General features: G+C 52.0%; 2 protein-coding genes across 2 annotated transcripts; both read left to right on the forward strand.

Annotated features, from left to right (window-relative positions):
- The first annotated feature begins 944 nt into the window (after nt 1–944).
- HMOX1 (heme oxygenase 1) lies at nt 945–14,101 on the forward strand. Its single transcript, XM_525579.7, has 5 exons — nt 945–1,345; nt 3,248–3,368; nt 6,818–7,309; nt 9,754–9,853; nt 13,356–14,101. Exons 1-5 carry the CDS (start codon nt 1,323–1,325, stop codon nt 13,484–13,486), a joined length of 867 nt encoding a protein of 288 aa, XP_525579.2. The 5' UTR covers nt 945–1,322; the 3' UTR covers nt 13,487–14,101.
- A 5,832-nt stretch (nt 14,102–19,933) lies between these two features.
- On the forward strand, nt 19,934–44,668 carry MCM5 (minichromosome maintenance complex component 5). The gene is made up of 17 exons (XM_001156025.6): nt 19,934–20,116; nt 20,339–20,513; nt 23,109–23,235; nt 23,316–23,444; nt 26,453–26,625; nt 28,591–28,746; nt 30,926–31,092; nt 32,683–32,854; nt 34,057–34,168; nt 36,014–36,157; nt 36,524–36,589; nt 36,796–36,972; nt 37,902–38,014; nt 40,046–40,174; nt 41,481–41,623; nt 43,380–43,507; nt 44,320–44,668. Exons 2-17 carry the CDS (start codon nt 20,347–20,349, stop codon nt 44,419–44,421), a joined length of 2,205 nt encoding a protein of 734 aa, XP_001156025.1. The 5' UTR covers nt 19,934–20,116; nt 20,339–20,346; the 3' UTR covers nt 44,422–44,668.
- Nucleotides 44,669–69,664: the final 24,996 nt, after the last annotated feature.

The following is a 69,664-nucleotide window of genomic DNA, read 5'->3' on the forward strand; positions in this document are numbered from 1 at the left end:
GTAGCTGGGACCACAGGCATGCACGTGCCACCATGCCCAGCTAATTTATTTTATATTTTGTAGAGACGGGGTCTCCCTATGTTGCCCAGGCCAGTCTCGAACTCAAAGCAATCTTCCCACCTCGACTGGGCTCGAAGCGCTCTTCCCACCTCAACCTCCCAAAGTACTGGGACCACAGGTGTGAGCTACCATGCCAGGCCTGAAAGCCATCTTAAAAAAAAAAATCTTAGAATGAGAATCACAGTATTGGGAAAGGACTGTATGAATCATCTGGTCCATTTGTTTTGTCCTCTGGGTTCACCCAGTGACCCTATTTCCCCCGAGTTCTAAGGAGTCCACCTCATGCACAATTGATTCAAAAGGCGATCAGCAAGGGCCAGCTCTGCTCCGGGCCCTGAGCAGGCACTGAGTATAAGTCAGACCTGAATGTGCCTGGAAGAGTGTCCCACGCATTCCAGCAGGGAAGCAGTTTGTATGACAGGTGTCCCAGTCCAGGCGGATACCAGGTGCTGCCAGAGTGTGGAGGAGGCAGGCGGGGACTTAGTCTCCTCCCTGGGTTTGGACACTGGCATCCTGCTTTATGTGTGACACCACTGCACCGCTCTGAGCCTCGGTTTCCCCATCTGTAAAACAGAAGCGATCTATCCTCACAGGTCAGTTGTAGGGATGAACCATGAAAATACTAGAGTCTCTGTTTTTTGACAGGAACTCAAAAAACAGATCCTAAATGTACATTTAAAGGGGGTGTGAGGAGACAAGCAGTCAGCAGAGGATTCCAGCAGGTGACATTTTAGGGAGCTGGAGACAGCAGAGTCTGGGGTTGCTAAGTTCCTGATGTTGCCCACCAGCCTCTTGCTCTGAGCAGCGCTGCCTCCCAGCTTTCTGGAACCTTCTGGGACGCCTGGGGTGCATCAAGTCCCAAGGGGACAGGGAGCAGAAGGGGGGGGGCTCTGGAAGGAGCAAAATCACACCCAGAGCCTGCAGCTTCTCAGATTTCCTTAAAGGTTTTGTGTGCGCGCGCGTGTGTGTGTGTGTGTGTGTGTTCTCTAAAAGTCCTATGGCCAGACTTTGTTTCCCAAGGGTCATATGACTGCTCCTCTCCACCCCACACTGGCCCGGGGCGGGCTGGGCGCGGGCCCCTGCGGGTGTTGCAACGCCCGGCCAGAAAGTGGGCATCAGCTGTTCCGCCTGGCCCACGTGACCCGCCGAGCATAAATGTGACCGGCCGCGGCTCCGGCACAGTCAACGCCTGCCTCCTCTCGAGCGTCCTCAGCGCAGCCGCCGCCCGCGGAGCCAGCACGAACGAGCCCAGCACCGGCCGGATGGAGCGTCCGCAACCCGACAGGCAAGCGCGGGGCGCGGGACGCGGGACGGGCGCCTTTCTCTCCCAACCCTGCTCGCGTCCCAGCCCCACCCCGGGACACTGCCACACAGCAACAGAGCCCAGGAGCCAGAAACTTGGGCTCTGGAGTCAGGAGGTGCGGGGTTCTGATCCTGCCTGTGCCCGTAGGGTAGTTGGAGGGAGGAACGGTAATTTACATGCCCGGCACCCTGGTATGCGGTTGGTGACCAAGATGGGAGTGTCCCTAGAGTATCCAGCCTTTGAGGTAGCCAATTTTTTTTAAATCCTACTTTCGAGGTGTGTTTGGAGTTGCTCTCTGCTGAATCTGGATCCCTGGGGCTCTGCCAGCCTGGGGGAGCATGCTTGGTTCTCTTGGTGGCATCTGCCCCTCACTAGCTACGGAGGACCTGAGCCAGACATCACCCTGGCTACGGTGTTCCATGTCTCACAGATGGCCCAGTTCAGGGAGGCGACATGCCCAAGAGTGCTCAGTCAGCCGGTGTCAGAACTGGGCCTTGAACCTTGGTCTGCCCACCTCCAGGTCTCACTCATTCCCTTCTTTCAATAATTTGTTAGTATTTTTTTTTTTAACTCCTGGGCTTAAGCACCCTCCCACCTCGGTCTCCAGAGTAGCTGGGACTTACAGACATGTGCCATTTCTCCCGAGAATTTGACCAGCTGTGTTGCAGAACAGGGAAGCAGGGCGGGAGAAAAGGGAAAAATGACAATTCTGTGGGGAGGCAGGGATACGGACCCATGACAGAAATACTCCCAGAAAGACTTTTTCTTTGACTAAAGCAGACTTTCTCAGGCTTTTTAACCCTGACGCCTTCATGATGAGCGTAACATGATAGGGGGTCATGAGATTTGTGTCTGAAACTTTAGCAAAATAACTGAATTAAATATTGGGTCTAAAAGCCAATCAAAGCAATTACAAACTTGGAGATGCCGGTTCATGGGGCTGCTGCTTCTTCCTGGGTTATGCTGTACCTCCTCCTCCTCTCCACTGTGAACTACCTGTACCAGGATTTCCCCCTTGGTTTGGGGGACTGTATTATTTAGTGTTTTAATGACTGAAGAGTGTTTACAAGGCTGCGAGAGCCACCATGCCCAGCCTGAATTTGTTTTTTGTTTTTTTGTTTTTTTGTTTTTTTGCTTTTTTTTTTTGAGATGGAGTCTTGCTTTGTTGCCCAGGCTGGAGTGCAGTGGCGTGATCTCGGCTCACTGCAACCTCTGCCTCCTGGGTTCAAGCGATTCTCCTGCCTCAGCCTCCCAAGTAGTTGGGATTACAGGCGCCCACCACCATGCCTGGCTAATTTTTTTTTTTTTTGTATTTTTAGTAGAGATAGGGTTTCACCATGTTGGCCAGGCTGGGCTCAAACTCCTGGCCTCAGGTGATCTGCCCGCCTCAGCCTCCCAAAGTGCTAGGATTACAGGCGTGAGCCACCATGCCTGGCCCTTTTTTTTTTTCTTTTTTTTTCTTTTTTTGAGATGGAGTCTCTCTGTCACCAAGTCTGGAGTGCAGTGGTGTGATCTCAGCTCACTGCAACCTCTGCCTCCGGGATTCAAGCAATTACAGGCATAATCGCTGGGATTACAGGCATCCGCCACCATGCCCGGCTAATTTTTGTATTTTTAGTAGAGACGGGGTTTCACCATGTTTGCCAGGCTGGTCTCGAACTCCTGACCTCAGGTGATCCACCTGCCTTGGCCTCCCAAAGCGCTGGGATTACAGGCGTGAGCCACCGTGCCCAGCCACAAGGCTGCATCTTAAAGTGATTGAGAACGTGGCCTGAATGAGGATGGGAGTCTCTTGAAGGCCTGCCCACAGGTGGGTGGCTCAGCAGTTGGGAAGGACCCCACCCCCAGCCAGCTTTGTGTTCACCTTTCCCATTTCCTCCTCAGCATGCCCCAGGATTTGTCAGAGGCCCTGAAGGAGGCCACCAAGGAGGTGCACACCCAGGCAGAGAATGCTGAGTTCATGAGGAACTTTCAGAAGGGCCAGGTGACCCGAGACGGCTTCAAGGTATGTGGCTTGGTGGGACTAGCCCTGGTGGAGGGTGTGGCAGGTGTGGGTGGACCCAAGGCTCAGACCAGTGGTTTAAGTGGGGATGCTGAGGGACCAGATGGGCATGTCCAATAGAATCATCTTAAAAATGATGACACTGAGGCTCAGAGAGGGAAGGTGAGTTACCCAAGGTCACACAGCAAGTTCAGCCTGCTCTGTAATGTTGTGGAGGGGCTGGGGCAGCAGTGCCGTTGACTGAGCACCGGTTCCATGTTGGGCATTTTGTACACGTGGTTTCTAATCTGTGCTTCAACCCTGACGAGAAAGATGAGGACTGGAAGGCTCAGAGAAGTTAAGTGACTAACAGAAGGTCACACAGCCAGTAAGTGGAAAAGGCTGAAATCAACCAAGACCGATTTCAGCCTTGTACTCCTTGTATTTCAGAGCTTGTACTCCTGATCTAATTCTAATTTGCCTCTGAAGATAAGGAATAATATAGGTTGGAGTCTTAACAGAACCCTTTTCTAACAGTGAGACTGAGGGTGCCTCATCTAATCTCCCTAAGCCACGTTTTCCCCATCTGTAAAAGAGTATTTCAACAGCAGGGTTTTCTTAAGCACCCACTATATGCCAGGTACTGATTTTGCTGTTTCCCAGCACTGTTGTGAAATTCATGCAAATAGAAGGAAAGCACTTGACGAAGAACCGGGAAGATACTGGGTGTTAAAACATCAGTGTGGGGAAAGGCTTGTTCAGGTTGAACAGAGGGTGTGGGGGTGGGGAGTAGGGAGCTATATCCCACCACCTTCATCCCAGTCCCTTTTGCAATCTGTACCCTCTGCCACCCCCTACTTCCAACATGAGACATGCTTTATTTATTTTATTTTATTTGAGACAGAGTCTCACTCTGTTGCCCAGGCTAGAGTGCAATGGCAAGATCTCGGTGCCCTGAAACCTCCGCCTCCTAAGTTCAAGGGATTCTCCTGCCTCAGCCTCCCAAGTAGCTGGGACTACAGGTGCCCACCACCACACCTGGCCAATTTTTGTATTTTTTTAGTAGAGACAGGGTTTTACCATGTTGGCCAGGCTGGTCTCGAACTCCTGACCTCAGATGATCCACCCGCCTTGGCCTCCCAAAGTGCTGGGATTAGAGGTGTGAGCCACCACCCGGCCGAGACATGCTTTAATGAGGAGAGATTTAATCTGTGGTTCCAGGCTGGGTGGGGTCCTTGGGCCTGTAATGGGTCTTCCTCATCCTCCTTCCCTCTCCCTTAAAAAGATGAGGTACACCCAGTTGCCGCAGTGTGACCGGAGACAGTGGGTGCAGGGAGGTGAATGCTGGAATATCCCATCCGCAGCCAGCTTAGACTTTGGATTTTGCCTCTAAGTCACAGGGTTCTAAGGAGGCGCCAAGATCCATGAGAGAATCCAGTGCTCACTTGCATTAAGCTGGTGGACGTGGCACTTATCACAGCCTTTCTCATGTGAGTGCTAAGTGCCAGGCTGCCCTCTGTGCTGGCCCAGATCCTCTCACTTAATCCTCACACCAGCCCCATCTAGTATGTGGCAGGTGAGGGAACTGACTAGCACAGTTGGCTAGCACAGTCACACGGACCTCAGATCATCTGCTCTAGGACAGGATAGGAAGCTGGGACCAGAGAAAGCAAGTGGCTCACCCATGGTCACACAGTTAAGGACTGGCAGATTTGGGTAAGAACCAGGTCGGTCACACTCAAAAACCCAGGCTCTTTTGTACCAGACTACCTGGCTTTCTGTCTCCTCAAGGAATAGAGCTGCTTTGAATGTTTGTGGCTCAGAAATAACTTGGAAACTCCAACCTAAATGTCTTAACTTTGTCCTCCTTCAAATTCAAACGGGCGTATTAATGTGTAACGGGAGTTAGTGCCCCAAGCCAAGGTACACTCAAGACCTGTTGCCTCAGCCCAGCATCCAGAGATGGTGGGGTTCAGAATAGGCCTCCAGGAAGGAGAATTGTGCCCTGTAGTTGGTTACGCAGAGGTCAAAAGCCAGAAGCACATGGCCAGTCTCCTTTAAGCACTTTCATTTCAGCTGTTCCCCTCTCCTGAGCCATGGTGGGTCCCTGGCAATGCCCAGTCTTCAATCTAGTTTCATTTCTTACTAGCTGTGCAACCTCCATGTCTCATACCCTCTCTGAGCCTTAGTTTCCTTTTCTGTAAAATGGGAATAGCAATTCCTTTGTTGGATTTTTTTTTTTTTTTTTTCTGAGACAGGGTCTTGCTCACTCTGTTCCCCAAGCTGGAGTACAGTGATATGATCACAGCTCACTGCAACCTTGAAATCCTGGGCTCAAGTGATACCCCTGCCTCCGCCTCTGGAGTAGCTGGGACTATAGGCATGCACCACCACAGCCACACCTGGCTTTTTTTTTTTTTTTTGAGTCAGAGTCTTGCTCTGTCGCCCAGGCTGGAGCGCAATGGCGTGATCTCGGCTCACTGCAACCACTGCCTCCTGGGTTCAAGCAATTCTCCTGACTCAGCCTCCTGAGTAGCTGGGATTACAGGCGCCTGCCACCATGCCTGGCCAATTTTTGTGTTTTTAGTAGAGATAGGGTTTCACCATATTGCCCAGGCTGGTCTCTTGGCCAGGCTGGTCTCAAACTCCTGATCTCGTGATCCGCCCACCTCAGCCTCCCAAAGTGCTGGGATTACAGGCGTGAGCCACCGCGTCCAGCTGGCTAGTTTATTTATTTATTTATTTTTGTTTATTTATTTTTTTGAGACAGAATCTCGCTGTGTTGCTCAGGCTGGAGTGCAGTGGCGAGATCTCGGCTCACTGCAAGCTCCACCTCCCGGGTTCACGCCATTCTCCTGCCTCAGCCTCCTGAGTAGCTGGGACTACAGGCGCCCGCCACCACGCCCGGCTAATTTTTTTGTATTTTTAGTAGAGACGGGGTTTCACCTTGTTAGCCAGGATGGTCTTGATGTCCTGACCTTGTGATCCTCCCGCCTCGGCCTCCCAAAGTGCTGGGATTACAGGCATGAGCCACCGCACCTGGCCCCAGCCAGCTAGTTTTTTAAAATAATTTTTTGTAGAGGTGGGTTTTGGGCTATGTTGCCCAGGCTGGTCTCAGACTCCTGGCTTTAAGCAATCCTCCCGCCTTAGCCTCCCAAAGTGCAGGGATTACAGGGGTTTGAGCCACCACACTGGGCCAGTTTGTTAGATCTTTATATAAGGATTCAATTAGGCTGCTTGTTTTGCCCAGTGGGGTAAAAGGGTTTTAGGCTGAGAAAGTGCATGATCTCTTTTTCTCTTGTAAAAATCCCTCTGGCTGCTGTGTGAGGAGGATTGTAGCGAGGGGTGGCAGAAGGAGTCAGAGCCCAGCTGCGAAGTGAGGAGGGCCTTTCCAAAGGCAGTAGTGGAGGGGACGGACAGAGGTGGGGATCTTCTATGCGGCTGGCGGCCTGACCTGCTCACTCTGCTTTCAGCTGGTGATGGCCTCCCTGTACCACATCTATGTGGCCCTGGAGGAGGAGATTGAGCGCAACAAGGAGAGCCCAGTCTTCGCCCCTGTCTACTTCCCAGAAGAGCTGCACCGCAAGGCTGCCCTGGAGCAGGACCTGGCCTTCTGGTACGGGCCCCGCTGGCAGGAGGTCATCCCCTACACGCCGGCCATGCAGCGCTATGTGAAGCGGCTCCACGAGGTGGGGCGCACAGAGCCCGAGCTGCTGGTGGCCCACGCCTACACCCGCTACCTGGGTGACCTGTCTGGGGGCCAGGTGCTCAAGAAGATTGCCCAGAAAGCCCTGGACCTGCCCAGCTCTGGCGAGGGCCTGGCGTTCTTCACCTTCCCCAACATTGCCAGTGCCACCAAGTTCAAGCAGCTCTACCGCTCCCGCATGAACTCCCTGGAGATGACTCCCGCAGTCAGGCAGAGGGTGATAGAAGAGGCCAAGACTGCGTTCCTGCTCAACATCCAGGTGAGGGTCGGGCAGCCTGGGGCAGCCTCTGCCTCCCCCCGTTGTTCCTCCAAGGGACCCTTCTCATTGTAGGGGAGGGTGCTATAGGTCATGGTTAACACAGGGAACCAGGGTTCCAGCACTGCCACTTACTAGCTGGGTGACCTTGGGCAAATGCCTTCATCTCTCTGTACCTCAGTTTCCCTATCTGTAAAATAGGGATAATAATGGTACCTACATCTTAGACTTATAAGGCTTGAGTGAGTTTACAGCAGTAAAGTCCCCACAGCAGTGTCTGGCACAGAGGAAGCCCTCAAACATTCACTACTGTCATAATGGGACGTGAGAATCAGTTGTAGCTCTCTGTGACAGTCTGTGGCAATGTATAAGTTGTGTGTGCACTAGTGTAAAGCCAGGTTGGCACTCCCAGGGTTACAGGTGGCCTCTGCCTTCCAGGGACTCTCAGCCTAGCCAGAGAGGTTTACCTCTTTCTACAGGTGTCTCAAATCCAGGGGGAAGGTGGGGTTTGGGCAAAGCCTGGAAGGATGAATTCTTGGGCAGAGGTGGAGGGGTGAGGGGCTCCTTCTAACCAGATGTCATAGAGCCTTCTCTCTCTGCCACCCCCTGGAGGTGCCATGGGGCCTGGGGCTCGGGGTCATGTCCTCCTGGCTCCCTACTCCCAGCCGTGGATTGCAGAAGATTCTGGTCCTGGCCCCTGTTACGGAACAAGGCCTTTCCCTTCCACCCTCCCCCTTCAGAAAATCCAATCAGTCTTGGAGGAAGAAAATCTGTGTCTTTCAGAGAAGTGTAGGCAAAAGAAAAGGGCCAGGTGCAGTGGCTCACGCCTGTAATCCCAGCACTTTGGGAAGCCGAGGTGGGCGGATTGCTTGAGCTCAGGAGTTTCAGACCAGCCTGAGCAACACAGCGAGACCCTGTCTCTATCAAAAATAAAAAATAAAAAAAAATTTAAAGGAAAAAAAAGTTTTTAAAAGAAAAGGGATTTGGAATCAGAACTGGCTCTCAGGCTCGTGCCTATAATACCAACACTTTGGGAGGCCAAAGCAGGAAAATGGCTTGAGCCCAGGAGTTTGAGACCAGCCCTGGTAACACAGTGAGACCCCATCTCTACAAAAACATGAAAAAATTAGCCAGACATAGTAGCGTGCACCTGTAGTCCCAGCTACTTGGGAGGCTGAGGTGGGAGGATTGCTTGAGCCCAGGAGGTCAAGGCTGCAGTAAGCCATGATTATGCTACTGCACTCCAGCCTGGGCAACGGCAACAGAGCAAGACTCTGTCTCAAAAACCAAAAAAACAAAAACAAAAACAAAAGGCTCTTGGCTGGCCAGGCGTGGTGGGTCACGCCTGTAATCCCAGCACTTTGGGAGGCCGAGGTGGGTGGATCACGAAGTCAGGAGATCGAGACCATCCTGACTAACATGGTGAAACCCCATCTCTACTAAAAAAAAGAAAATACAAAAAAAATTACCCGGGCGTGGTGGTGGGCACCTGTAGTCCCAGCTACTCAGGAGGCTGAGGCAGGAGAATGGCGTGAACCCGGGAGGCAGAGCTTGCAGTGAGCAGAGATCGCGCCACTGCACTCCAGCCTGGGAGACAGAGCGAGACTCCATATTAAAAAAAAAAAAAAAAAAAAAAAAAAAAGGCTCTTGGTGCCTGACCTCTGGATCAGTCCTTGGGCAAAGCACTTAACCTGTAGGAGCTACAGTTTCCTCATCTGCAAGGCTAACAAATACCATTCAGCACACCTCACCAAGGCTGAATTTCACAAATCTAAACTCAAGAGAAGAAAGCAGTGGCAGAAGAGTGCATGTACTAGGATACCACTTAATATTATTTCAAAACAAGCAACGCAGCCTTTTGCATGGAGACACAGGCTAAGGACATGGGCGGCCACAGTGAACTCTAAATCCAGGATCATTGTTATCGGTTGGGAGGGCAAGAGCAGGCAGGGGAGCCAATTGGGCTTGGAACATCTTATCTCTTAAGGTGGATGAAAGGGATATGAATTTTATTTATTTATTTATTTATTTATTTATTTATTTGAGACAGAGTCTCGCCCTGTCACCCAGGCTGGAGTGCAATGGGGCGATCTTGGCTCACTGCAACCTCAGCTTCCCAGGTTCAAGCAATTCTCCTGCCTCAGCCTCCCGAGTAGCTGGGATTACAGGCGTGCACCACCACGCCCGGCTAATTTTTTGTATCTTTAGTAGAGATGGGGTTTCACTATGTTGGCTAGGCTGGTCTCAAACTTCTGACCTCGTGATGTGCCCATCTTGGCCTCCCAAAGTGCTGGGATTACAGGGGCGCACCACCGTGCCCGGCCAATATTTTTCTTACCATCTTGTTATTTCCAAAGTATTTCCTAACACAACTTAAGGTCCTACCTTCAGCTGGGACCTGGTAGCATCTCTCACTGAGATAGGCATGTGTGTCTTTTGTCTTTTAGCTCTTTGAGGAGTTGCAGGAGCTGCTGACCCATGACACCAAGGACCAGAGCCCCTCACGGGCACCAGGGCTTCGCCAGCGGGCCAGCAACAAAGTGCAAGGTGAGAGCATCCAGGAAGGGGCACTTCCTCTGGGCTACACATGGAGGGACTTGGCTGTCTGACTGTAGTATCTCTATTCCTCTGTTTTCTGAATGTTTGGTGGTGGTGGGTGTTGTTTCCTGCTGCCCCACCCCACTGCCCCTGTAAGGACAGGTTCTCGCTATATTGCCCAGGCCAGTCTTGAACACCTGACTTCAAGCAATCCTCTTGCCTCTGCCTCCCCGAGTGCTGCAGTTACAGGCGCGAGCCACCATGCCAGCCTGAATGTTTGTTGTTGTTGTTGTTTGAGATGGAGTCTCACCCAGGCTGGAGTGCAGTGGCGCGATCTCAGCTCACTGCAACCCCTGCCTCCCGGGTTCAAGCAATTATCCTGCCTCAGCCCCCCGAATAGCTGGGATTACAGGCGCCCACCACCATGCCCGGCTAATTTTTTTTTTGTATGTTTAGTAGAGATGGGGTTTCACCATGTTGGCCAGGCTGGTCTCGAACTCCTGACCTCAGGTGATCCGCCCACCTTGGCCTCCCAAAGTGCTGAGATTACAGGCGTGAGTCACTGTGCCCGGCCACCTGCGTGTTTTTGTATGAGAAGTGGAGTGCAGGCAAAAGGACCTGGGGTCAACCTTCAGCGTGTGGCTCTGGGCAAGCCATGAGACTTCTCCCTACCTCAGTTTCCCCACCCGTAAAATCCAGTGAGGTTCAGCTACTTCTAGCTTATTGGCTCAGAAGTGCACAAGAACCCCTCAGAAATCATGGGAAACTCCTGCCCCCTTAATTTAGACTCCTTTTTAGGCCTTTGGTCCCCTGATGTGGGCCAGGGAGTTGGGGACCTGTATGCAGCTATGAACCCACCACAGGAAGATGTCCCTTCTGAGTCTTGTTGTGTGTGAGCCCCTCCCTCATGTGCCTAAGAACGATTGAGGCTGGCTGTACTGAAACATCTTGGAAACTTCCAAAAAGACCAAAGTGCTCCACAAAATGTACCCTCACTAAGCCTAAAACACTGAGGGAGGGAGTGTAGCTTTGGGATGGGTAGCAATAAAGAGGTAAGGCTTAGCTACCTCCTGGCAGGTTATATTAGGCCTCCCCTCCTGTGCCACCCTAACCTACCTGGCTTGTGGCTTTCTCACTTGTGCCAGACCACATGGACCCCTCTGCTAGGGGTTTGTAACCCCGGAGGGCTTGGCTATCTGGTGGGGTAGGGAGACGTCACCCTAATGCAGCAGTTCTCAAAGTGTGGTACCCTGTCTGTGGGGGGTGGTAATCCTAGTATCCCCTCAACGGGGTCTGTGAGGACAAAGCATTTTTATAACACTACTACTATTTTTTTGTTTTTTTTTTTTGCGTTTGAGACAGTCTTGCTGTCACCCAGGCTGGAGTGCAGTGGCATGATCTCTGCTCACTGCAAGCTCCGCCTCCCAGGTTCACGCCATTCTCCTGCCTCAGCCTCCCGAGTAGCTGGGACTACAGGTGCCAGCCACCATGCCTGGCTAATTTTTTGTATTTTTAGTAGAGACGGGGTTTCACTGTGTTAGCCAGGATGGTCTCGATCTCCTGACCTCGTGATCCGCCCACCTCGGCCTCCCAAAGTGCTGTAATTACAGGTGTGAGCCACCGCGCCCGGCCTTTTTTTTTTTTTTTTTTTTGAGACAGGGTCTCGCTCTTTCACCCAGGCTGGAGTGTAGTGGCACAATCACAGCTCACTGCAGCTTCAACCTCCCAGGTTCAAGGGATTCTCCCACCTCAGCCTCCTGAGTAACTGGGACTATAGGCACGTGCCACCACACCCAGATTTTTTTTTTTTTTTTTGGCTTTTTTTAAAAAAGCCAAAAATAAATGAGAAAATGAGAGTTTCACTTTCTCATGAATGTGTGTTGGCATTTTCCAAAGGTTATGTGACATATGATGCTCTCTCATGGATTTGATGGCTCATGGAATGTGTGCCTGTATGTTCTTGTATGTTCTTGTATGTTAAGAATTTCTCAGTTTTGGCCGGGCACGATGGCTCATGCCTGTAATCCCAGCACTTTGGGAGGCTGAGGCACGGGGATCACTTGAGGTAAGGAGTTTGAGACCAACCTGGCCAATGTGGTGAGACCCCATCTCTACTAAAATATAAAAATTAGCTGGGTGTGATGGTGCACACCTGTAATCCCAGCTACTCGGGAGGCTGAGGCAGGAGAATCTCCTAAGTCTGGGAGGCAGAGGTTGCAGTGAGCCGAGATTGCACCACTGTACTCCATCCTGGGCGACAGCGAGACTCCATCTCAAAAAAAAAAAAAAAAAAGAAAAGAAAAGAAAAAGAATTTCTCAGTTTTAATATCTAATTTTGTAAATAGTGATAGCTATACTCACACAAACAAAAGCTCTTTTGGATCCTTGGTTGCATTTGAGTATAAAGGAGTTTTGGAACCAAAACATTTGAGAACTGCACCCCTAATGCATCAGAAGGAGCAGGAGCCTTTAATATGAACAACACACATGTAAATGTCACAGTGTACCTGCTTGCTTGCTTGCTTGTACTTCCTGTGACCGCAGTCCTGGGCCACCAGACCTACGGCCCTGTTTTCTCTGGGGAAGCCCTTCTCATAGCCCAGGGCGGGGCTAGGATTGAAACCCAGCTGGTCTGGCTCCAGAGACCTGCCCCGGACTCTGTCCTGCTTCTAAAGACCTAGGGAGCACCCACTCTGTGCCTGAGGAGGCAGGTGGCACATCTACCCAGGTTGCATGGTTGGCTCTGGCCTATCACGTTTTAAATCTTTTTTTTTTTTTTGAAATGGAGTCTCACTCTGTTGCCCAGGCTGGAGTACAGTGGCGCAATCTTGGCTCACTGCAACCTCTGCCTCCTGGGTTCAAGCAATTCTCTGCCTCAGCCTCCCGAGTAGCTGGGATTACTGGCACTCGCAACCATACCCGGCTAATTTTTTGTATTTTTAGTAGAGACGGGGTTTCACCATATTGGCCAGGCTGGTCTTGAACTCCTGACCTCGTGATCCACCTGCCTTGGCCTCCCAAAGTGCTGGGATTACAGGCGTGAGCCACTGCACCCGGCCCTATCACATTTTAATAACCAGGGATGGGACTGAACTTGAATTTTGACCTCAGAGCTCCTGCTTTCTAGCTCCTGCCCCATCATCACCATGCTTAGCAAATGTGTGAGTCTGAGAGGAAGATTTACAGCTCAGACCTAATCGCTGGCAAAGTTTAAGGAGAGGACAGGGAGCAGGCAGAAGTCTGAAAACCACGCCTGGGCCCAAGAATGTTTTCACAATGTGGCCTGGCTGCACAGGGAAGAACAGACAGCTTGGAGAAGTAGTGAGCTGCCCGTCTTTGAAGGTATTCAAGCAGTGGCTAGAGGGACACCTGTCTGTGGTCTTGCAGAATCCTGGCGTTGGGCAGGGACTGTACCACAGACCCTGAGGCCACTCTGCTTTGCTTTCCTATGACATCAGACACCCTGATGCACGCCCACCTGTTAATGACCTTGCCCCATTTTCTCTTTCAGATTCTGCCCCCGTGGAGACTCCCAGAGGGAAGCCCCCACTCAACACCCGCTCCCAGGCTCCGCTTCTCCGATGGGTCCTTACACTCAGCTTTCTGGTGGCGACAGTTGCTGTAGGGCTTTATGCCATGTGAATGCAGGCATGCTGGCTCCCAGGGCCATGAACTTTGTCCGGTGGAAGGCCTTCTTTCTAGAGAGGGAATTCTCTTGGCTGGCTTCCTTACCGTAGGCACTGGAGGCTTTCAGGGCCTCCAGCCCTCTCACTGTGTCCCTCTCTCTGGAAAGGAGGAGGAGCCTATGGCGTCTTCCCCAACGAAAAGCACATCCAGGCAATGGCCTAAACTTCAGAGGGGGCGAAGGGATCAGCCCTGCCCTTCAGCATCCTCAGTTCCTGCCGCAGAGCCTGGAAGACACCCTAATGTGGCAGCTGTCTCAAACCTCCAAAAGCCCTGAGTTTCAAGTATCCTTGTTGACACGGCCATGACCACTTTCCCCGTGGGCCATGGCAATTTTTACACAAACCTGAAAAGATGTTGTGTCTTGTGTTTTTGTCTTATTTTTGTTGGAGCCACTCTGTTCCTGGCTCAGCCTCAAATGCAGTATTTTTGTTGTGTTCTGTTGTTTTTATAGCAGGGTTGGGGTGGTTTTTGAGCCATGCGTGGGTGGGGAGGGAGGTGTTTAACGGCACTGTGGCCTTGGTCTGACTTTTGTGTGAAATAATAAACAACATTGTCTGATAGTAACTTGAAGTAGTTTTCATGGGCTTTGTTATTCTTGGGGAACTGACCTTTTCCTCCCTGGTTTCTTGCGTGCTCGGTAGGAGAAGTGGTGATAGGGGGTTGGCAGGAGCTGGTCTGTTTGAGAATACAGAAGGTGAGCTTTTCTTTTTTTTTTTTTTTTTTTTGAGACGGAGTCTCACTCTGTCACCCAGGCTGGAGTGCAGTGGCGTGATCTTGGCTCACTGCAAGCTCCACCTCCCAGGTTCAATCAATTCTCCTGCCTCAGCCTCCTGAGTAGCTGGGATTACAGAAGTTCATCACCATGCCCAGCTAATTTTTGTATTTTTAGTAGAGATGGGGTTTCCCCATGTTGGCTAGGCTGGTCTCGAACTCCCGACCTCAGTTGGTCCACCTGCCTCAGCTTCCCAAGGTGCTGGGATTACAGGCGTGAGCCACCGTGCCCGGCCCAGGAGGTGAGCTTTAAGTAGCTGGTGGGCGAATATTTGTGTTGAACCCTGCTTGATGCAATTCTCGACTTTATGGAAGATGGGGTTGCCCTGTTTGGTGGAAATGAGCAGATTCTGGGGCAAAATTTGTATTTTCTGTCCAGTGACTATTAGGGACTGGAGTGAAATTCTTAGGTTCAAATTCCTGCTACACCACTTTGAGGTTAGTCACTTAACCTCTCTGAGGCTCCATTTTATCACTGGTGACATGAATATAGTGATACCTAACTCACCTATGTGTCCTGAGAAGCAAACAAGATGCAAGTGAAATGCCAACGCCATACACAGTTAGCGCGTATTATGCAAAGAAGGAGACCAGTGTTTTGTGATTCTTGTACTGTCGAGTCACCTCATCTATGTCATCCCTATGTTGAGGGGGTGTTTCCACTATCTGAGGGTCAGGATGGATTTCACTGAGGTCTGTCCAGCTCTAAAACCTAAGCCCTTTCTATGGCCCTAAGTCAAGAAAATACTAAATATGTAGCCTCCCAATCTGGGAAAGTGAAAAACCTTTTGCTGAAAGTGTCCTGGGCAGAGCATGGGACAAGATTTTTTTTTTTTTTTTTTTTTTTGAGACAGGGTCTGGCTTTGTCCTCCACACTGGAGTGCAGTGGTGTGATCTTGGCTCACTGCAACCTCCGCCTCTTGGGCTTAAGCCATCCTCTGGCCTCAGCCTCCTGAGTAGCTGGGGCTACAAGTGCACGCCACCATGCCCAGTTAATTTTTGTATTTTTTTTTTAGAGATGGGGTTTCGCTATGTTGCCCAGGCTGGTCTCAAACTCTTGAACTAAAGTGATCCTCCCACCTTGGCTTCACAAAGTGCTGGGATTACAGGCGTGAGTCACTGTGCCTGGCCAAGGTGTATTTTTTTTTTTTTTTTTTTTTTTTGGGGGGATGGAGTCTCATTCTGTTGCCCAGGCTGGAGTGCAGTGGTGCGATTTCAGCTCGCTGCATCCTCTGCCGCCCAGGTTCAAGCAATTCTCCTGCCTCAGCCTCCCAAGTAGCTGGGATTATAGGCACCTGCCACCGCACTCGGCTAATTTTTTTTGTTTTAGTAGAGACAGGGTTTCACCATGTTGGCCAGGCTGGTCTTGAACTCCTGACCTCGTGATCCACCCGCCTCGGCCTCCCAAAGTGCTGTGATTACAGGTGTGAGCCACTGTGCCCAGCCAAGGTGTTTCTTTATAGGACCAGTACCTAAGGACTGGAAGTCAGGAGACCTTTGTCCCTAGTCTGACTATGCCACTTCAAGGCTCATTTTGTTCACTGGTAAAATGAGAACAATACACATACCTCTCACAGCTGGTGGGAGGATCCAGTGGTGTCCAAACACCAGTCTGTGCATGGTGGGATCAGAATTACTTGGAGATACTTAACCACAGAATCCAGGGCTCCACCTGGGATGGGGCTCTAGAATTGTGTTTTTTTTTTTTTTTTTTTTTTTTGAGACGGAGTCTTGCTCTGTCACCCAGGCTGGAGTGCAGTGGCGTGATCTTGACTCACTGGAAGCTCCGCCTCCCGGGTTCACGCCATTCTCCTGCCTCAGCCTCCTGAGTAGCTGGGACTATAGGCACCCACCACCATGCCCGGCTAATTTTTTGTATTTTTAGTGGAGACGGAGTTCACAGGTTTCACCGTGTTAGCCAGGATGGTCTCGATCTCCTGACCTCGTGATCCACCCGCCTTGGACTCCCAAAGTGCTGGGATTACAGGTGCAAGCCACCGCGCCCAGCCTAGAATCAGTATTTTTGAAAAGTACCTTAGGAGAGTCCAACGCGCACCCAGGTCCAGGAGCACGTATGGTCACGTATGCAACGCATAGGCATTCAAATAGCAGCTGGAGCTGGGCACGGTGGCTCACGACTATAATCCCAACACTTTTGGGAGGCTGAGACAGGCGGATTTCTTGAGGCCAGGAGTTTGAGACCAGCCCGGCCAACACGGTGAAAACCTGCCTCTACTAAGACCACAAAATTAGCTGGAAGTGGTGGTGCATGCCTGTAATCGCAGCTACTCCGGGGGCTGAGGCAGGAGAATCACTTGAATCGGGGAGGCTGAGGTTGCAGTGAGCCGAGATCGCACCGCTGCACTCCAGCCTTAGCAACAGAGCAAGACTCTGTCTCAAAAAAACAAAACAAAAACCAAATAGCAGCTGGGACTCTCCTGCCCTGGGCCCAGTTTCCTCATCTGTGAAAGGGGAATAGATATTCATTGTACTGACAAAGAAAGGAAGGAAGAGGGGAGGGGAGAGAGAGAAACTATCTTGAATTTTACTAATAGGAGAATGGCTGAATAATTTTTTTCTATCAATTGTCGAACAAAGCCAGACACTAGTTAAAGTGGTAAGGACGACAGGGCACGGTGGCTCATGCCTGTAATCCCAGCACTTTGGGAGGCCGAGGCGGGCAGATCACGAGGTCAGGAGTTTGAGATCGGCCTGACCAACATGGTGAAACTCTGTCTCTACTAAAAATACAAAAATTAACCGGGCATGGTGGCGCGCGCCTGTAATCCCAGCTACCAGGAGGCTGAGGCAGGAGAACTGCTTGAACTTGGGAAACGGAGGTTGCAGTGAGCTGAAATTACGCCACTGCACTCCAGCCTGGGTGATAAAGCGAGAATCCGTCTCAAAAAAAAAAAAAGTGGTAAGGACAGATTTTAATCAGTAATGATTATTGCAACAGGGAAGATAGTTCAGTATGAACTGAACTCAGCTTTAATTTGTATAGAGGTATTTTAAAGGGAGGTTGACCAGCCTGGGCAATATGGTAAAACCCCATCTCTACAAATGAATAAATAAATTCGCCGGGCATGGTGGTGAGGTTGAGGTGGGAGGATTGCACGAGCCTGGGAGGTCAAGGCTGCAGTGAGCTGTGATTGCACCACCGCACTCTAGCATTGGCAACAGAGACCCTGTCTCAAAAAAATAAAAAATAAAAAAAATAAAGGAAGATTGAGGGAGGAAGGGGTGGGCAAGTGATTAGTAGAGTCAGGGAAGTGAAAAATTACACAAGGTTAAGTCAGTGTAAATGCAGTGAGGCTAGCTGTGTCTGCCAGTTGGCAATGATCAAAGTTAGAATTTTTGCCTCCCACAGAGACTGGGAGACAGAGGTCACATCCTCAGTTGTTGCCTGGAATAAACGGTAAACATTTACCAGCAGCCTTGAGTTTTCTCAGGCAGGCACCTTAGCGGGGGCTGGCTAGAGTCATTTTAGAGATGTTAGCAGCTGTTAGAAACTGTTAGTGTTTGTTTAAGTCTTTTTTTCTTTTCTTTTCTTTTTTTTGAGACTAAGTTTCACTCTTGTCGCCCAGACTGGAGTGTAGTGGCACGATCTAGGCTCACTGCAACCTCTGCCTCCCAGGTTCAAGCGATTCTCCTGCCTCAGGCTTCCAAGTAGCTGGGATTACAAGCGCCTGCCACCACACCCGGCTAAGTTTTGTATTTTTAGTAGACACAGGGTTTCACCATGTTGGCCAGGCTGGTCTTGAACTCCCGCCTCAGCCTCCCAAAATGCTGGGATTACAGGTGTGAGCCACGGCGCCTGGCCTGTCTTTTTTTTCTTTTTAGAAATGAGTCTCGCTCTGTCGCTCAGGCTGAAGTGCAGTGGTGCAATCAAAACTCACTGCAGTCTCAAACTCCTGGGCTCAGGCCATCCTCCCACCTTGGCCTCTTGAGTAGCTAGGACAACAGGTGTGCTCCACCATGCCCAGCTAATTAAAAAAAAATTTCAGGCCGGGTGCAGTGGCTCATGCCTGTAATCCCAGCATCTTGGGAGGCTCAGGCGGATGGATCACCTGAGGTCAGGAGTTCAAGGATGGCCAACATGGTGAAACCCTGTCTCTACTAAAAATACAAAAAATTAGCCAGGTGTGGTGGCACACACCTGTAATTCCAGCTACTTGGGAAGCTGAGGCAGGAGAATTGCTTGAACCCAGGAGATGGAAGTTGCAGTGAGCCAAGATCGTGACACTGCACTCCAGCCTGGGCAACAGAGTGAGACTCTGTCTCAAAAAAAAAAAAAAAATTATAAAAAAATTTCTAGAGAAGCGGGATCTTGCTATGTTGCCCAGGCTGGCCTCAACTCCTGGACTCAAGGGATCCTCTCATCTTGGTCTCCTGAAGTGCTAGGATTACAGGCATGAGCCACAGTGCCTATAGATCAAGGTTGAGGCTTAGAAGTGAAGGGAGCCCAGAGGAACCTGGCTAGAGTTTGGTCAAGGAGAGTCTTTGTCACCATACTACAGAAAATTAAGCAGCTGTTAAACAGAATGAGGCCGGTCTGGGCATGGTGGCTCACGCCTGTAATTCCAGCACTTTGGGAGGCCGAGGCGAGTGGATCACTTGAGGCAGTAAGTTCGAGACCAGTGTGGGCAACATGGTGAAACCCTGTCTCTACTAAAAATACAAAAATTAGCTGAGCATGGTGGCGCCTGCCTGTAGTCCCAGCTACTTGGGAGGCGGAGGCAGGAGAATCCCTTGAACCGGGGAGGCAGAAGTTGCAGTGAGCCGAGATTGCGCCACTGCACTCCATCCTGGAGGACAGAATGAGACTCCGTCTCAACAAATAAATAAACAAATAAAAGCAGTGTGTTAGGGTGCGAGAACCCGGGTCGGGGACGCGGGTGAGCCGCGTGGTAATCGCCCTGTCCTGCCACCAGCTGGAGGACAGGGGCTCCTCAGAGCCTCAGGCCCAGAGAACGGGCCCCACGACCGGGAAGCGAATACTCCTCAGGGCACGGTCTCCCAATGCAAAATGGGCACCTGGACCCAATCATTTCTGAACTTCTAGTTTTTTCTCCCTATGGCTATGAAAAGGGTCATTTTTTTTCATAGGACTTTAAAAGAAGGCTTAAGAAAAGCACGCAGGCCTGGCCGGGTAGCTCACGCCAGTAATCCCAGTGCTTTGGGACGCCAAGGCAGGCGGGTCGCTTGAGAGTAGAGTTTCGAGACCTGGGCAAGATGGTGAGACTCCGAAAAAAAACCAAAACCGTCTTTATGAAATATTTTAAGAAAATCACGTACACCTGTGGTCCCCGCTACAAGGGAGGCTGAGGCGGAAGGATCGCTTGAGCCCAAGAGGTTGAGGCTACAGTGAGCCGTGATCGAGCCACTGCACTCCATCCCCGGCAACACAACGAGGCCATGCCTTAGGAAAAAAAAAACCAAGAAAATAAAAAAGAAACCACCTAAAGGCGCCCTCCGCGCGCCCGCCCCTCCGCCATCTTTGCGTCCGCCCCGTCCTGCGCCGCCACTTCCTTCCCAGCCAGAAGTTTCGCGCCAAATTGTTCCGCACACAAAATGGAGCCCGGAAGGAGGCGAGGTCATGCACTTTGCAGCCAATCATCTTCGGCAGACAGTCCGGGAGGCGGGGCTGGAGGGCTCAGAACGGTCCAATCGCTGGCCGCGAGGCTCCGGCGAACCAATGGGAGCGCAGCGGCTGCGGCGTCCGAACACCGCCTCTTGTTTTTCCCGCGAAACTCGGCGGCTGAGCGTGGAGGTTCTTGTCTCCCCTGGTTTGTGAAGTGCGGAAAACCAGAGGTGAGGCTAGTGGGAGTAGGACTGGGACTGGGGGCCAGCAGGCATCTGGATTTCCGGGTGTAGTTGGAGTGGGACAGGAGTTTCTCGGGAACTGGGGTTGGAGTCCGGGAGCGCGGCCGGGGGTCCCCCCGCTTCGGACTCAGGGCAGGGACCCAGGCGTCGGAGGGGAGGAGGTGCCAGGCTCTGCCCCCAGCCTGTTCTGGCCGTTTGTTCCCACCCCAGGCGCAGTCATGTCGGGATTCGACGATCCTGGCATTTTCTACAGCGACAGCTTCGGGGGCGACGCCCAGGCCGACGAGGGGCAGGCCCGCAAATCGCAGCTGCAGAGGCGCTTCAAGGAGTTCCTGCGGCAGTACCGAGTGGGCACCGACCGCACGGGCTTCACCTTCAAATACAGGTGCGGCTCCTGCGGGGCCGGGGGCTCGAGTTCCAGTGTGGCCGCTCACACGCCTCTACCAGCCTGCTAGAGTCCTGGACAGTCAGGGCACAGATGGGCCCAGACGGGGGAAAGAGCCGGTCCTGGGTCACAGGGCTCATCCCGGCAGCCTCACGCCTTGGTATAAGGCTTTGTGTATTTTGTTTTATTTTATTTTATTATTTATTTATTATTTTGAGACGGAGTCTCGCTCTGTCGCCAGGCTGGAGTGCAATGGCACAATCTCGGCTCACTGCAACCTCCGCTTCCCGGGTTCAAGCGATTCTTGTGCCTCAGCCTCCCGAGTAGGTGGGACTACCCCCGCCATCACCACGCCCGGATAATTTTTTGTAATTTTAGTAGAGATGGGGTTTCGCCATGTTCGCCAGGCTGGTCTCGAACTCCTGACCTCAAGTGATCCACCCGCCTCGGTCTCCCAAAGTGCTGGGATTACAGGCGTGAGCCACCGTGCCCGGCCTGCTTTGTGTATTTTATCTATACCAGGAGTTAACTTCTGGGTGAGTCACCTGTTGAGTGGGCCACCAGCAACCAGCTAGCGCCACTTGGACCGTTTAGTTCTTTATCCAGATCTTATTCCTGTTCATCTGCTTCCTATCATCCTTCCATGTCATGTCTGAGACCTTACAAACTCAAGTTCCCTGTAGGTGTAAAAGGTGAAGATGGCAGTTAGGATTCACTTCACTTTGCTCATTCATTTATTTATACCAGTCTTGCACCTTCATTGATTGAGCACCTGCTGCCTGCCAGATACTGTTCTGGGTGCTGGGCTGCAGCACTGAAGCTGGACCCGGCTCCTGCTTCTAGTTGATTGTACGACCTGTGACATCATGAGAATTCTCATAGGCCCGGCCTGTATCCCTGAAATGTTAAAATGCAGAGAACATGAGGTTGCAGGTTCAGCACTGGCCCATTATTAGCTGAGTGACTTCCAGGTGTCAGTGTCTCTGGGCCTCACCAGGCCAGAAATGGGTAAAGCCATTCCTGCTTTCACTTATTCATGCAGCAGCTGATATTGCACACCTGTGTGCCAGGCACTGCGCTACAAAGATGAAAAGACGTGCTTCTTGTCCTAGAGAAGCTCCTAAGTCAGAGGAGTGAGTCGTGAAGACCAACAGATAACTTCCACGGTGGTCATTTCCTCCACAGAGGAAGGTGAAAGGACTTAGGGAAGTTTTCCGGGGGGCTGAAGTTTGAGGGGACCTTTGAGCTAAGGTCAGAGTTGCAGGTGTAGAAAGCTTTCTGTCTAGGTAGGAGCAATTGCTTGTGTAGAGGTGTAGGGTGTCCTCACAGCAAGTGGCCTTCAGTACCAGTCTGTCCATTTTACTGGCTCCTGGACATAAGGGAGACGGGGCTCAGGCCTGTGATACTGCGAGGCTGGGGAACAGCCTGTGCGTTGGTCAGTGGTCCCCAAATATGTTCTTGCCACAGCAGTCACATGGGATGCTCTGCTAAGCATCTGGGCTGGACGCAGTGGCTCGTGCTTGTAATTCCAACGCTTTGGGAGGCTGATGCCAATGGATCATTTGAGCCCAGGAGTTCAAGACCTGGCTGGGCAACATAGTGAAACCCAGTCTCTATTTAAAAAAAAACAGTCTGACTAGAGGTTGATAAGGCAGATGTGTTTTCTGCTGCCTTGGTGCCTCCAGTTTTTTTTTTGTTTTTTGTTTTTTGTTTTTTTTTTTGAGATGGAGTCTCGCTCTGTCACCCAGGTTTGAGTACGAGTACAGTGGCGTGATCTTGGCTCACTGCAACTGCTGCCTGCCGGGTTCAAGTGATTCTGCTGCCTCAGTCCCCCAAGTAGCTAGGATTACAGGCATCCGCCACCACACCCGGCTAGTTTTTTTTTTTTTGTATTTTTAGTAGAGATGGGGTTTCTCCATGTTGGTGAGGCTGGTACCTTTTTGGTTTTTTTTTTTGAGACAGAGTCTCAGTCTGTCGCCCAGGCTGGAGTGCCCTGGCAAGATCTCTGGTCACTGCAGCCTCCACCTCTGGGGTTCAGGCATTCTCATGCCTCAGTAGCTGGGACTACAGGCATATGCTACCATGCCCGGCTAGTCTTTGTATTTTTAGTAGAGACTGGGTGTTGCCATGTGGCCCAGGCTGGTGTTGAACTCCTGGCCTCAAGTAATCCGCCCTCCTCAGCCTCCTAAAGTGTTGGGATTACAGGCATGAGCCACCTCACCGGGCCCCAAGTTTGAGCTGTGTACATTGTTCTTCTCCAAGAGTAAGTAAGTTAAAGCCTCCGCGGAGTCCTTCAGTGACAGAACTGGTTTGTTGTTTTGTGCACGCTAGCCTGAGTGTTGAAATGTCCTTTGACTGTCTTGTGGACCCCTTCCATGGAGCTTTCTTTAGGGCATGCCTGTGCCAGCAGTGAGTAGCCTCTGCAGGGTTAAATAATGGAATGATCTGGAATTAGATGTGTGTTTGGGAAGAGGAAAGGTGAGGTCACGGTGGCTGTGGTGTGGGCAGATTCAGGGGTGCAGGCACACCTCAGCCAGTGTTGGTTTCCTCTTCTTTGCACCCTTCCTGCCCCACCCTGCTACGTGCCCACTCCAGGGATGAACTCAAGCGGCATTACAACCTGGGGGAGTACTGGATTGAGGTGGAGATGGAGGATCTGGCCAGCTTTGATGAGGACCTGGCCGACTACTTGTACAAGCAGCCAGCCGAGCACCTGCAGCTGGTGAGTGGGACCCCATCCCTGAGCTTCCCAGGGCTGCTCTGCCTCAGTTACTAATAGCCTGTGCCCTTCCCTTTCTCCAGCTGGAGGAAGCTGCCAGGGAGGTAGCTGATGAGGTGACCCGGCCCCGGCCTTCTGGGGAGGAGGTGCTCCAGGACATCCAGGTCATGCTCAAGTCGGACGCCAGCCCTTCCAGCATTCGTAGCCTGAAGGTGGGTCGGGGGGCAGTGGCTGCTGCATGGTGCAGAGGGCTTTGGATGCAGCCAGACCTGAGTGCTAGCTGTGTGACCTTGAGCGAGGCACTTGACCTTTCTGAACCTGTCTCCTCCTGGAGACAAAAGGAACTTTTCTTGTTTTTTGCTTTTTGTTATGAAAAATTACACACCCAAAAGCAGAGAGTAGTATAATGAATCCCATAAAGCTTCACCCAGATTTAATAATTAACATTTTGTGTTTTTCCTATTTTGTCCTTTTTCTTTTTTGCTAAAGAATTTTAAAGTAAATTCATGCACAGTGGCTCATGCCTCTAATCTTAGCACTTTGGGAGGCCGAGGGAGGAAGATTGCTTGATACCAGGAGTTTGAGACCCTAGCTCTCCAAAAAACAAAACAAAAAAAACACAAAAAAACAAAGCTAGGTATGGTGGCATATGCCTATAGTCCAGGCTACTTGGAAGGCTGAAGTGGGAGGATCAAGGGGCCTAGGAATTTGAGGTTACAGTGAGCTCTGATTGTGCCTCTCAGCACTTTAGCCTGGGTGACAGAGCAAGACCCTGTCTCTAAAAATAAAAAATAAATTACAGACATGACACTTTATCCCGAAAAAAAAAAAGTTTTCTTATGTACTCTCAATACTATCATTAGCACCTCAACTGAAACATCAAAGATCTCTTAGTATCAGTGAATATACAGTCTAGATTCAGATTGACCAAATTACCTCACATGCCTCTTACAGCTCGTGTGTCTCAGCCAGGACCAGGCATTGTACTGGATTGTTGTTTAAATCTCTTTTAATCCAGGACAGCTTCCTTTACTCTGGGTGTAAGTTCTTTCACAGGTACATTATTGATTTGCTGAAGAAGCAGGAGCCATTATCCTGTAGAATGTGCTGCCTTTTAGATTTATCTGAAGGCCTCCTTGGGGTGATTACAACATACCCCTTCCCCCCGTGATTTTTGGAAGCTGGAAGTTAGATGCAAAGGCCTGACTGTGTTTCGATTTCACATACCGGGCAAGAACGCTTATGGGTGATATTGGATCCCTCATTGCATCCCTCCATCCACTATGCTGAGACTGACCAGGTGCTAGGTTGAGGTGGTGATGGTCACTTTATTGTAATGATGCAGGCATGGAGTCTTGAATTCCACCTCCCCAGCCTCGCTTCTGCTTCCCACAGCCTCTTCCTGGTTTCTTTGAGAGCCCCAGCAAAACTTCTGCTCATGTCTGGTTCTCTCGTTCAGCCGGAGGAGGGCGTTGAGAAACGGAGACAAGGTGGAGAGAGATTGTCCCAGTCCTGTACACGAGTGGCTCAGGAGCTTTGTGAGGGGCAAGGGCTGGCCATAGGAAGGAGCAGATTGGCTGAGAATTTATGTTTTACTTTTTATTATAGATAATTCAAACATTAGAATATAAAGAGAACAGTATAACGAATCCTCTTGTACTCATCACCCAGCTTAATAATTAGCAACTAGAGACCAATTTTTTTTTTTTTTTTTTGAGATGGAGTTTTTGCTCTTGTTGCCCAGGCTGGAGTGCAGTGGCACGATCTCAGCTCACTGCAACTTCTGCCTCATGGGTTCAAGCGATTATCCTGCCTCAACCCCCCAAGTGGTTGGAATTACAGGCACACACCACCACGCCCGGCTAATTTTTAGTAGAGATGGGGTTTCACCATGTTGGCCAGGCTGGTCTCGAACTCCTGACCTCAGGTGATCCATAGATGCCAAATCTTGTTTCATCTGTGGCCCTGGAGTTCTTTTGAAACAAGTCCCATACATCATATAATTTGATCTGGAACTATTTCGCCATGTATCTCTAAAAGATGAATCTCTTTTTTTTGAGATGGAGTTTGACTCTGTCGCCCAGGATGGAGTGCAGTGGCATGATCTCAGCTCACTGTAACCCCTGCTTCCCCGGTTCAAGCAATTCTCTGGCCTCAGCCTCCTGAGTAGCTGGGATTACAGGCATATGCCATCACACCTGGCTAATTTTTGTATTTTTAGTAGAGACAGGGATTCACCATGTTGGCCAGGCTGGTCTCGAACTCCTGATCTCAAGTGATCCGTCCGCCTCGGCCTTCCAAAGTGTCGGTATTACAGGCGTGATCCACTGCACCCAGCCTTTGAAGAGTCATTTTTTAAGGCATGGCTTCAATAACATCACACTTAAAAATTGACATTACAGCCGGGCGCGGTGGCTCATGCCTGTAATCCCAGCATTTTGGGAGGCTGAGGCCAGTGAATTGCCTGAAGTCAAGAGTTCGAGACCAGCCTGGCCAACATAGTGAAACCCCGTCTCTACTAAAAATACAAAAAGTTAGATGGACGTAGTGGCAGTTACCTGTAATCCCAGCTACTTGGGAGGCTGAGGCAGGAGAATCGCTTGAACCCGGGAGGCGGAGGTTGCAGTAAGCCGAGATCCTGCCATTGCACTCCAGCCTTGGCGACACAGCAAGACTCCGTCTCAAAAAAAGAAAAAAGAAAAAATATTACTGCCTTATTGTCCAGTGTGGGAATAGTCATTAAGATGGGGAAACTGAGGCTCAAAGAGACGTGACTCAGACAGAAGGCCACACAGCAGGTTTTGACAGAACTTGAACTAGAATGTGGGCCCCTGCCTCCCAGGTTTGTTCTGTGTTGTACCCTACAGGTCCAGGGATGTCGCCATCAGAGCTGGGGTTCAGGTCTCTCTCCTGGCACCTGCCACTTTGTAGTGAAATGTGCTTAGTGTATCTCTTGCCCTGCCACCGCCCCCCCCAGTTGTGCTGCGAGGTCTTTAAAAGCAGGAGCTGTGCCTGAGGCTCCTCTGAACCCCGGGGTCCAGATAGCCTGGCACTGGGTGGATGCTCTGGAAGCATTTTTTGAGCCGAACAGAAGAGCTGTGGCCCTCCCTGCAGCTCTGTGCCCACCTCCTCCAGGCTCCTGCCCAGGATATTTACTGGCATATCTCAGATGCGTCCTGGCTCCCCTTAATCAACAAGCTTCCTGATGGCTCTATTACAGTCGGACATGATGTCACACCTGGTGAAGATCCCTGGCATCATCATCGCGGCCTCTGCGGTCCGTGCCAAGGCCACCCGCATCTCTATCCAGTGCCGCAGCTGCCGCAACACCCTCACCAACATTGCCATGCGCCCTGGCCTTGAGGGCTATGCCCTGCCCAGGAAGTGCAACACGTGAGTCTGTGGCCCAAAGGGACTGTGGGAGGTGACCTGAGTGAAGATCAGAAAGGATGAGAACAAGTAGCAAGCACTGCCTGCTGCTGCTTCTAGAGATCCACTGGGATGGGCTGGGCAGGGGTGTGCCCTTAGGATTGGCACAGATCTGATGCCCTGCGGCTCTGAGACACCGTGAACAGTGTCCCTCTACATTGGTGACTTCTGTCTCACCAGGATACCCAGACAGCCTTGTAGGGAACCCAGGGTTGGGAGGGAAAAGCAGTCCAGGGGAATGAGTCTACTTGGAATCTTCTGAAGCAAACTGTGGTTTGCTCACTAGGCCAGATCTAGCCTGCTGACCCTATGGCCCAGGAACATGTTCGTTCATTTAAGTATTGCCCACAGCTGGTTTCGCACTACAAAGGCAGGGTGTGTGGCTTCTTGGCTGGCAGAACCTGGAATGCACATCCTCCGGCCCTTTCTAGAAAATGTTTGCTGCCCCCAGTCTGAAGGAACCCCACCCTCTTCACTGGCAGCTCTTTCTTGGCTCCTTCGCTGGTGCCTCCTCAGCTTCCCATCCACCTGCGGCACAGCTGCCTCATTCCATGCTGTTGACATCTCTTGCTTGGAGAGGCGCGCTACCTCCTCCCTGATCCTCCGCGTCCACCCAGCAGCCAGGTGTCCCTTGACACTGCAGGTGGTCCAGTCATTTACTTCTTAGTCAAGTCCTGCACAGCCCACCACGATCTGCTCCTGGCTATCCCAGGCCTTGCTGCCCCTCCTCTCTCCAGGCCCGGCCTCACTGCCTCCTTCCTATTCCTGGAATACACTGACTACCCCCAGTCTCACTGCCTTTGACCTTGCTGTTTCCTCTACTGGGAGTGCTGTTCCTCAAGCTACCATAGTCTGTGTCCTCACTTCTTCAGGCTTCTCTTCACATGTCCCCTCACCAGGGGCATCTTGCCCGACCCTTCGTCTTCAGTTTGGTATGCACGCACCTCGTCTCTCCCACACCTGCCTACTTTTTTATTTTTCTTCACAGCATGTAGCTGTCACTCTTTTATGTGATTGTTTGTTTGTATGTCTTTTCAGCCTCCCTTGATAGGAACTTAGGCTCCACAATAGCAGGGACCTTTTTGTTCAGTGCTGTGCCCCCTGCACCTGGAATAGTGTCAGACACATAGTAGGTTTTGCTATGATGTTTGCTTCTTTATGTTGCTATAATATCTATTGAATAATGACATAATTACCTAGGGATACGTAGAGGCTTAGACCCTCAGAATGGTCTAGAACTTCCTAGAATCCCACTGGAAAAGATCTTGGGATTTGAGTGGGGCTTTGGTAAGAGAATTGATGAACTAGCTCTTCACCCATGAGGACACCATGACCCTGCAAGAAGACCGAGTGTGACCTGTCTGCCTCCTCTCAGCAAGTTAATGGAAGAACCCAGCGTCAAGCAGTTCCCTTGACTCTTTTTTTTTTTTTTGAGACGGAGTCTCGCTCTGTCGCCCAGGCTGGAGTGCAGTGGCGCGATCTCGGCTCACTGCAGGCTCCGCCCCCCGGGTTTCACGCCATTCTCCTGCCTCAGCCTCCCGAGTAGCTGGGACTACAGGCGCCCGCTACCACGCCCGGCTAATTTTTTGTATTTTTAGTAGAGACGGGGTTTCACGTGTTAGCCAGGATGGTCTCGATCTCCTGACCTCGTGATCCGCCCGCCTCGGCCTCCCAAAGTGCTGGGATTACAGGCGTGAGCCACCGCGCCCGGCCTCCCTTGACTCTTAATCCAGTGCTAGGTCCGTCAGCGTTGCCTTCCTTTCTTACCTCCAGGCAGCGTTGCCTTCCTTTAGGGCTTATCTCCAGTTTATTCTGGAGACCCCATAAATTGCCGCTGGCAACGTCTCCTTGCTGGCTCCTGGGATGAAGGAGCCCTGCCTTTGGATTCTCCAGGTAGCTTTGGTGACTCTTTTTCCTTACCTTGTACAGAGATCAGGCTGGGCGCCCCAAATGCCCATTGGACCCGTACTTCATCATGCCCGACAAATGCAAATGCGTGGACTTCCAGACCCTGAAGCTGCAGGAGCTGCCTGATGCAGTCCCCCACGGGGAGATGCCCAGACACATGCAGCTCTACTGTGACAGGTGAGGCAGATGGGCTGGGAGGTGGGCATCTACGATGGTGGGTGTCCCAGCTGTGGCCCTAACCTGAGTGTTGGGAATGGGTCATCTGGAGCAGGGTGAGTAGGGTGGAGAAGGTGGCCAGTTGCAGAGCACCTGCTCTGTGCCTAATGGTTCTATAAGTTCCTCTCATCTCGTCTTTCCATAATCTGCAGGGGCATGTCAGCCCCATTTTGCAGATGAGGAAATGTAACTTGGACAGATTAAATGACTTCCTGCGTGGAGGAGAGCCGGGCTTTCAGCCTATGTCCATTGCTTTCCAAAGTCTGTGTTCTTCTTAGGATAAGAGGCCCAGGACGCACAGCTAGATAACCAATAGCTGGCAAAGCCTCTTCCCAGCCTGACACCCCACCTCCTACCCCAGGATTTCTTTTTTTTAAGACAGAGTCTGGCTCTGTAGCCCAGGCTGGAGTGCAGGGGCGCAATCTCGGCTCACTGCAAGCTCCACCTCCCGGGTTAATGCCATTCTCCGGCCTCAGCCTCCCGAGTAGCTGAGACTACAGGCGCCCTCCACCATGCCCAGCTAATTTTTTGTATTTTTTAGTAGAGATGAGGTTTCACCTTGTTAGCCAGGATGGTCTCGATCTCCTGACCTCATGATCTGCCTGCCTTGGCCTCCAAGAGTTGCGGGGATTACAGGCGTGAGCTACCGTGCCCAGCGTACCCCAGGCTTTCTGTTAAGATCCTGCTGAACAGCCATGGTGGCTCATGCCTGTAATCCCAGCACTTGGAGAGGCTGAGACAGGAGGATTGCTTGAGGCTAGGAGTTCAAGACCAGCCTGGGCAACATACTGAGACCCTGTATCTAAAAAAAAAAAAAAAATTATTAGCTGGGTGTTGGGGCAGATACCTATAATCCCAACTACTTGGGAGGGTGAGGTGGGAGAATCACTTGAGCCCAGAAGGTTGAGGTTGCAGTGAGCTGTGATTACACAACTCCACTCTAGCCTGGGTGACAGAGCGAGACCCTGTCTCAAAAAGGAAAACAAAAAAGATTCTACTGAGGGGAAGAGGGTACTGAGCTTGGGCCCCTCATAGTAACCTGGGTGGAAGGTTTTGAGATCTTTAATTAGGGTTCTAACCTGGGCTTACATATCCTGAAATTGCATGCAGATGTTCTGAGGAGAGTGGATCTGTAGCTTCTGTTAACTTCATTAGTGGCAACAGAGTATGTAGGGGTCAGGCACTTGCACCCTGGGCAAGTTATGTGACTTTGTCAAGCTTCAGTTTCCTCATCAGTAAAATGGGGATAAGGACAGTCCTTAATCTCTCAGAGGGCTGCTCGAAAATGCATGTCGTGTTTAGCACAATTCCATCATGCAGATTACGTAATCAGGATGTATGATTTTCCAAGCAGTTCATGAATCCTGAAAACTTACGAAGTGGGTATGGGAAGAGGGGAGTTGGAGGCTCATGGAGTGACGGTGATGGTCTTTTCTGGAGCTGTGATGCCTGATGGTATAAAGCACTTCTATGTCTGCTGCCTCACCTGACTCCACAACATCAGAGTCAGGCCACTTCATCATCCCCCTAGGCTCAGGTGCAATGACTTCGTTGAGGTCACACAGCGACTAAGTGTCCCTCCACACCACCCTGGCTCTGACTGGGGGACTTGGAGACTTCCCTGTTTCAACATCTCATTTTTAAAACAGGAAATGAAAACCCAGAGGCAAAATGAGCTCACAGAGCCATGAAGAGGCAAAAAGGGCGAGTGGCCCCTCAAGGAGGCTGGAGGGCGTGAAGAGGAAGTCTTGCCCTGAGAGGCTAAAGGGCGCCACACAGCGAGCTGACAGCAGACACGTGGAGATGGGGCTTTTGGAGGGCTCTGTGGGCTGGCACTAAGCCTCCTAAACCAGCGTACAAATGAGTTAGCGAGTTCAGTGAGAGTCAGGCCACCACCTGCCTTTCTGTTTGGCTGTCACTGTGGGCAACACCATCCTCCAAGCAGCTGAGCATGGGCTGAGTGACGTGGGGAGAGAGGCCGTTCTCTGGGCTCCGTGGGACTGGAGCCAGCTCAGCATGTGGTGCCTGTGGCAAAAATGCTGCGGTGGACCCTGCGTGTCCTGGGGATGGGTGGGATCAGAGACTTGCTGTCCAAGTCAGAATCTCAGCTTTTCTCCTTTCTCCTCTACCCTCCTCTCAGGTACCTGTGTGACAAGGTCGTCCCTGGGAACAGGGTTACCATCATGGGCATCTACTCCATCAAGAAGTTTGGCCTGACTGCCAGCAGGGGCCGTGACAGGGTGGGCGTGGGCATCCGAAGCTCCTACATCCGTGTCCTGGGCATCCAGGTGGACACAGATGGCTCTGGTGAGTTGGCTTTGGGGTCCTGGCTTAGCCCTGCTAAAAGGCTGTGCTTGCATACTTCTGGTAACAGGCAGCTCGTTACTTCATGAGGTAGCCCAGGATGTCCTTGTGTTGCTCATATCATTAGAACGTTCATTTTTATATTAAGTGATCCCCGGAACTTCCACACGTTGGTCCTAGCTGTGGCTCCTGGGCTGAGGGTGTTTGCCTAAGTGCAGGATTAAGGCAGAAGGACTGAGGTCAAATCACTGGGGAATTACTGAAAGCCAAGTCTTCACTTCTGTGACAGGAAATACAAGAGAAGTGAAACGCAGGGTTCTAGGCAGGCAGCCGCCTAGTGTCTAGTTGGAGAAATAAGAAAACTGTGAGACCGCTGGGGACATGTGGGTAAAGTGGCGGCTGTTGTGGGTCATGCAGTTCCGAGGAGGTGCTAAAGGAGGTCCGAGAAGGAGGAGGTGGGGGCTGGGCCTTGGGGAAGGTTTTCTGGGAGGAGGTTAATCTGAGCTGGGCTTTGAAGAGTGGTGGATGTGGAAGAACTTCCAGACGGGAGGGGATGGCAGGAGCAGGTGAAGACCCCGGCCTGGGCAAGGTACTGAGTGGCTGGAGGGCCGAGTGGGAGTCTAGGGGATGAGGGGCCAGGTGGTGTAAGAGGCCTTGAGTGCCGAGATGGGGAGCTCCTGCTTACACCTGAGGGCAGCAGGGGCCACTGAGGGTTTTCAGGTTTGTTTCAGCCCTCTGGCTGCAGTGAATTGATTCAGAGGGGTGGCTTCCCCAGGGCTCAGTCCATGGCCCACCCCACATTTACACAAACTACCTAGATTATTACAACTTTAAAACCACTGACAGGTAAGTAGCTCTCACATTTCCATTTCTAGCCTGGGCTTCTCCCCACGTTCCAGACTTTAATAACCAACTGCTGATTTGACATGTTCACTTACATATCTGAAAGGCATCTCGAACTTTACATGGCTGAAGCTAAGCTCCCCTTTCCCCACCCTCAGACTGGCTCCTCTCAGTCTTCCCATCTTCACCCTTTCAGTTGCTCAGACAAAAACCCCCAAGTCACCCTTGGTGCTCTTTTCTCTCATCCCCCACATCTAATCACTCAGGAACTCTGGCCAGCTCCACCTTTAAAACGTGTCCAGGATCTGACCACTTCTCATCCTCCCCACCTGCTCTGAGCCCTTGTCAGCCCTCCCTGGATCACCGTTGATCCTCCCCAGTGTTCGTCTCCACCTTGCCCTACCTTCTCTGTTCTGCAGCAGCCAGTGAGCGATGCTGTCATGACCAAGACACTATATCACTCCTCGGCTGAAAGGGGAGACCTTCCAGTGGTTTCCAAGGTCCTATGCCATCTGGCCCTCTGTTTCCTCAGAACCCTTCTCCCCACTTCCCCTCACCCTTTGGACCCTGGAACACACCAGGCCCATTCCTGAGGGCTTGAGAGCTGGGATCTCTATTTACTCAGATAGGTTGTGCTGTCCTGGCCCGAAGGGCTCTGCCCTCTGGGAGGTCCCTGAGCTGGTGCCAGGATGGGCAGTGGGCTGGAAGAGCTCCCTTGTACTCACTCATGCGCCTGCTTTGCCTACCAAGGCCGCAGCTTTGCTGGGGCCGTGAGCCCCCAGGAGGAGGAGGAGTTCCGTCGCCTGGCTGCCCTCCCCAATGTCTATGAGGTCATCTCCAAGAGCATCGCCCCCTCCATCTTTGGGGGCACGGACATGAAGAAGGCCATTGCCTGCCTGCTCTTTGGGGGCTCCCGAAAGAGGTAGGGGCTTGAGTTCCCTTAGGTTTGGGGAGGCGGCTGATGATGGGGCTCACAGTAGGATAATTACTGGATAATCAGGACTGGGCACTCTTTTTTGTATTTCCTGGGCCCCTCAGTCTGCCAGGCACCTTTGCCAGCCCCCAAGCTTGCCATCAGCTGGCTAGTGGCTGATCTGTGCACCTGTCTCAGCGATGCCCTGACCCTGGCAAGGGGGGGACTGGGGGCCTGGCAAGTGCAGTGGGAGAGCACTGAGCTTGGGGTCATGTAGGTACCAGGACTTAAATCTCAGCACTGAGCTTGGGGTCAGTAGCAGGGATATTATTAGCAGCTGCCATTTACTGTGTTTTATGCACAGCCATTCTTTGTTTTTGTTTTTTTTTTTTTTTTTTTGAGATAGTCTCACTCTGTTGCCCAGGCTGGAGTGCAGTGGTGTGATCTCGGCTCACTGCAAGCTCCGCCTCTTGGGTTCACACCATTCTCCTGCCTCAGCCTCCCGAGTAGCTGGGACTACAGGCGCCCGCCACCACGCCCAGCTAATTTTTTTTGTATTTTTAGTACAGACAGGGTTTCACCGTGTTAGCCAGGATGGTCTCGATCTCCTGACCTCGTGATCCGCCCGCCTCGGCCTCCCAAAGTGCTGGGATTACAGGCGTGAGCCACCGCACCTGGCCGCACAGGCATTCTTTTAAGTGCTTTATGTGTCTGAAGCCCAGTCATTCCTCACAGTAACCTGTTAACGCAGCTGTTGTGCCCATTTTATAGATGAGGGAATTGAGGCATAGAGAGTTAAAGGGACTTGCTCCCCAGCACATGCAGGGGAGCCAGGAGCCTGCTGTCATCGTGCTTGTTCTGCCGCACCGTGCACAGCCCACAGGCAGCTTTCTGTCCTTTTCTTTCAAGCTGGGAGGAACGTTGCTCAGATGCTGGGTGTACCCGAGCACAGCCATAAGAGTCATTTCCTTTAACCCTCCTCTTCTGGGAGGCAAGCTCTGTCCTCATTGCTAGGCAAGACCTACCATGGTTTGGGAACTACAGAGCTGGGTAGGAACATGGGTCTCAGGCCACAGCCACTACCTTCCTGCCAACCCTGAGGCCCATGATAGTTGGGGGAGTCAACTGCCAGCCCACCAATCTGGTGACTGGATGTCACATGCGATGCCCTCATGGATTCTCACCTTGTCCATCTACCCTTCGTCCCCCAGGCTCCCTGATGGACTTACTCGCCGAGGAGACATCAACCTGCTGATGCTAGGGGACCCTGGGACAGCCAAGTCCCAGCTTCTGAAGTTTGTGGAGAAGTGTTCTCCCATTGGGGTGAGTGGCCTGGGATACCTTCGCCACCTTGGCTTGCAGGGAGGAAGGTTGCAGGGCAGGGCCTCTGGGTCCCCAGGACACCTGTGGTGGGCTCTCTCACCCGGAATCTCTTCCTCCTTTCTCTTGGCTGCGGTCAGGATGGCCGAGGAGATGGGAGGAAGAAGGGAGCCAACAGGTGTATGTAGGTTTGGGGCAGGGGGCGAGTACACTGTACTGAGAGTCAGGATGGAGTTTGGGTCTCACCCTGTCCAGAAATTGGCTGTGGGCTTTGAGTAAGTCACCCAATCTCCCTGAGCGTCAGTTTATCCATTTGCTAAATAATGATATTGTTATCATTAATAGCTAAAATCTGGCTGGGCACAGTGGTTCATCCCTGTAATACCAGCACTTTGGGAGGCCGAGGTGGGCGGATTGCTTGAGCTCAGGAGTTTGAGACCAGCCTGGACAACATGGTGAAACCCTGTCTCTACCAAAAATACAAAATAACTAGCCAGGCGTGATATGCACCTGTGGTCCCAGCTGCTTGGGAGGCTGAGGTGGGAGGATCACTTAAGCCCAGAATGGGGAGGTTGCAGTGAGCCAAGATTGTGCCACTGCACTCCAGCCTGGGTGACAGAGTGAGACCATGTTTCAAATAATAATAATAATAAATAATAATAATAATAATAGCTAAAATGAAGGGCCAGACACTGCTTGAAGTACTTTGCATATATTTACTTAGTCTTCACGTCAACTGTGTGGTAGGTACTATTACCCCTGTGTTAGGGGTGAGAAAACTCAGGTACAGAATGGGTAAGTGTCTTGGCCCAGGTCTCACTGCTGGTAAGCATTAGAGCAGGATGTGATTGAACCCAAGTGTCTGATGAGCTGGGTCCTCTGCTGCGTTGTTGAATGGGTCTGCGGGGATCAGAGCCAGAGAAGGTCTGACTGTCATGATCCGAGTGGCGGGGTTGTATAGGGCGAGATGGTGGTCTTTGGATAGATAGGAAGTGTGCCAAATTTGCCACACTGGCACTGTCCAGTAGAAATAGTGAACTGCACATGCGACCCATGTATGTCTTCTTAGATTGTCTAATAGCCACATTAAAAAGTAGCTGGGTGCGGTCATGTGCATACCTGTAGTCCCAGCTACTTGGGAGGCTGAGGTGGGAGGATCACTTGAGCCCAGGAGTTTGAGACCAGCTTGGGCAACATAGCAAGACCCCGTTTCAATTTAAAAGGAAGAAGGGGAAAGAAAAAAGGAAAAACAGGTGAAGTTACTCTGTTTAACTCGCTATATCTAAAATCTCATTTCAACATGTTGTTTGATATGTAGATTATTGAGATACTTTACATTCTTAGGAGCTCTGAGTCTTTGAAATCGTGCGTATTTTGCACGATTAAGGACATCTCAGTTAGGACTTTCCCAATTTCAGGGGCTCTATGGCAGTATGTGGCGTGTAGGTCTATATAGAGACGACAAGGGACTCACGATGGGGGCAGGCTTTCCCTGGGAGTCAGGAGTCCTCATCCTAGCCCTGAGGCTAACTCCTCTTCTCTGGGCCTCAGTTTGCTCATCTGTGAGTTGGGCCCCACAAGACTGTGTCACAGGGCTGTGGTGAGGCTCAGGTGAGCCATGGATGTGATGCCCTCAGCGGGGAGAACATCTGGGCACACCGAGGCCCAGGGCAGCATCCCCTTCCAGAGGGAGACGCACTGAGTTGGAGCCTTGAGTCCTATTCTGTACCCTGCAGCCAGCTTTGATGTGTGACCTTGGGCAAATCACAACCTCAGTGGGTCTTTTTGTCTTATGGGGGTCAAAGCATGGAGTTGTTATTGGGCCCTGACACCACCCCACTGCCCCAGGTATACACGTCTGGGAAAGGCAGCAGCGCAGCTGGACTGACAGCCTCGGTGATGAGGGACCCTTCGTCCCGGAATTTCATCATGGAGGGCGGAGCCATGGTCCTGGCCGATGGTGGGGTCGTCTGTATTGACGAGTTTGACAAGGTGAGTCTGATGAGGGGGGTAGTAGCCAAAAGGTGGGTGGCACCAGGGTATGTGACTTCCTGTGCTCAGCCAGCAGAAATCACCTCTGACTTGGGAGACATGTTTTCAGTCCCTGGGCCGGTCACTCTAGTAACTGTGGGAAGCTGCTTAACCTCTTCAAGCCTCAGTTCCCATATCTGAAGAGTGGGGAGAAGAAAGGCAAGCCCACACAGTTGTTCCCATGATTAGAGGTGACCTGGTTGCTGCCATTGGCCTTGCGTGGAGCTGGTATTCGGGAGTGAGGGCTGCTGTTAGTTTTCCTGTTTCTACTGCTCCCTGCTCCCTCACTTCAGTAGGTCTGATGACATTTCTCTCTTCCCCACTTAGATGCGAGAAGATGACCGTGTGGCAATCCACGAAGCCATGGAGCAGCAGACCATCTCTATCGCCAAGGTGAGTGGCCCTCCATGGAGAGCCCAGCCTGCAGCAGCCCAGCCTGGCCCAACCATCCTCAGGCTGCCCTGATTGGGACCAAGTTCTCTTTGCCCAGGCCTAGAATCGTGTGTGTGTGTGTGTGTGTGTGTGTGTGTGTGTAAGCGTGTATATAAGAAGGCATCTTTGCCATCTCCTCCCCCTTTTCATCGTCTGTCACCTGTTAGGCTGGGATCACCACCACCCTGAACTCCCGCTGCTCCGTCCTGGCTGCTGCCAACTCAGTGTTCGGCCGCTGGGATGAGACGAAGGGGGAGGACAACATTGACTTCATGCCCACCATCTTGTCGCGCTTCGACATGATCTTCATCGTCAAGGATGAGCACAATGAGGAGAGGGATGTGGTACGTCCAGGGGCAGGGCTGGTGGCCATGGGACCTGCCTCCAGGCAGGCTTGTGATTGTGTGGGAAGGAGAATGGAGAACAAGGGCCTTGGCTGGCGAAGTCCTGACTGTCAGGCTGTGACATTGGGGAGCACGTGAGAGGGCAGTTGTTGTGGACTGCAGAGGATTGAAGTAGGGTCTGGAGTCCTGTGGCCTGCTCTGCTTCTGCCGTGAGTGATAAGCTGTGTGATTTGGGCTAAATCAGTTTCTCCCTGGGCCTCAGTCCCTTATATATGAAACAGAGGCGTTGACATTGGGTTATGAGTAATAGAACCTCAGTTCTGGTTAGTAAGTTTTTCAAAGAAAAAAACATAGTGGTTTATAGAATTGGTAAGTCCGGCGGCTTAAGGCCCAGGTAGATCTGGATTCTCAAACAACTGTCTCTGCCTTTCTGTTCTGCTTCCCTTGGTGGAATCTTTGTACTTGGGCAGCTGTTCCTCTTGTGGTGGCAAAGACAAAATAAGATTTTGTCCTGTTAGCTTGTAGCTTAACAGCCCCCAGGAAAGAGGAGGCCCCGTCTTTTCCAGTACTTCTATCAAAAGTCCCAGGATAGACTCCTATTGGCTTGGGTAGATCCAATGTCCATGCCCAAGTTGCGGTGGACAAGATACATGCCCCAAGTCGGGGTGGACAAGCTGAACCCACCCCTTTATGGACCAGGGCAGAGGAGCAAGGAGCACTAAGTTCTCTCTAAAGGAGAATCCAGATGCTCCCATCAGAATGAGGGCCTGGTGCTGAGCAAACAGGCTGAGCACGCCTGAGATCTCAGCACCCTTTCCGGCTCCTTGATGCCAGGGCCCCATCAGCTCTTTCTGGCTGTTCCACCTCAGTGCTGGGACTCAGGCTTGGGACGGCCTGTGGGATGACCCAGTATCCCCTCTGCTCTCCAGATGCTGGCCAAGCATGTCATCACTCTGCACGTGAGCGCACTGACACAGACACAGGCTGTGGAGGGCGAAATTGACCTGGCCAAGCTGAAGAAGTTTATTGCCTACTGCCGAGCGTGAGTCCTGGACGCAGGCCCACGGGGGTGAGGTTGCCCAGCTTCCCTGGGTGGGAGAGAACCCAGTCCCCTGGTCCTGCTGCTCCTCATGAAGAACAGCCCAGATGTTGCTGTTCTGAGGTTCTCAGCTCTACTGAATCTGCTCTGCTCCCTTCTAACCTTGCGTAGCTCACTGGCTCTTGGCTTCAGTTTTCCCACCTCCACACCAAGGAGGTGGGATTTAGATGGTCTTGAAGACCTCCTCGTGTCTGATATGCAGGGAGGCAGTGAAGTGTAGACATGGTAGACATGGGCTCTGGGTCATACCTGCCTTCACTCTATGACTTTGGGCAAGTTGGTTGGCCTCTCTGAGCCTTGATTTCCCCAGGCCTATTGATGTTTGCTAGGATTTTTGTAAGGATTACACAAGATGATGAGTAAGTGCTTGGCATAGCCCTGCCCTGGGTAGATACTCAGTGAGTCGCAGCTGCAATTTGATTGTTCTCACAGATTTTCAGTAATAATTATATACATAGTACTGGCTGGTTGCAGTGGCTCACGCTGTAATCCCAGCACTTTGGGAGGCAGAGGCAGGTGGATCACTTGAGGTCAGGAGTGCGAGACCAGCCTGGCCAACATGGCAAAACCCCATGTCTACTAAAAATACAAAAATTAGCTGGGTGTGGTGGTGCACACCTATAGTCCCAGCTACTCAGAAGGCTGAGGCAGGAGAATTGCTTGAACCCAGGAGGCAGAGATTGCAGTGAGCTGAGATCGTGCCATTACACTTCAGCCTGGGCAACAGAGTGAGACTCTGTCTCAAAAAAAAAAAAAATATATATATATGTGTACACACACACACACACACACACACTCACTCACTCTTACTCACACACTACTTTGTGCCAGGCATTCTGAATTACTATTTGGTACTTTCTATATGAATAAATTATAACCCTCCCCCAAAACCTACCAGGTAAGGTGTGCTATTATTCCCTTCCCTTTATGGATGGGGAAGCTGAGGCAAAGGAAGTTAAGTAAGTTGTCCAAGGTCACATGCCAGAGGTAGTGGAGCCAGGATGTGAACCCAGCTGCTTGCCTCCAGAGGCTGTGCTCTTAACCACAGTGCTTCGATTCTTGTCATACAGCGCTTTGGTGATCTTTTGAAGGAGCTAAAACCCAGGGGTTGAGGGCTCTTTGAGTGCACTACCAGTGGGGGGCTGGTGGGTCCCTGATTCAGCACCTCTGCCAGGGTGAGTGGGTAGTCCCCTGGGTCTTCATCCAGGTCTGAGCTCTGTGTGGCCCAGTCTGGAGAGGCTTGGGCCCACAGCTGTGAGTCAGGGAGCCCTGGATTCTAATCTTCCCTCTGCACTAAGTCCCCGGGTAGCCTTGGGGAGTTCCCTCCCTCCCTCTGGGTCTCAGTCGCCACATCCTTAGGATGGTTGAGCTAAGGCTTTCCCTACATCAGTGATTGTCAGTTGGCCTGGGGGCTAGAGGGGAGGGGATGGGATAGGGTAGATGCTGATCAGACTTCCCCACACCTACCCTCCCAGGAGAGTCTGAGGTGCTCCCAGCCCCTGGACTGCAGTCACCGCCAAGCCTCCTGTGGGTGTCATCAGCTTGTCGTGTCTTCAGATGTGTTGGGTGGAGGAGTTTGAGACTGCTGCAAAGCCCACCACCCAGTGGGCCTCCATGCCACTGTGATTGTGCCATTGTACATTACATGTATGGGGGACCTTGTGGCAAGACACCACACAGCGTCTAACAGTGGGGAAGAGGCGGTTTTCACCCTGCAGACGTGCCTGGCTTTTCTTCACCTGTTTTCTAAGAGAGGCACCCATATTTCTCCCCAGTGTTGATGTTTGTGGCAGCTGCCCACAGCCAGATTTCACTTAAGTCTTTTCCGATTGTTGTCCCCCAGCCCATATGAGTGGGCAGCTGTGGTGTGGTGGGAAAATGCATGTCTGTAAGCTGGCAGGGGGCTGGGGGAAAGGGTAGGTGCCCTAAGAGTCCCTCCTGGCCTCACACCAGCCTCTCCCCACTGTCCTGCAGGAAGTGTGGCCCCCGGCTGTCAGCAGAGGCTGCAGAGAAACTGAAGAACCGCTACATCATCATGCGGAGCGGGGCCCGTCAGCACGAGAGGGACAGTGACCGCCGCTCCAGCATCCCCATCACTGTGCGGTGAGCAGGCGGGCAGGGCTGGGCCATGGCAGGTGGGGCTTGCTTTACACAGCAGGGTGTGCTTGGCAACCAGGGGCAGTGGTCCAGGCTTTCCACTTGGCACAGGCCCATAGTAGCTCTGGGCAGGAAGAGTCCCTTTGGAGCATAAGCTATGGCCTCCTTGATCTCAATGATGATCCATGTTTCTTGATTTAAGGCCGGGCAAACCTGGACCCCTCTTGCCTGAATTTGGCCTGGCTTCTCCCATTGTAGGAAGCCCGAAGGGAGGGAAGGACCCAGGCCTGGGAGTCAAGAGTCTTGGGTCCCAGCCTCTAGCCCACTGTGTGACTGTAGGGAAATTACATTCCTTCTCTGGCCCTCAGTGCTTTTACCTCCTAACTCTGTTCATTCTTGTGACTTTGTAGACAATACAGTGGGTAAGAGTTGGGATTTACCTGGTTTGAATCCTGTCTCCAGCACTGACTGGTTGGAAATGGATTTGGCTATAAGTAATGGTAAATCCAGATAAAGCAGCTTAAAGAAATAGGAAGTTGATTTCTCTTTTCTGTAGCACTGTCTGGAGGAAGATGGTATGGGGACTGGTGTGAGGACTCCTCAAGCTCCCCCTTACTCTTAGTCCGAGATGGCCGCTAGAACTTCAGCCATCACCTCCAGGCAGCAGGACAGGAAGGAAAGAGAGCTTCCCTTTTAAAGGACACTTCATGAAGTCCCACACAATGCTTGGACTTACAACTTACTGCCATAGATTGGTCACACAAATACAACCTGGTACAAAAGATGTCTGGGATGTGTTTTAGTGGATCGCTGTGTGCCAGACTAAAAACTGGGGTTCCGAGCTAGGTGCAGTAGCCTACATTGTGATCCTAGCACTTTGGGAGGCTGAGGCAGGAGGATTACTTGAGGCCAGGAGTTTGAGACCAGCCTGGGCAACATAGCAAGACTCCCATTTCTACAAAAAATAAAAAATTAGCCAGGCATTGTGGTGCATGCCTGTAGACCCAGCTCCTCAGGTGGCTGAGGTGGAAGGATCACTGGAGCCCAGGAGTTCGAGGCTGCAGTGAGCTATGATCATGCCACTACACTCCAGCCTGGTCCACAGAGCGAGACTTTGTCTCAAAAAAAAAAAAAAAAAAAAAAAAATTGCAGTGCTATGACTAAGATCAAAAGGGAGATGGATTATGGGGACACCTAGCAGTCTCCACCACAGTCTTACCACTTTGGGCAAGCACCTCCCTGGTAACGGGGTGGCTGGGGAGGAAGGGAATAGCGGACCGAGGCTACCCTGAGCACGCTGTTGCCCCCACAGGCAGCTGGAGGCCATTGTGCGCATCGCAGAAGCCCTCAGCAAGATGAAGCTGCAGCCCTTCGCCACAGAGGCAGATGTGGAGGAGGCCCTGCGGCTCTTCCAAGTGTCCACGTTGGATGCTGCCTTGTCCGGTACCCTGTCAGGTGAGCAGATGCAGGGGACATGGTCTCAATTGATCTGGGTTCCCTGGCTCGGAGCTCTGTGGGCAGGGCTCTGGCCTGCTGGGGGCCTGCAGTGTGTGTCTTGCTTCTCTGAGTTTGCTGAGCTTCTCTGAGTTTCTTTTTGCAATAAGACCCCTCTCCTCCTTTCTCCCCACCGCTGTTTCCTCCAAGATGGGAAGAAGCAGCTTCTCTCCAGACCCTTGAACACAATCCTCTTGACCCAGGTCATTGATGATAATTACCCTTCTCACTGGCTAGGAACAACAGTTGACGCTCTGCTTCCTAGAGCTCGTCAGCATTTTCAGTGCTTCCAGAGTTATTTCTTGCATTTTTCCTTCCAGCTGCCCCCTGGAAGCCAGGTGAGCAGTCAGTCCTGCCCATGTTAGAAATGAGACAGCTGACACTCGAAGGGGCCTTTCCCTGGTGCCCAAGATCACAGTCGCTTGGCTGGAATGCAAGTCTCCTGGCCCCTAGGCCAGCGTTTTCCACACCATAAGCCATACTGTCTGGTTTCGGTCAGCCTTTCAACAGACTGTCCCAGGCACCAATCATGAGCCAGGCTACCTACGCTGGGGAAAATCTGTTCCTTCACCCAGCAGATACTTCATTAGTGTTACTGTTTGCCAGGCACTGTTCTAGGTGCTGGGAGTATAAGAGCAATCAATCACAAGGTCCCCGCCCTCCTGGGTTCTCATTCTCGTTCTAGTTGGGGAGAGATAGACAGTAGAGAAACAAATGCAGGTAGTGTAGGTAGTGAAAAAGGCAGTGAGGGAGATGATGGCAGGGCCAGGTGTGTTGGAAAAGGAGGACGTGCTCTTTCCCATGGAGTGAGTGGGCATGGCCTCTGCCAGGAGGTGATGCCAAGCAGGGAGCTGCATGAAGTGGACAGTGTGGCTCCTTGGGGGAAGAGCTGCTCAGGTGGAGGCAGCGCTAAGTGTCAGTTTCCCCAGGAGGGAGCAGGTTTGGTGCATTTGACTGGGGAGGCACTTGGGTGAGGAATGGGGTGGGTGGGGCCTGTTCCTCCTGTCCCCCTTGGTGAAGACTCAGCCTCTACCCTGGAGACACTTCCTGTCACATGAGACATTGCAGGTGGAGGCCTCTGGGATGCTGCAGGCACAGAGGGCAGGGGTGATATGGAGTGGTGATAATTTGAGTTGGGTCTTGTGGGCTATGTAGGAGTTTGCCTCACAGACTCCCCTCTCAATGACTTCTTGACCATGAGCCCACCATCGCCTTAGCTGAAACACCAAGGCCTCTGTGGCAGTAATTGGAAGTCACGAGCCTCCTGGTTGCCGAGGGCTCCTCAGGGCACCTCGTAGATGTGTCCAGGGCAGGCTGGCTTCCCTCCTGGGTCACTGATGGGCCCCTTCCAACTCTCTCTCTAATCTATCTGCTCCAGCAACAAAAGGAGTCCTGCTGTGGCCTCCAAGGGCCCGCAGGACTTGGTCCCTAGTGACACTCTGGCCATGTCTCTGCTGCGCTGGGCCCCGGGCTGCTTTTTGAATGAGACAGGTGTGTTCCTGCCTCTGTGACTTTGTGCTTGGCCTGGAGTGTCCCCACATGTGCCATATCCTGTCTCCTCAATCAGGCCTGCACCACCCTGGCACACTCGGTGCCCTTTTCTGACTTACTCTTCGGGGCCTGGCTCAGGCTATTCTTCCTTGGGCTAGAGGCTGTCTCTGTCCAAGAACTCCCATTGTCCCAGCTCCCTGGCTGCCTCACTTCTCAATGCCCACAGGGGTGGAGGGCTTCACCAGCCAGGAGGACCAGGAGATGCTGAGCCGCATCGAGAAGCAGCTCAAGCGCCGCTTTGCCATTGGCTCCCAGGTGTCTGAGCACAGCATCATCAAGGACTTCACCAAGCAGGTGAGCCTGCCTTGGAGTGGGGGTGTGAGCCGGCACGGGGTGCAGGGCTTCTGCTGGTTCCCACCCACTCAGCACTGGCGTCTTACTCAGCAGACAGGCCCTGAACAGGGGTAGGATGGACAACTGTCCCTTTCTCAGACCTTTTCTAGCCATCATTCCTTCCCCAGGGACGTCTTCATCAGGAGCAGGGATGGGGGTATTTTTTCTGTCCCACGAAGGGGAGAGGAGAGCAGAGGTGGTTGGATTCTGGTGAAACCCCATACAAGTTCCCCGCAGCCCTTCCCGTCTGTGCCTTTCCCCGTTGGCGGGCGTTTCATGGAGTAGGAAGGGGCAGAGCCATGAGAGTGAGCTTTCTGGCTCACTGAGGAGGGTACTGTTGGCCCCATAGAGAGAAGATGGGATTTTCCAGATGCTCTGGAAAACCTGTCACCTTAAAAATCTCAGGATTAATCCTAGTTTCTGGTCTCCGCTCCTTGTACATCATCTCATTTTGATTCAGGGCAGTTTAATGGGTGGTATCGTGTCTATTCTATAGGTGCGCAGACTGAGGCTTAGAGAAAGGTTTAGAGCTTCAGTTCTAGAGTCAGATGGGACTTAAGTCCCAGCTCTACCGCTTAATTGCTGTGACTTTGAGCAAGTGGCTTAGCCTCCGTGTGCCTCAGTGTCTGGTACACAGTGGGCACTCAGGAAGTGTGGGCCCTTTAGGTCAAAGGAGCCTGAGTTCAAAGTTCCCCCTGAGCCTGGGGATGTCTGGGCTCTGTCGGAGTCCCCTCGGGCAGCACGTGCCGTTAGCCAGCCATGTGCTCCCACAGAAATACCCGGAGCACGCCATCCACAAGGTGCTGCAGCTCATGCTGCGGCGCGGCGAGATCCAGCATCGCATGCAGCGCAAGGTTCTCTACCGCCTCAAGTGAGTCGCGCCGCCTCACTGGACTCATGGACTCGCCCACGCCTCGCCCCTCCTGCCGCTGCCTGCCATTGACAATGTTGCTGGGACCTCTGCCTCCCCACTGCAGCCCTCGAACTTCCCAGGCACCCTCCTTTCTGCCCCAGAGGAAGGAGCTGTAGTGTCCTGCTGCCTCTGGGCGCCCGCCTCTAGCGCAGTTCTGGGAAGTGTGCTTTTGGCATCCGTTAATAATAAAGCCACGGTGTGTTCAGGTATCTGTGGGTTTGTGCACTCGGTGACCTGTCACCTCCATCGTGCCCTCATGGCAGGGTAAGTGTGAGGGAACAGGGTCTGGAGCCAGACAGGCCAGGGTTTCTGACTTGGATCTGCCACTCAGACTTCTGGGTAAGTCACGTGACTTGAGTGCTCCGGTTTCTTCATCTGTTTAGCGGGGCTCATAAAGCCACTCCCTTGATGCCGGGAATCCATTGAGACCAGGGAGTGGGGAAGCGCTTCTCAAAGTGTGTGATTTTGATCCGCCTCACCTGTTCCCCAGTAACTTATTGGGGGGCTGCGAGCCGTGGTGCGGCGGTCAGACTGCCTGGATTCATGGACCCTCTCCATGCCTTAGTTTCCTTATCTGTAAGCAGGCTGACACTAGAACCTGCTTCACAGGGTTGTGCTTAGGGTCAGTGAGCAGCTGTTAGTGAGGGGAATGTAGTGGCCACCAGGCAGGAACTAGGACTCCAGCCGTTTCTTTCCTGGTGGGCCACGTGTAACTGTGTGGCGTTGGGCGAGACATTTCACTTTTCTGTGCCTGAGTTTATCAGTAAACTGGAGATGGGGGGATTTCTCACCCTGAGTTGTGAGGATTGAATGACAGAAGGCACTAGTGACAGTGATGCTGGAGGAAGGAGTGTTGCCAAGTGCCTCGGTCACTTTGCCTAATTTCAGAAAGTCACTCTGAGTTGGTATGTTTTGTGTTTTTAAAAAAGCTAGGATTCATAAAATTAAATAGAAATCAGTGAAATAAAATATTTGATATTTAAAATACATTTAGAAATATAAAGTGTCAAGCAAAACGTGAATTTGGAAATCTATGAAACATTAGATAAGGTATTTAAAAGTAATTGCCATGTAAAAATGACACGAACTTGAAGTAAGATTATTTGATTTTTCTAAAAATACAAGAAAGTTTGGTGCATCCACGTGGTCATTGTTGAATCACAAATGTATTTTTGTGCAGAAGATTCCTGCAGCTCAAAGCCCGTTCTGATTCCATACTGTTCCGGGAAATGGAGAGATGAGAGGAGCTAAAACAGCTTTCCTCTGACTCACTCCCGTTCAAAGCTCATTTCTTTTCTGATAATTTTGAGAGTGTCTGGAACAGCTTTTGTTTTCTTGGTGGGGTGGCAACCTTACTGGGTGCGCTGTGGGTTTTGCGTCCAAGGCTGCATCTCCGGTTCCTGCTAGCCTTTCATCTTGCTCAGGTGGGGACTCGCGTGCATCTCAGGCCCAAGGTCCTCCTGTCCTGCTTGTTCATGGAGTGTGGAACTCTCATGAGATTCACCCTGCAGTGGCAACTTTGCTGGTAGCCTTTTCTCCACCCCTGTGGTGGGTGGTGCTGCTGTGGTCACCTCTGTTTTACAGGTGGAGAAACTGAGGCTCAGAGAGTCAAGTGTCACAGTGAGGGAGTGCAGGGCAGGCTTCAAACCTGGTGGCTCCGAACTCCACCCATGTCACCTTTTCTGCCAGATTCTCTCTTGGCAGTCCCTGACCTCGGCCTGAGTGGGATGCTGGGCAGAGACAGTCCTGGCCTGGGGGAGGCAGGTGCCAGTCAGGTGGGGGAGACTGACCCTGGGGTAGGTTCCCAGGGGTAGGTGGCCTGACTGGCAGGCACAGGACTGAGAGGCCAAAGGGGGTCCGACTGGCTTTTCCATGGTAGTTGGGGTAGGGCTCATAGGAGGAGCAGCTGTGCTCAGAACATGCCAGTCTCCTTCCAGATCGGGGCAGCAGCATGAAGAGAGGCCCCTGAGCCAGGGAAACACCTGCTTGTTGGGGAAAGCAAAGGCTGAGGAGAGAGCCTGAAGGGAGGCCAGGAGAGGGGAGCATTCAGGCTGAGTAATAGTTGAGGCTCGGCTTAGTGGAATCTCCAGTCAGGCCTCAGTGACACCTAGAGAGGCAGGGAGGTGGGGCAAGGGGGGGAGCTGGATTCCCGAGCTGGTGCTGCCACTCAGGGTGGCTGAGCTCTTCACTCACCTGTGACCTGGCTCCCTTAGGCTTGTCTTCTCAGATCTGTCCCTACCCTCACCAGCTACAGGCCGCGACCCAGCGGACATTTCTCTCTGCTGAGCAAATCACTTCACCCCTCAGCCTCCTTTCATCTGTAGAAAGGGCACAGCAGTACAGTAGCCCTTTCACCCAGGGGTGGCTGTGAGGATTAACTGAGGGAGTAGACATCAGAGCAGCTGGGCCTGGCCCTGGGGAGGTGCTCCCAGGAAGGGCTGGGTGCCTGTGGTTTTCCCTGCCTCACAGCCTCTGCCATCTCGGATTTCACCTTTTCATGCTTTTGTGTGAGCAGAGGCCGAGCCTCTGCTGCTGCGTTCCCTGCCCCACTCTACTCCTGGCTGCATGGGTCTCTCAACTTCGCTCACCACTATGAGAGCCGCTCCACCCCTTCTCCAGTTCCAGGTCTGGGAAGGAGAGAGCAGACAAGCTTGCTCATGATGGAGTCCTTTTACCTGGTTTCTCTCTCTGTTCACAGATACCACCTCTGTTGATTTGGGAACTAAGACCATGTTGCTTGTCCTTAGTCACATATGACTTAATTTGCACCCATTGTGGGCCACTGGTGTCAGACAGGAAGCCTAAGCGCAGGTATCACTGAGGAGGATACACATGCTAACTACACGATCTTCACCAGACCTGTGAGCTTCCAGCCACCAGATCCAAAGTCACAGAGCACAGGGACTTACAAACCCAGTGCTGGAAAACATAGCAAAGGCGATATCCAATTTAGGTTTCTCTTTATTGGAAATAAAGATGGCCCATACTTCAAATATGTTATTTAGAGAATGCTTATAAAGAGCAGCCTAAAGTCCCATTCTCTTGCCTGTAAGCAACAAAATTACAAAAATGTTGAATTTCTAAAATGCGAAAGTTAAGCATTCCAGAGACCAGCTCATGGAAGAAGGTTTTATGTTTTTGGGTGTTGTAACTATTATCCATATGTATTTAAACATGAATACGTCTGTTTGGTATTTAACACATTTTTTTTTTTTTTTGGCTTTCAAGGCCTTTATTTTTTTATTTTTATTTTTTTCCCTTTTTTAATTTATTATACTTGTTTTTGGGGTACATGTGCAGAACGTAAAGTTTTGTTACATGGGTATACACATGCCATGGTGATTTGCTGCACCCATCAACCCGTCATCTACATTAGGTATTTCTTCTAATGTTATCCCTCCCTAGCCCCCCACCCCCCACAAATGTTTAATTAGGAGTGTCAAGTTTAGATGAACCAAGGTAGATATTTATTTTAAGACATTATGGTGAGGCCAAAGAGTACATTAAAATGGTTTTAATTTGTTTTTATAGATCAAAAACAAGCATTTTTTATTAAAAATATGAGGCAGTAAAGCACAGTGGTTAAGAACATGGACTTGGGGCCAGGTGTGGTAGCTCATTCCTGTAATCCCAGCACTTTAGGAGGCTGAGGCAGGAGAATCACTTGAGGCCAGCAGTTCAAGACTAGCCTGGGCAACATAGTGAGACCCCCATCTCTCTCTCTCTCTTTTTTTTTTTTTTTTTTTTGAGACCAAGTCTCACTCTGTTGTCCAGGCTGGAGTGCATTGGCGCGATCTTGGCTCACTGCAACCTCCGCCTCCCAGGATCAAGCGATTCTCCTGCCTCAGCCTCCTGAGTAGCTGGGATTACAGGTGCCCACCACCACACCCAGCTAATTTTTTGTATTTTTAGTAGAGATGGGGTTTCACCATGTTGGCTAGGCTGGTTTCAAACTCCTGAACTCAAGTGATCTGCCCACCTTGGCCTCCCAAAGTGGTGGGATTACAGGTGTGAGCCACTGCACCTGGCCTATTTTATTATTTTTTTAGAGATGGGGGTGGTTCTCACTGTGTTGCCCATGCTGGTCTGGAACTCCTGGGCTCAATCGATCCTCCTGCCTCGGCCTCCCAAAGTTCTTAGATTACAGGCGTGAGCCACTGCACCAGCCAGGATTAAAGGAGTTAACAGCCCCAAAGCACTCAGAACACCACCAGGCCCAGGGTAAAGGCTTTTTCAGTGTTCCATATGTAAACTATCTACATATGTAGATAGTTTTTTACATATGTAAAAAACCTACTGTTGACGTATGTAAACCTACACACATTGGCTTGCTCTAACAGAAGGGCTGTGTTGTAAGGTAGTAAGCTCCCTGTTTCTGCCCGTGGTCAGGTAGAGGCAACCCAGCATCTGTTGGCGGGCTTGGTCTTCCAGGTCAGGGAGACTTCTCCCCGGCTCCTACTCAGGGCTCACCACCACCTGTTTCATACTTACTAGTTGTTTTAGAGACAGGGTTTCTCTGTATTGTCTGGTCTGGAATCCTCCAGCTCTGGTTATTCACAGGCATAGTCACAGTGCACTACAGCCTTGAACTCCTGACCTCAAGCGATCCTACTGCCTCGACCTCCCAAGTAGCTGGGACTACAGGCGCATGCCAGTATTCCCAGCTCTTTTCTTTGACCTTTTTTTTTTTTTTTTTTCTTTTTTGAGGCGGAATTTTGCTCTGTTCCCAGGCTGGGGTGTGTAGTATCATGATCTCAGCTCCCTGCAACCTCCGCCTCCCAGGTTCAAGCAATTCTCCTGCCTCAGCCTCCCAAGTAGCTGGGATTACAGGTGCCTGCCACCATGCTTGGCTAATTTTTGTATTTTTAGTAGAGAGAAGATTTCACCATGTTGGCCAGGCTGGTCTTGATCTCCTGACCTCAGGTGATCCACCTGCCTCGGCCTCCCAAAGTTCTGGGATTATAGGCATGAGCCACCGTGCCCGGCCAAATCTTTTCTTTGAAATGCTAGGTCCTAAGGTTATTATCTCCAAATTACAGATGAGAAATTGAGGCTACAAGACTTTGAGGAAGTGACTCAATGTCTCAGAGGCAGAAGTGAAGGATCTGGGTGAGCCACCAAGGGTCGTCTTCTTAGGAGATATTATTGCCTTCAAGATTTCAAGATTGATTGTTCCGGGCTCTGAGATTCTAGAATTCTCTCCTGCCATTCCTCCTCAACCCTCCTGCCCTTGTTTTTTGTTCTTCCTTCTTTTTTTTTGAGATGGAGTCTTGCTCTGTCACCTAGGCTGGAGTGCAGTGGCTTGCTCTCTCGGCTCACTGCAACCTCCACCTCCTGGTTCAAGCAATTCTCCTGCCTCAGGCTCCTGAGTAGCTGGGACTACAGGCGCGTGCCACTGTAGCTGGCTAATTTTTGTATTTTTAGTAGAGATGGGGTTTCACCATGTTGGCTAGGCTGGTGTCAAACTCCTGGCCTCAGGTGATCCGCCCACCTCAGCCTCAAAAAGTGCAGGCCTGTGCCACCGCGCCCAGCCATTTTTTGTTCTTCCTTAGAGAACCAGCTCAGCTTAGTGCTTCTCAGCCAGTAGGCCTCATTCTAGAGCAAGACTTCTGGGCTCCATGCTTAATAGCTGTGGAATATATTACCCTCTCCAAATCTCAGTTTCTGTGTCTGTAAAATGGGTCGGGCTTTTCTGGTGTTAACACTGAAAGTCTTGCATCCCAGGAGCCCCCTCAGCCCTAGGCACACCCGTTGGTCACCCTAAAAATGGGGGGAAATAAAAGCCCATCTGGAAGAGTTGTGGTCAGGTTGGGCTGAACAGCGTGCACTGGTATTGAGCATGGTACCTTTCAGGGGCCTGCAGAGAATGGGAGAGAAAATTACTGCTCCTTACACAGGGTGATGGAGTCCATGGCCTGAGTGTGACACCTAATGCCACCACTTCCAGCTGTGTGCCCTGAGTTCAGTTTATCTTCCTGGGTCTCTGTTCCCCCAGATGTTAAGAGGATTGATAATAGTGTGGGCTGAGTATAGTGAGAGTATAGGAAGATACAGTGTAATAACAAGAGCTTTGCCAGGAAGTGGGCACCTGGTGCCCGCTGGGCAGGAGTGCCTGTAGTTAATCATTATGTGTCTCAAAAGGTGTCAAAAGCTTCTGAACACTTAATGCTGTGTTTTGGGCCTGGAGCCCCAAAACCAGCCAGTGGGGACTTTTTTTTTTTTTTTTTTTTTTTTTTTTTGAGATGGAGTCTCGCTCTGTCGCCCAGGCTAGAGTGTGCAGTGGTGCGACCTCAGCTCACTGCAACCTCCGCCTGCCAGTTTCAAGCAATTCTTCTGCCTCAGCCTCCCGAGTAGCTGGGACTACAGGCGCGTGCCACCATGCCTGGCTAATTTTGTTTTGTTTTGTTTTTTTAGTAGAGATGGGGTTTCACCATGCTAGCCAGTCTGGTCTGGAACTCCTGACCTCCTGATCCACCTGCCTCGGCCTCCCAAAGTCCTGGGATTACAGGCGTGAGCCACTGTACCCAGCCTTTTTTTTTTTTTCAGTCGTATTTCCATGCAGGACACAGAAGGACCAGTGGGGACTCTTACCTTGTCTCTAGCTTTGGTCCTTTTGAAAAAAAAAAAAACCCTGAATAATCAGGAGAATTTTTTTGATGAATGAGGGCACTCCTCTCCAGCTGTCCCAGGGGTGCGAGGAGGACAGTGTCCATGAGGGGGCGCCAGAGCACCAGGCCCGGGGCTGCAGCCTCCCGCACCCACCCGGCCTGGCCTGCAGGGCCAGCCCTCCAGGCGCTCCCAGGGACTTCCCGGCCTCCTACCCTGGGAATCTGGAAACTCCCTGGCTCAGACTCAGCAGCCCAGACGCTGCCTGGAGGATCCTCTGGTTCTGGGCATTCACCACTGGCTTTGTTTGGACAAAGGCTCTGCTGCGTGACAGATCCTGGGGGATGCCTGAGTTATAGTTATCATGCTCCAGCGGAAGTGGGTATCCTCGTCCTGGGTTACACACCAGGAAACTGAGGCACAGAAATGCACGGAGCCGGGGTCCAAACCCACGGATGCCCAACCCCCGAATCTTTGCCAGCAGTCTCTGAGAATCAGTCTGGATCTCAGAATGATTGTAATAATCTTGGAGGCTTAGAAGGCTAGACTCTTAGAAATATTCAGTTCAAGTATACACGTGTATTATTTTTTGTATGGGTAGCACATGGGTGAAAAGACAAAAGTAAAACCAGTCCCCCTTCTCTCTCACCGTCCCCAGCCACCCTGGAGGTGACCACAGTGATAGTTTCTCGGGTCTCGTCTCCTCCTGATATAGGACTCATCAAATCTTAGAATTAGATGGGATTTCTGGGTGACTCGGTCTCTGGAACCCATCAGCTTCTAGCACCCAGCCCTAAGGTTCCCACTGACATCCCTGTCAAACTCAAACTCATGGGTGAGTTTGAGGATCTTGGCTCCTGGAACCCCCCAGCTTCAGGCCCAGCTACTCCTTTAGAGTTGAAGGGGCTTTCTCCAGCGACCCAGACTTCAGTTCCCTCTGTGCCTCTCCTCCTCCAGGGGGCCCTCCTTCCAGAAACACCCTGCCTGCTTCTGGTGGTATAATAGAGGACACTCAGCATGGCACCCTCTCACTTTATGCCTGGTGATGGGCCTGATCTGTCGGGTCAGTGCCTTTCCCCAGAAGGAACGTGGTGGCATTTGTTGATTCATCCGTTTGTGTCATGGAGATAATGACCGTACCTACAATAAAGGGCGAGGTGAGCATTAAATGCATGAATGTATGCAGAGCTCTTAGACTAGTGCCTGTTACATTCTCTATGGGTTTCTATTATTATTGATACTTTTAGTTCATTCAACTAAATTTACCAAGCATTCACAGGTTTCCGGGACACTGGGAATACAGAGAACAAAGCATGTTTCTTCCTGCTTGGGGGAGAAAGATCCAGAAAGAATGTCAGCACCAGCATGAAGAGCCTTGTGAGAAAGAACAAGTGCTCTGTGATATTTCAAGAGATGGGACCCCATGGAGGCCTGGTGTGTGGGTACCGGGGTGGCCTTGTGCTTTGAGATGAAGCCAGGGGGTCTAGCTGGGAGTACAGGTGGCAGGCAGGCATCAGTTACATAAGCCCCTCAGCCTGGGAACTCAAGTACTGTGTGACGGTTCTGTTCACGGCCCCCACACAGAACGTGCTCCTTGTCAGTAGAGCAGAGCAGGGAGGAGAAGCACCAGAGAGCCGCTGCATGGAGTCTGGAAGTATCTCCTCCAACTTCCTTGGGGAGGAAAGCAAGGGCCCAGACTCTTAACACCAGCCCCTGTAGTCAGGTGAATAATTCCCAGTCACTATCTAGTCCCTGGCCCGGGCCATCTGCTCAGCCCCTTCGGCAACCCCAGCCTGGTCCAGCCTCATCTGGCTCTGTGTGTGTGTGTTGGGGGGGTGGTGGGTGAGAGGCTGGAGGAGAGTGGAGGGGGTTGGGGATTGGGGCCAGGCAGTGCTGTGTGAGGCTAGAGATGGGAGGTCCTAGAGGGAGACCAGGAAATCAGGCACTCAGGAGAGCTGGGAGGGTAAAAGTTGCTGGGGGCAGGTGTCTCGGGGGCAGATGGTGGAGCCCGGGTGAACCCCCTAGGTTGTCTCTGTCCCATCATCCTTGATCCTCTTTGTTTTTTGAGACAGGGTCTCACAATGTTGCTCAGGCTGGAGTGCAGTAGTGCAATCATGGCCCATTGCACCCTCAACCTTGTGGGCTCAAGGGGTCCTCTCACCTCAGCTCCTGGAGTAGCTGGGACTACAGGCATGCACCACCATGTCTGGCTTATTTCTTAATTTTCTTGTAGAGACAGGGTCTTGCTATATTGCCCAGGCTAGCCTCAAGCTTGAGGGCTCAAAGCGATCTTCCTGCCTCCACCTCCTAAGTGTTGAGACTATAGGTATGAGCCACTGGGCCTGGCCCCTTGATTCCCTTTGCATGATAGAACTTCAACCCTTGGAGCCCCAGAGGATCCAGGCAGTATCAAGTCACCATGTTATAGATGAGACCATGTATAACATCACCATCTTTAACACCACCATCCAGCCTTCAGATGAGATCACAGCCCTGACTGCAACCTCTCTGACCACAGCCCAGAGAAGGCATGTGGCATGCTCACAAACAGTCTGTTAGGGGCTTCCCCTGGGTCAGAACTCAGACCCCTCGGCTCTTAGTCCAATGCTCCTCTCCTAACCCAGGTTGCCTTTGGGGACCTTGGGGGGTCTCTCATTTCATTGGGAATGCCTAATGGCATTGGTTGCCACGTGTTGCCATTGTTGGTGTATGTAAGTCGCTCTTCTGTCCTCATATCCTCACTCTGTCCTCCTGCCCCTTCTTGGGGGTGGATCCTGCAGGAGAGGGGGAAGCAGCCAAGCAAGGCTTCATTTCTACTTTTCCATCTGCAGGACCCAGGGCTGGGCACATTTGGTGCAACAGGCTGGAAATATTCTCCCCTACCCCACCCTCCCCATCCCTCCTCAGAGGCAGTGGGCTGGGGACTGGAGCCTGTGGTGAGGTCCTTTCCCTGAAGCCCTGTCGGGGGCAGCCACTAAATGGCCCCAAGATCCCATGGACTCAAGGGATTCCATGTGGCATCCCTTCCCGTGCTGCAGAGGCTGGGAAACTTAACCACATTTCCAGACTCTCTTGCAGCTAGTGTTTCTGATGGCATGGAAATCCTGCCATTGAATGCAAACGCACAAGACTAGAATTTGGAACTGAGTTTCGTGGGGCGAGAGGCAGGGCATGGAGCATCCAAGCATCCATTTTGCTGTGTGGATGGTGGTAGAGTGCAGGCATAATGCTGGAGCTGGCAGTTGTAATGGTGGCTTCTGAATTCCACAGCTTCCTGATGGAGGCAGGAGCCCTGGCATCTTAGCCCAGTTCAGCAGGGTTTTAGGCAGCTTTCCTGGATGCTCAGGCACTTAGTAATAATATGCTTGAAAAAAAAAAACCCTTTTTTTTTCTACTAGCTGGAATGGATTCCGTTGTCTGTCACTGAACCCTGATGATACATCTTCTACACACTGTGTGGGACAAGGCCCCATGGAAGTCCCAAGTCAGTAACCTGAACTCCCCACCCTCTCTGCCAAGAGAGTAAGAGCTTTTTTCTCTCAGTATCCATTTATGGGTCCCAGGGGAGCTCTCTGATTGGCTGTGCTTGGGCCAGTCATTATCTCCTGGACCAATCACAGTTGCCAGAGAGATGAGATGCCAAGATCAATTGGTCAGGTCCAGATCATTTCCTGCTTTTGTGACCAGGCAGGAAAGGGCCTATCTCCAGAAGTGGGATGAGAAAGCTTGGGCATTCCTACCACAGCCTGTCTGACAACACCTTTACCCCACAAGGAGGAACTATTAGTGAATGCCACACGGGACACTGCTGTAATGAAACACTGAGGACAGGAGATTATGACAAGAGTCCCACAGTTCCTGCTCATGGGTGATCATGCCTGTTCACCACTAATAGCCTGGGAAGGACGCACAACTGTCCCCATCTTTACCCCGACAATGCTTTGGGTGGGAGGGGGAAACTGAGGCACAGAGGAATGAGGAGGCAGGGCGCGGTGGCTCACGCCTGTAATCCCAGCACTTTGGAAGGTCGAGGTGGGTGGATCACTTGAGGTCAGGAGTTCAAGACCAGCCTGGCCAACGTGGCAAAACCCCATCTCTACTAAAATACAAAAATTAGCTGGGTATGGTGGCAGGTGCCTGTAGTCCCAGTTACTCAGGAGGCTGAGGCAGGAGAATTGCTTGAACCCGGGAGGTGGAGGTTGCAGTGAGCTGGGATAGCACCACTACACTCCAGCCTGGGCGACAGAGCAAGACTCATCTCAAACAAACAAAAAGGAATGAGGAGGAGGCTGGGAGGCAGGGAGAGAGATGGGAGTTTGAATCCAGGCCTCCCAATTTGCTGTGCATTGCTGGACCTGGAGGCAGACAGACCTGAGCTGTGTGTGACCCTGGTGAGGACCTCTGTCTCAGAACCCCAGGGGTCCAGTGTGCAGAGTGACAATGACCCTGGCTGTCTCTCAGGGCCGTGGTGGGGCCTCGATGGGGACTCGGTGGGACAGCATGTGCATGTGTGAAGACACCAGAGGCTCCTCCTGGTGCTGGTGGGACTTGATTCCTCAGGGAGGGGAGGAAGAAGGTGGTGGCCACTGGGCCTTTCAGTGAGGAGGCTTCTGCAGAACAACTCCCCCGTTGCTATGGTGACCAGACTCTCCGGGAGTCTGGCTTATTTTTGAACTTGGTCTACACAGCAGCAGCTTTGTTCCCGGGTCTTCCTGCTGCAGCCTTTGTCCTGTGGGCCTGTCGCCTGAAGCCTTGGCACAGTGGGTCTGAGTGGGACACAACCCTGGCCAGGAGGGGCAGGCAGAGGGAGGGGGAGACCCAGTAGGCACCCCCTACCAGCCTCCCTAACTTGGCCTTGGAGGCGGAGGCCTGGGTTCTAGTCCTGCCTCTGCTGCAGGCCTGCTGGGCGACCTCTCGGGCATGTCTGCTTGAGAGGGAAAAGGAGAGGGTATTTTTTGCTGTGCTTCCCCCAGTTGAATGAAAATGGAAGGAAATGGCCGGGCGCGGTGGCTCACGCCTGTAATCCCAGCACTTTGGGAGGCCGAGGCGGGCGGATCACCTGAGGTCGGGAGTTCAAGACCAGCCTGATCAACATGGAGAAACCCCATCTCTACTAAAAATACAAAAATTAGCTGGGCATGGTGGTGCATGCCTGTAATCCCAGCTACTCGGGAGGCTGAGGCAGGAGAATCGCTTGAACCTGGGAAGCAGAGGTTGTGAACTGAGATCACACCACTGCACTCCAGCCTGGGCAACAAGAGCAAAACTCAGTCTCAAAAAAAAAAAAAAAGAAAAAGAAAAAAAGAAAATGGAGGGAAAATGGCTAGCCCCGATGGGTCCAAGATGGTGTTTGGGACCCCTGCCCTCCCCGGCCTGGATCCAGCTCTTAACAGCCTCCCCACCCACAGACCGCATGGGCCCCAGAGGCTTCAGGCTCCTGCTTCTCTGACCTTCCGCAGCTTCCAGGCCTCGCCACTACCTCCACACGCTGTTACATGTGACAGCATCCAGGCTTGGAGTTCAGCCCCTTCCTCAGTTTCCACCAAAGCCCTCTCTTATGTGCAAGGCTTTATTGAAAGCTGGGCAGAAGGGGCACCTGGGGGCTTCACGTTTTCTATGAGGGGGCCCTGCTGTTTCTACTCCTTTGCCAGCGCCCACTGCACCCTGCACATCTCATGGGCCGGGGCTTCTGGCCTTTTTCCATCTCCCTGGCTTCGTGCCCTCTCCCCCTCAATTCCCCCCTTCACTCTTGTGCAGAGCTGCTCAGCTCTCCCCAGCCCTGGCTTTCTGCCCCTGCATCACCTTCCCATGTCCAAACCCATTGGGGCAGGGCCACAGGCCATTCTGGGTCAGGACCTAGGAAGGCAGCCTGGCTGTAATCATATCCCCACCCGACCTTCACAAACAAATGAGAAGGGGCTGGCAAAGTGCCCTTGGGATTATGGGGTGGGTAGAAAAGACGTTTATCTCTGGGCCTAGAAACCCAAGCTTTGCCAGGGGGAGAGTCAGTTCGCAGATGAGGATGGAAGGGTGACTTCACAAAGCCAGATGGAGAGGGGTCCCAAGACTCAGCCTCGCGTCACTAGGGCCACCTCCTTCAGAGGACATGAGGCCATTGGCCTGGATCCTCCAGAAATTTCTCTGAACACAGTCACAAACTTCTGACTTCTGGGCAGGTGATCAGTTGACACCTGCATGCAGACCAGCCCCACGAGGATGCTGGGCTCTCCTCCCCTCCCCCTTACAGGAAGTCCCCATGGCTGGGAATTGACCAGGGCTTAGGCCTAGGGAATGGGCAGTGCCCTGAACATACTGGGTTTCTTTGGTCATGTGACCTGGACTGGCCAATCAGAATGCCCCATCTCGTGGCCTAAGGATTGGCTCCTGGTGGGCACGTGACTCAGGCTGGGCCAATCAGTCTTTGAGATTTGATTCATGGACACCAAAAGAGAGAGGTTCTCTCACTTTCTACAGGATTGTGGGGTGGCATAACAAGAGTTGGGTGGGCCAGCAGCCATTATCATGCCATGTAGACAGAGCCTACGTGGGAATGAAACTGATACACTGAGGAAACAGCTGAGAGATGGAATGACAGCCTTGAGAATCTTTGAACCCCTGGATCCAGCTAAGCCTGAAGGCAGTTCTGCTTTGTGAATTTCTTTGTATGTCTGCAAATAGATTTCCTTTCAGTTAGGGTGGGTCGGGCTCCTGACCTTGTAAATGAAAGGTTCCTGACTATCAGAGAGGAGATGAAGGAGGGAAAGAGGACGGGTTACAGAAAGGGCCATACCTAGCCATGAGTCAGGGGGTGTCACAACTGAGGCCCTGGGGTCCTTTTAGTCCCTTATCTCCAAATCTGACCAATTGTGAGAGTCACCTGGGCAGCTTGTTAAAAACTGATGCTGGTTTAATGGGTCTGAGGCCTGGGCATCTGCATTTTCACAAGCTTCCCAGAGGATTCTGATACCAGCCAGGTTGGAAAGTGTCAATCTAGTACTATTTTTTCACATTTTAGTGAGAGAGACAGGCCCAGAGGAGAAGGGGAGTGACTAGTCCCAGGACACACAGCAAGTTAGTGGTAATGTTCGGCCTGTCGTTTCCCCTTGTCCTCTTCATCTCCCTATTCACCAAGCGAGGGCAAGGAAGGGAAAGGGTAAAGATCTTCCAGGGAGAAGGACCCAGGCACGGACCATTGTCTCTTAGGAAACCCCATCCCTACCTTTCAGACAGATGCCAAAGGGGTATGTGTAAATAACCCTGCTCTTAGCCTGGGAACTGCTGCTTGTCTGACTTCCATCCATCCATCCATCCACCCACCCACCCACCCACATATTCATTCATCCACCCACCCACCCACCCACATATTCATCCGTCCATCCACCCACTCACCTATTCATCCGTTCATCTATCCATCCATCCATCCATCCGCTCACCCACCCACATATTTATCCATCCATTCATCCACCCCCATATTCATCCATCCATCCATATATTCATCCATCCATCCACATATTCATCCATCCATCCACATATCCATCCATCCATCCATCCATCCATCCATCCATCCATCCATGCATCCATCCGTCCACTCACATATTCATCCATCCATCCATCCATTCATCCATCCATGCATCCACCCACCCACATATTCATCCATCCACCCACATATTCATCCATCCATCCACCCACATATTCATCCATCCATCCATCCGTCCATCCACATATTCACCCATCCATTCATCCACCCACCCACCCACATATTCATCCATCCATCCATCCATCCATCCATCCATCCATCCATCCACATATTCATCCATTCACCCATCCACCCACATATCCATCCATCCACTCACATATTCATCCATCCATCCATTCATCCATCCATGCATCCACCCACCCACATATCCATCCATCCGTCCATCCACATATTCATCCATCCATCCACCCACATATTCATCCATCTGTCCATCCGTCCATCCACATATTCATCCATCCATTCATCCACCCACCCACATATTCATCCATCCATCCATCCACATATTCATCCATTCACCCATCCACCCACATATCCATCCATCCATCCATCCATCCATCCATCCATCCACTCACATATTCATCCATCCATCCATTCATCCATCCACTCACCCGCCCATCCACCCACAAATTCATCCATCCATTCATCTATCCATCCAAATATCCATCCATCCACCCACCCACATATTTATCCATCCAATCATCCATCCATCCATCTACCTGCATATTCATCCATCCAACCATCCACCCATCCATCCATCTACCCACATATTCATTCATCCATCCATTCACCCACATATTCATCCATCTATCCATACATCCACCCACCCACCCACCCACATATTGATTCATCCATCCACCCACATATTAATCCATTCATCCATCCATCCACTCACCCACATATTCATTCATCCATTCATCCACCCACATGTCCATCCATCCATCCAACAAATACTGAACACAATGTGTAGCAGGGACAAACTAGTTAATGTAACATACTTAGGTTATCTTCTTCCCTCCTTTCCTCCCTCCCTCCCTCCCTTTTAGGGAAGAACACTCCTTCCACCCCCACTCTGTCTTTTAGGGAAGAACACTAAACTTGGAATTGGAAGTCTTATGTTCTAATGCTCCCTCTACCACTTACTAACTCTGTGAAGTTGGGCATTTAATTTTTCTAAACATCTCTGAACCCCATTTTCCCCATCTGAAAAGTGGGAATGCTAATACTTTGCAAGACTGTTGTAGAGATGCAACCAAATGGCGTGCAGGCCTGGCATGGTGCCCGAAGCAGAGTGGGCACACGCAGTGTTGGCTGCACCCACCTTCCTTATACATTGATTGCAGAACATAGAAATGAACCTGAGAAGAACGTGAAAGTGAACCTGAAAAGAAAGGAAGAAATAAAAAAGAATCATCTAGAATCCCAGCAGTTTCCTTAAGTTGCCTACTGTCAATTTTCCATTTCTGTCGTCCAAATTCACATGGAGACATCATTTTTACACACTTGTAATCAATTGTAGGCGCAGTCTGGGGTCCTAGCACTTCCCCTAACATCATCTCATGATACTTAGACTTTTAAAGAATCCTTGAGTAGGCCCTGTGATAAAGGATGTTAGTGAAAAAAATCATGAGAAACAGGGACTTGGCTTAGAGAAAGAAGCCTGCGTCAGATCAATAGGCCCCCCTGGGGCTGTGGAAGCATGCAGAAGGTCCCTTAGGAAGTGATGTTGGAAATGGCCTTGGGCCAGCCACGTTATTTCTCTGGAACTCAGGTCACCCATCTCTGAAATGGGAGCATTGAACTGGCTGATCCCTGAAGCCCCTTGAGGCTCTGGGGTTCTAGGGAGTATGTGACCCCTGAACTGCCAGGTGCTGCAGGGGTTGAGAGGGGAGGAGGTACAGACCCTGCCTTCCATGTCCTTACAGTCATCCTGGGGCCATAAATTCAGGCCAGAAAACCCATTCAAGGACAGGATATAAGGAAGAACAGTATAGCATTCTACCGCAGCAATGCAAACTCCATTTGACCCTAATCCTGGCCCGGTTGGCCAGAGTGGAACTTGTGCTTCCAGAGGATCCGAAGAAGGCAGGGGCTGATCTAGAGGCAGGGATGCATCTTCTTTGCCTCAGTGTCCCCAGAGTCCAGTAAAAAGTAAGATCCTGGCTGGGTGTGGTGGCTCGCACTTGTAATCCCAGCACTTTGTGAGGCCAAGGAGGGCCGATCACCTGAGGTCAGGAGTTCAAGACCAACCTGACCAACATGGAGAAACTCCGTCTTTACTAAAAAAACAAAATTAGCCGGGTGTGGTGGCGCATGCCTGTAGTCTCAGCTACTCGGGAGTCTGAGGCAGGAGAATCGCTTGAACCCGGGAGGCGGAGGTTGCGGTGAGCTGAGATCACACCATTGCACTCCAGCCTGGGCAATAAGAGTGAAACTCTGTCAAAAAAAAAAAAAAAAAAAAAAAGTAAGATCCCAGTGACCGTATGGTGAAGGGACCTTGCGTCCAAGGTGGGCCCTGCCCAGGAATGTGCTGGGAAAGGGGTTTGTGCAGAAGAGTCTGGAAAGCTTCCTCTGGGAGAGGCTGGAGAAGGGACTGGGCTGCAAAGCCCAGGGGACATGACCACTGTCTCCATCAGAGTTACAGGATGCTATATGGAAGATGGATTAGATGTGTGCTGGTGGCCCCAGGGGCAGGGCTGGGGCCAGAGGGAGGAGCGAGCTAAGGGTGGGCTCAGCTCAGGGAGGACAATCTCGCACTCATGGGCTCTTGGTTTGGGGACCAGAACAGCAGATGCTTGCAGGCTCTCTGGGTGCCCCCCCACCCCCTCTACAGGCGCTGTGCTGAGTACTCTTCCATGTCAGTACCTATTATCCCTCACACAGCCCCACAGAGTAGGTGATTCCCTTGTGCTTATTTTACAGGTGTGAAACAGGCACAGGCTAAGTCACATATTGGGAAGTGGAGTGGGTGGGATTGGAACCCAGGCAGTGGGTGTCCTGGCAGTGGGGGTATGTGGGCAGAGGTGAGGGATGGAAGGGCAGAGGAGGACTGGGCAAGGTGATTCCTGAGGCCCTGTGGCTTCAGTGGCTTATCAGGGAAGGCTCCCTGGAAGAGGTGCCCTTCAGCTGAACCTTGAAGACTGGGAAGGATCGATGGAGAGGAGCAGCAAGGGTGTCCCAGGCCAGGGAAGAAAAAAGCACAAAAGGCCTAGAGGTGGAATGTGGCATGGGTGTGAAGGTGAGGCCAGGACGAGTTGGCATGGCTAGAACTGCCTAAAGGAGATCCAAAGCCACAAGCCAGGCCTCTTGATCCGGTTCAGAGGCCCCTTCCCATTGGCCAGCCTGTGTGTTGCAACAGCATCTCACGGGTCCCTCCCTCTGTCCTTCCAGTCTCCCCTGTTCCCTTTCAGCTCCTCACCAATCTGGTCGAATCTAAATCTGATCGAGCTACTCCCTGCTCAGGAACCTCCCGTGGCTCCCCATTGCCCAAGGAGAAAGTCCATGCTCCCCTGCTTGGCGTTGTTTCCCGGCTGTCCTGTCCTTCACCCCCTGGCCCCACCTGCCACCCCATGCCACCCGTGTATATTATACTCCAGTGCCAGCGGAAGGCCCACCACCCCCAGACACACCACTCGCTTGCTGCCTGCCTGCTTGCGTGGTGGGTTCCTCCGTCTGCGCTTCTCTCTCTGCTCTTCGGCCTAGGGGGCCGACATCCATGGATAGAGAAGTGTGGCTACTAAAAAAGAAAAAAAAAAAAAAATCACAAACTCAGTGGCTTAAAATAGCACACATTGATTCTCTTATGTTTCTATTCTCTTACGGTTCTGGAGGTCAGAAGTTCAAAATCAGCCTCACGGGGCTATAGTCAAAGTATGAAAGTGCAGGCAGGGCTGGTTCTTCCTGGAAGCTCTGGGGAGAATCAGTTTCCCCGCCTTTGCCAGCTTCCAGAGGCTGCCACATTCCTTAGCTCGGGGCCTCTAAGCCCATCTTCAAAGCCAGCAGCATATCCCCTTCCACGCTCCCTTCGATTCCCTCCCACCCTGTGGACCTGTCACCATCTCTCCTTTCTCTGGCTCTGCCTCCTGCCTCCTTCTTTAATGATTGTGATTACATTGGGCTCATCCTGATAATCCCCAAATAATCTCCCCATCTTAATTTGATCTCATCTGCACCTTTGCCATGGAAGGCGCCGTGTTCACAGGTTTCAGGGATTTGTCCATGAACATCTTTCCAGGCCACTACTCTGCCCCCGACAGGAGGCATCAGTGGGCTCTGTTTGTTTCCCATTGGGTTTGCCATGGAAACATTGGAGATTGGACAGTGGCAGGAGGATAAGGTGAGGGTACGTGTCTTTGGCCCCCTTCTCACGGGGTCCTAGCTCCTGCCCTGGCCTTTGGGCCCCCCTTCACAGCTCTGGAAACTGCATCCTCCTCTGGGCAGCCATGGAGATGGCTTTTGCTTTTCAGCCTGAGGACCACACTCTCCCTCTCAGCACTCCTGAGCCCAGCCCTGCACCTTCCTCGCCATTCCTCATTAAACTGCCACTCATTCGATTGCCGCATGAGCATGAGTGAGGCGAGCAAGGTGCCCAAGGTGCAAAAAAAATTTTTTTACATGGAATCTCGATCTGTCACCCAGGCTGGAGTGCAGTGGCATGATCTCAGCTCACTGCAACTTCCGCCTCCCAGGTTCAAGCGATTCTCCTACCTCACTCTCCCCAGTAGCTGGGAATACAGATGTGCACCACCACGCCTGGCTAATTTTTTAAAATTTTTAGTAGAGACAGCGTTTTGCCATGTTGGCTAGGCTGGTCTCAAACTCCTGGCCTCAAGCGATCCTCCCCCCCTCGGCCTCCTAAAGTGCTGGGATTGCAGACATGAGCCACCGTGTCTGGCGTCAAGGTGCAAAATTTGTGCAAGGGTTTCCTCTTAGGGCCATGCCAGTGCTGCGCCTACCTCACCGTGGTCTGGCCTGTGAATCTTTTCCTGCCTGAACCTGCTCACACCCTCGGGCTGTGCCTTCTGCCTGGACTTCTCCCTCACCTTTCCACCTTTCCAAATGCAGCCTGCTTGGACCACCTTCTGGTAACAGTTCCTCCACTTCCAGCCCTGCAGCCTCCTGCACAGTGGGGGCCCAGAGGGGATGCTCTTGTGTATTCCAGTCTGCCAGGTCCTTGCACTTGTTCGTGGCTCTGTCTCCCGCACTGCATGTGAATTCCTCATTCAGGATGGTGCCCCTTGAGCCCAGTGCAGGCCTCGGAGGGGGCCGTGGGCTGTAGACTTGGAGGGTAAGGAGCCAGAACACATGGTTTGAATCCCTGCCCTGCTGTTACTGGGTCTGTGATCTTGGGCAATTTACTTGGCCTCTCTATGCCTCAGTTTCCTTATCTGTAAAATGGGAGCAGGGATAGTTCCTGCCTTTTGTCATGGCTTTGATGATTAAGTGAGATGATGCTACAAAGGAAGAGCCTTGTGCCTGGCAGACAGTAAAGGCTCAATCCATGTTAGCATTGGTGCTGTGGTCATATGAGGGACTCAGGAAAGGTTGACTGAATTTATTAGAACTGACAGGCAGGAGAGAGAGAGAGAGAGAGAAGAGAACAGAGAAGAGAGAGAGGAAAGGGGAGGAGGGAGAGAGGGAGAGGAGAGGAAGTGGGGAGGAATTAATGGGTGAGAGAGGTGGAGAGAGGGGGGCTTGAGGCTGAGGAGTGAAGGCTGCCAGGTAATTCAAGGGGGAAGCAGAGAGAGAGCAGAGGGCGTTAGGCAGGGTCTGTAGACTCGAGTGAGAGCTGCTCCATCACCAGGTGCTGTCTGCAGCCAGCTGCTCTCAAAATAGCTGCCCTGCTGGGGCTGGGGCTGATGGAGGAGCAGGGCAGGGAACCCCATCTGGGCACATCCTGGATCCCTCCTGGGCTGTCGCGGCCCAGAGCTTGGCGAGGAGCCCCTGTGGCCTGTGACTCGTGGTTGAGATGGGGATTTGGAGGTCCCTCCTGTGGGGTCTGTGTGCGTGGTGGGCAGGGGTAGGGGAAGCTGCCCTGCTGGCCTGGGTCTGGGAGTATGCTGGAGACAGGCAGGTAATGGCCATGATAATAATGATGACGTTTATGGCAGTGATAAGCATCATCATCCAAAATGAGGCAGAGGCCAGGCACAGGGGCTCATGCCTATAATTCCACTGCTTTGGGAGGCGGAGGTGGGAGGATTGCTTGAGGCCAGGCATTTGAGACCAGCCTGGGCGATGTAGCAAGACCCTGTCTATAGAAAAAATTTAGAAAATGAGGCAGATGCAGCAAAGTTGCCCATGCATGCTCCCCTCTCCTTCTTCCTCTCTAAAGAATGCCAGTTATGCCCATGCAGCCCAGTGAACGCACTCACCTCCCAGACTCCTCTGCGGCCAGAGCGACCCTGTGACCTGCTTCTGGCCAATGAGATGGAGGTGGAAGCTCACCAGGTGGACATTCTATTTGGAAACCGAGAGCTGGGCTTTCCAGAAAGAACATAGACTGTGGGGTCACACCAGCCTGGGTTTGCTCCCCAGCTCTGCCATTTCCTAGCCGTGGGAACTTCCTGAGTCTCAGTTGTCTCATCTGTGAAATGGGAATAAGCGTGACCTCACAGGTGGATACACCTGAGGGCAGCTGCTCCTGACACGGACCCTGGCATGTTTCAGAATCCTAATGGGCTTTCTGGGCCATTAAGGGAAAGTGTAACCTGTGTTAGATGCATTTGACTATGCTTTTTTGTTTTTTTTTTTTTTTTTGAAACGGAGTCTCATTCTCTTGCCCAGACTGGAGTGCAGTGGCTCGATCTCGGCTCACTACAACCTCTACCTCCTCGGTTCAAGTGATTCTCCTGTCTCAGCCTCCTGAGTAGCTGGAATTATAGGCATGCACCACCACACCCGGCTAATTTTTGTATTTTTGTATTTTTTTTTTTTTTTTTTTGCGATGGAGTTTCACTCTGTTGCTCAGGCTGGAGTGCGGTGGTGCGATCTCAGTTCACTGCAAGCTCTGCCTCCTGGGTTCACACCATTCTCGTGCCTCAGCCTCCTGAGTAGCTGGGACTACAGGCACCCACGACCATGCCTGGCTAATTTTTTGTATTTTTAGTAGAGACAGGGTTTCACCATGTTGGCCAGGATGGTCTTGATCTCCTGACCTCAGGTGATCGGCCCTCCTTGGCCTCCAAAAGTGCTGGGATTACAGGCATGAGCCACCACACTCGGCCCTGCATTTGACTATGCTTTGAAGATGTTTTAGCATTTGGTCCAATTCAGCTGAGTAGATAACTTTTACTGATACCCGATACTCAGACAATTGGAGTGACCTCCCAGATGGTACTTCTCAGTCGGGTCATACTGCAACCTGTGTTCTTTGAGGTCAGCAACACTGCATCTGGTTTATCTCCACATCTTTCTGCTTAGCCCAGTGCTTGACACATAGTGGGCATTTGCGCCCATATTTACAGAGTGAGTGGATTGGTCTGTATCTGTTCAGCAAGTGCTTCTCTGTGCCAGGCTCTGTACTGAGCGCTGGAACAAATCATCCCAATAAAAAAACTCAGCATAATGATGGATGAAGCTCTGTGTGTTCTCCTCTGGTAGGCATATCCGAATTTAACAGGAAGTAACGTCTTGAGCAGAAGGAACAAAGCAGCCCTAATAAGGGTATGTCAGGGTGTTGCCGGGAGAGGTGTCCCTGCCATGATCCCATGAAAGTGGATCATTAGAACAAGGCCCTGGCTGGAACATTCTAGCACTGGGATTCCCCACAGAGGAAGCCAAGTGTCCAGGTGTAAATGAAAGGGAAGCCCTCTCTCCTGACTCTAGCACTGTCTCTCACGCCAGCCATATGTAAGACTTTGTCTAGTACCCCCATCGCTGTACCTCCAGCACACAGCTGCTGCACACCCTGGAAGTGAATGAGCGAGTGGACGAGCAGATGACTCAGAGGCCAGCTCACAGTCTCGTGGGCGAGGCAGACAAGAAACAACCAAGCAGAATGCCCCCAGTGAGCACTACGGCATGTGGAGGGGAACGGCCGGGGCTCCTGCAGGAGGGAGTGGCTGCCCGTCCGCAGTGGGAGGAAGCAGTGAGGAATGGAAGCCTCCCTCAACTCTGCCCGCAGAATTTTCCAGATTGGCTTCTCCTCTAGTCCTGGCCTTACCGCACCCCCTCACCTTCATATTTCTCTCATCTCGGTTCCCTGAGCATCTTCATCACCCAAATCCTTTCTGAGAGTCTTTTCTGCAGGGGGGGGTTGTTCTAGAGATTCTAGTTCCCTCCGCAGAGACAAGTGCTCCGGTCACCAGTGTCCTGCCCCAACTGCCCAGGTGGGTCACGAGGCCCCTGCATGAGCCAAGCCCTCCAGGGGCCTCAACATCACCCATACCCTAAGGCATCAGTCTGCTCTGCCCCGACTCGGGGCAGCGGTCCGCGCTTCTCTAGGAGGACAGAACCAGCTCAGGGACGGCAGCTAGAAGACCAGGGGTTCAGCCCCAAGGCTGGTCCTGCTGGCCCTTCCTGGCTGAGGGTGTGCAGCATCAGCCTTGGGCTTCCCGGCTCTGGGTGGGAAACCTGCGTCCCTCTCGGTGTTGCTGTGAGGATTCGACATGAAGTTGTGTGGGAAAGTGCTTTGTAAACTGCAAAGGGTGGAACAGATGGGAGTGTTACTCTCTGCGCTCCTTCCCCGACGGGTTTGGGGGTTCCCAGCCCTCATGAGGGTTTTGCTGCCTGCACAAGAGCCCCTTGTTCCTTCTGGGTTTGAGTGACACATGGCTTAGCGATGCCCAAGATTGTATCTATAAGGAGTCCTCTCTCATTCCTGGGAGAAGGGTGTGGGGCTTATGGACTTTTTGTTGTTGTTATTTTATTTATGTATTTATGTATTTATTTATTTATTTATTTTTGAGACAGAGTTGTATTCTGTTGCCCAGGCTGGAGTGCAGTGGCACGATCTTGGCTCACTGCAGCCTCTGCCTCCAGGGTGCAAGGGATTCTCCTGCCTCAGCCTCCCGAGTAGCTGGGACTATGCACACACATCACCATGCCCGTAATCTATTTTTAGTAGAGACAGGGTGTCACCATGTTGGCCGGGCTGGTCTCGGACTCCTGACCTCAAGTGATCGGCCTGTCTCCGCCTCCCAGAGTGCTGGGATTACAGGTGTGAGCCACCACACCCGGCCAGCTCATTAACTCTTAAGGAGGAAACCGTCCACAGCCTTCAGGTTGGGGCAGGCAAGGAGCGGGGCTGGGAGAGACCGGGCAGCAGCGTGCTCTTGTGAAGCCCCTTTATGCCCTTAGCCCCCTCAGTCTTCACAGATCCTGCCTCCCCGAGTCCACTCAGGGAAACGGGGCCCCTGGGGCCTGGCATTGTGCCCAAAAAAATCCAGGGGAATGACCCAGCAGGTTTGATAAAACTACAAGGAGCAACAACGCCCTTTCCCTGGTTTCTCCCCAGGTGGGGAACTGTCCCCTCCTCCCACACATGCGGTGTCTCATGTCTGCTGATGTTTACTCTGAAAATGAGACTGGAAACAAGGGCTTGGGGGAGGAGTCAGCATGAGGACCTCAGGGCCGGACTCTCTATGTCTCAGTTTCCTCTTCTAGAAAATAAGAATGATCAAAGCGCCTGCCTCGTACAGTGGTCGTGAGGATCGAACGAAGAGAGCTATGCGGAGAGCCTGGCCTACGGGAAGGCGAAGTTGGCTTTAGCTATGTCTTCGTCTCTGCTCATTCTGGGGTCCCAGCCTCCTTTGTCTCCCTCCTCTGGGAAGGCGAAGTTGGCTTTAGCTATGTCTTCGTCTCTGCTCATTCTGGGGTCCCAGCCTCCTTTGTCTCCCTCTGGACCGTGGTGGGAGCTTCCCCACTGGACCCCTCTGCAGAGTCCTCCCCACCGCCATCCCTCCCCTCTTCCAGCAGCTGGAGTCATCTTCCCAACCACATGCCAGACCCTCCACTCCTGCTAAAGGCCCCACAAAACATCATCGTATTCGTCATTCACTCACTCAGCACACATCTGAAATTCCGCAGTGCCCCAGGCCGGGCATCAGACCCCGAGGATGCAATGGGGAATGAGACAGACAAGGGTTGTGGCTCTCCAGGGGCATGCATCCAGCCTGGTGTGGGAGAAGACAGCGATGAGGAGACAGAGGGAACCGAGGGAGGTGTTAAGTGCAGGGCATCGGTCATCTATTATCATAATAATGCCACAAACAAACACCCTCCAGGTTTAGTGGCTTCAAACAACACGCATTATTCTCACTCTGAAGGCTGTCTGTTGAGTGGGGATCAACAGATGGAGTGACTAGACCGGGCTTAGCTCCAGGGCTGCTTCCTGGGCCTCTCATCCATGGACCACTGGGCCACCTGGGACTTGTTTGTCCCATGGTGGTGGCAGACGGGCAAGAAGTGAATGGGGACCTGTAATGCCCAGCACTGGGACACTCACTTCTGCCCACATTCCATTGGCCAAAGCAAGCCTCATGGTCAAGTCCAGCATCAGTGTGGTGGGAAAGGACACCCTGCCTCTGGTGGGAGATGAGGCAAAGCCACAGGAGGAAAGGGGGGTTGTCAGCAGGGCAGGTTGAAGAACTAGGAGCAGGAAAGCAACCCGTGTGGGCTTTGCAGGAAACCGAGGGTAGTGAGATGAGGACTCACCGAGGCGTCTGCTTCTCAGGGCTGGTCAGGGTTGGCTTCTCTGAGCCGCTGTCACTCAGGCCTAGAACTGAAGGAGGAGGAGAGCCAGCCATGCAGTCAGGGAAGAACGTTCTAGGCAAGCACAGAAACGAAGCAGAAATGAATCGCTGTGTCTTTGGAACTGACAGAGGCCCAGGCTCCTTGCCCCTATCGTGTCTGCACTTAAGTCCATGCTGAGTGCCCCAGCTATGGCCTGTCTGTCCCAGCCATGGCCTCTCTGTCCCTGCTGTGGCCTCTCTGCCCCAGCCATGGCCTCTTTTTCCCAGTTGTGGCTTCTCTGTTCCAGCTGTGGCCTCTCTGTTCCAGCTGTGGCCTCTCTGCCCAGCCGTGGCCTCTCTGCCCAGCCGTGGCTTCTCTGTCCCGATTGTGG

Source organism: Pan troglodytes, chromosome 23 (assembly GCF_028858775.2).
Source record: "Pan troglodytes isolate AG18354 chromosome 23, NHGRI_mPanTro3-v2.0_pri, whole genome shotgun sequence".
In the NCBI taxonomy this organism is placed as follows: domain Eukaryota; kingdom Metazoa; phylum Chordata; class Mammalia; order Primates; family Hominidae; genus Pan; species Pan troglodytes.

What these genes read in the sequence shown, in the direction of transcription:
- HMOX1 (XM_525579.7), top strand. Translation starts at nt 1,323, where the DNA reads ATGGAGCGTCCGCAACCCGACAG. An exon ending in GAGCGTCCGCAACCCGACAG is followed by an intron (nt 1,346 to 3,247) that starts GCAAGCGCGGGG and finishes TTTCCTCCTCAG; the next exon opens with CATGCCCCAGGATTTGTCAG. An exon ending in GGCCAGCAACAAAGTGCAAG is followed by an intron (nt 9,854 to 13,355) that starts GTGAGAGCATCC and finishes TTTCTCTTTCAG; the next exon opens with ATTCTGCCCCCGTGGAGACT.
- MCM5 (XM_001156025.6), top strand. Translation starts at nt 20,347, where the DNA reads ATGTCGGGATTCGACGATCCTGGCATTTTCTACAGCGACAGCTTCGGG. An exon ending in TTTGGGGGCTCCCGAAAGAG is followed by an intron (nt 32,855 to 34,056) that starts GTAGGGGCTTGA and finishes TTCGTCCCCCAG; the next exon opens with GCTCCCTGATGGACTTACTC. An exon ending in ACAATGAGGAGAGGGATGTG is followed by an intron (nt 36,973 to 37,901) that starts GTACGTCCAGGG and finishes TCTGCTCTCCAG; the next exon opens with ATGCTGGCCAAGCATGTCAT.